General features: G+C 36.4%; 4 protein-coding genes across 4 annotated transcripts in view; 2 read left to right on the top strand and 2 right to left on the bottom strand.

Moving 5' to 3' along the window:
• The window catches only part of yme1l1b (YME1-like 1b), a 29,997-nt gene extending 27,314 nt beyond the window's left edge, over positions 1-2,683 (top strand). Inside the window, exons 17-18 of the mRNA XM_056471168.1 lie at positions 42-128; positions 765-2,683. Coding sequence (XP_056327143.1) covers positions 42-128; positions 765-908 — 231 coding nt within the window. The 3' untranslated portion in view covers positions 909-2,683. The remainder of the gene's footprint in view (positions 1-41; positions 129-764) is intronic.
• Positions 2,684-4,479: 1,796 nt separating this feature from the next.
• Positions 4,480-9,943, bottom strand: LOC130235218 (patched domain-containing protein 3). The gene is made up of 4 exons (XM_056465688.1): positions 9,227-9,943; positions 8,012-8,133; positions 7,754-7,899; positions 4,480-6,087 (listed from the first exon to the last, which is right to left on the bottom strand). The coding sequence occupies exons 1-4, from the start codon at positions 9,941-9,943 to the stop codon at positions 4,568-4,570; spliced, it is 2,505 nt and encodes an 834-aa protein (XP_056321663.1). The 3' UTR covers positions 4,480-4,567.
• Positions 9,944-14,947: 5,004 nt separating this feature from the next.
• On the top strand, positions 14,948-31,302 carry rab18b (RAB18B, member RAS oncogene family). Its single transcript, XM_056471158.1, has 7 exons — positions 14,948-15,080; positions 17,283-17,338; positions 21,024-21,085; positions 21,246-21,318; positions 21,667-21,785; positions 27,379-27,445; positions 29,895-31,302. The coding sequence occupies exons 1-7, from the start codon at positions 15,013-15,015 to the stop codon at positions 30,065-30,067; spliced, it is 618 nt and encodes a 205-aa protein (XP_056327133.1). The 5' UTR covers positions 14,948-15,012; the 3' UTR covers positions 30,068-31,302.
• A 9,618-nt stretch (positions 31,303-40,920) lies between these two features.
• On the bottom strand, positions 40,921-67,758 carry mkxb (mohawk homeobox b). The gene is made up of 7 exons (XM_056465677.1): positions 67,598-67,758; positions 66,642-66,896; positions 64,562-64,709; positions 59,083-59,236; positions 56,905-57,225; positions 42,195-42,228; positions 40,921-42,102 (listed from the first exon to the last, which is right to left on the bottom strand). Exons 2-7 carry the CDS (start codon positions 66,818-66,820, stop codon positions 41,919-41,921), a joined length of 1,020 nt encoding a protein of 339 aa, XP_056321652.1. The 5' UTR covers positions 66,821-66,896; positions 67,598-67,758; the 3' UTR covers positions 40,921-41,918.
• Between the last annotated feature and the right edge of the window lie 4,331 nt (positions 67,759-72,089).

Here is a 72,089-nt window from a genome sequence, read left to right as displayed (position 1 = left end):
ACATAACACAATGCCATTGCCATTGTTTGCTTTCGTAATAGTTGGGTGTGATGACATACAGCGACCTCACCAAGCAGAGCCCAGAAACTCAGGCAGCCATTGAACATGAAGTCCGGATACTTTTGAGGGTAAACTAGTATTTTTCTATTAAAATCAGAATGTACGATCTTTATTTTGCTAGACTGCTTTGTCGTTCTTAAGGTGAATAATGAATCTGTAAAGTTAATCCGCTAAAAACAGTTTGTTTTGGTAATATTCAATCAAAATCTGACCATTTGCTTTCACGATTGGAGTATCAGTCCTTCTGTTGACATCAACTCGAGTGCTTCTATAGCAGGGGTGTCCAAACTCGGTCCTGGAGGGCCGGTGTCCTGCAGATTTTAGCTCCAACTTGCCTCAACACACCTGCACGGATGTTTCTAGAAAGCCTAGTAAGTGCTTGATTAGCTAGCCCAGGTGTGTCTGATTGGGGTTGGAACTAAACTTTGCAGGACACCGGCCCTCCAGGACCGAGCTTGGACATGCCTGTTCTATAGCAACTGCATATTAATATCCTCTCTAACCGTTAGTTTGCTATGAGTGAATGATGTGCAAATAGAAAGCAACACCCCCTACTTGATATTCTGTTTCAGTTTGAAGCACATCAAAATACTGAAATAAAAGTCCCAGCAACTTCCTTTTCACACAGAATTTACCAAAAGCACTTTTTAAACTGACGACCAATTTATTATTCTAGTTTCTGACTTGCTTATTTGTTTACATAGGATTCCTACGAGCGTGCTAAAGCTCTCCTGAAGTCCCGTGCTAAAGAGCACAGAAACCTGGCGGAGGCTTTACTGCGCTACGAGACATTGGATGCCAAAGAGATTCAGCTGGTCTTGGAGGGAAAGGCTTTAAACAGCAGATGAAGACGCAGCCGAGCCCTAAAACACATGAATGTACATATGCAACCGAGAGCTTGGTAGGCCTACACTCCCCATTGGTAACGTTTATTTTCTGAGCCAGATCTCTGAAATGAGTTTTAGTCTTGATAAGGAAGGCATCACAAACTCCTTACGTAAGAATTTGACTCGTTTATTACATATTTCAATGTTATTTTTCTTCTGTACCATTGCGTTGACTATATAGGTGCTGCCTTATTTGTAGTGGTGCAGAAGCTGATGTTGAAAATAAATCCGTAAGCTGTCAAGTTCACTATAAAGTCGCCGCTTGAGCCAAACTATGTTTGACCTATGAGAAATGTAACGCATTTCTCACTAAGAGGGACTGTGGAATGTTTTCGAAGCACTTTGTTAGTGAAACGTTTAGGTTTATTTGTGTGTTACGTGATATAATATTATATTATCTGCTCCTGAACAATGTTGCTTTAGTTGGAGAAAGTAAACGCATCAAAAAATCTGGATTTAAAACAAAAGAAACGTTAACAGAAATACTGTACATATATAGATACTACTTCCCAGCAAGCGTTTTTTGTTTTTAATAGATGTCTACTCGATGTCTAAACATAGTCGTCTTGGCTAAAACAAGGCTAAATTTGGGCTGTCAGTGAAAATCTAATAGACGTGTAAGAATAGGCCAAAACTAGACTAGCCATCAAATGAATGAATGAATGACTTCACATATCAAGTCTGTCTAAATTGTCTACTTGACGACTTGTCTAGTTTTGGACTATTCTTAAGACATCTATTAGATTTTTAATGACAGCCCAAGTTTAGCGTTGTTTTAACCAAGCTGTCTACATTTAGATGTCTATTAGACGTCTATCAAACACAAAATTGTTTGTTGTGTTGGGTCAAGTTCCCAGTGATTGGTTTATTTCTGAAACTTCTTTAAAGGGGTAGTTCACTCAAAAATGGAAAATTCTGTTATTAATTATTCACCCTAGTGTCGTTCCAAACCACTGAGACCTTCGTTCATCTTCAGAACACAAGTTAAGATATTTTAGATGAAATCCTGGAGCTCTCATTCTCCATAGACAACAAGTATCCCAAGATGACATTTGAAGAAAAGTACCCAAAAGTCAAAACATTCCATGCGCCACCACTTCGTGTGTCTAGAACACTGTAAAAACAACTTGGTTCACCAATATTTTTGTTTCCTTTCTGAATTTTGAACATCTCTGGACCGTTATGGAGGGTGAGAGAGCTCCAGGATTTCATCTAAAATCCATCTTAATTTGTATTCTGAAAATGAAGGTCTCTGGGTGTTTTGAATGATATGAGAGTAATTAATAAAAATTTTCAGTTTTTGGACCATCACAGGACTATTTTAATTAGATCTGGATCGTCACATGTTCTGTACATCAGTTTGATTATATACACCAATCAAAAGACAAAAGGGAGCCGTAATTCATTCATTTCTCAGTGATTACGTTGGGTTCACTCAGCTTTATTCTACGTTATTTATTCATGTACAGTAGCTTTACATCTCTACGTTTACCTTGCCTCATTGTTATGTTTGCCTTTTACCCAAGCTCGTTTTAGTTGTGTATATACCGTATATATTTATAATCAATAAAATCGAAAACGAGGATGTTGTATATAAGTGTATAGATTGATTTTAGTCTTGAGCTCGGCCTGGGTTGTAATTGAAGATGACTTCTTTTTTTGTTTGTTTGATGCTGTTGCACATTTATTAATGAATGGGAGCTGAACTGAATAAAAGAAACATCCCTACGCAAAAACTTGTTGATTGGTGTTCTGTAGCGACCCCTGCATCACAATAATTTTGAGAATACCTTTAGTTCAAAAATCTGGGTTTAAAAAAAACGAAGCTTTACAAGATATACATGTAGATACTTCTTCCCAGCAAGCGTTTTTTGTTTTTAAAAGATGTCTTATAGACGTCTAAACATAATCATCTTGGCTAAAACAAGGCTAAATTTGGGCTGTCAGTGAAAATCTAAAAGATGTCTAAGAATAGCCTGCTATATTGATGCTGTCGCACGTTTATTAATGAATGGGAGCTGAACTTAATAAAAGAAACATCCCTTGGCAAAAACTTGTTATTTGGTGTTCTGTAGCGACCCCTGCATCACAATATTATTAGCATTTTATACAACCGAAGAATATTCTGTACAATATGAGTGGTGCAGAAGCTGGCAATCATGTTATAGGATATTTCTAAGTAGTGTTTGTCCCACACTATTCTTTCATGTTGTTTCAACTCAAATGGATTGTTACCATAACAAATGTACGTAAATTTAACATAAAACAATTAAGTTGTCCCCCAAAAAATCTAAAGATTTGTGTTTCAGCTCATTTTAAATAAGTAGTTTGAACAAGAAACAAAATGATTGTGTGTTCCTTGTATTTCTTATGTTGTCGGGACCAAATATAGCAGTACCTCACAAATACCACAATACCACACCAAAATAGCATATATATATTTTGACCTTGTGGGGACTTTTTTTTTTTTTGGTCCCCATGAGGGAAATGGCTCAAATCACAGAAAATGAAGTGTTTTGAAAATGCGGATTGTTTGCTGTGAGGGTTTGGTTAAAGGTTGGGGTAGAGGGAGAGAACATACAGTTCCCATTAAGATTGGTGTGTGTGTGCGTGAGAGAAAGAGAATATATGGCTGCTAAGGTGTGCTATGTGGTTGTTTTATGTCCAAAATGAAAAGAGATTGCAAATTTAGCCTAATGTAATGTGTGTAGTAATATAGAGCAATTATCTTGTATGGTCATGCACCCAAAGCACTTCACAATCATAAGGGGGGGTCTCCACACCACCACCAGTGTGCAGCATCCACTTGGATTTTGCGACCGCAGCCACAGAACAACGGCGCCAGTGCGCTCACCACACACCAGCTATCGGTGGAGTGGAGAGATGGTGATAGAGCCAATTCGATGGATGGGGATGATTGGGAGCCCATGATGGTTGAGGGAATTTGGCCAGGAAACCTGGGTTTCACCCATATTCTTTATGAGAATTTTTAATAACCGCAGAGAGTCAGGACCTCAGTTTTAAAAGCCCAAGTTTAGCCTTGTTTTAGCCAAGCTGTCTACGTTTAGATGTCTATTAGACGTGTATTAAACACAAAATTGTTTGCTGGGTTGGGTCAAGTTCCCAGTGATTGGTTTATTTCTGCAACTTCTTTGAAGTGGTAGTTCATCAAAAAATTAAAAATTCTGTTATTAATTATTCACGTTAGTGTTGTTCCAAACCAATGAGACCTTCATTCATCTTCAGAACACAACAAGGGTCCTGAGATTATTTACCCAAAGAAAAGTACCCAAAAATTGTCAAAACATTCCATGCAATGCCACTTTCTTGTGCCTATTTTTGGCCCCTTTTCTGAATTTTCTCTGGACTGTGCCTCTCTATGAAAGATGAGAGAGTGCCAGGATTTCATCTAAAATCCGTCTTAATTTATATTCTGAAAACGAACGAAGATCTCAGGGTGTTTTTAATGAAATAAGAGAGTAATTAATAACAAATTTCATTTTTGGACCATCACAGGACTATTTTAATCCAGTCTGGATCATCACATGTTCTACACATCAGTTTGATTATATACACCAATCATAGGACAAAAGGAAGCAAAAAAACCTTCATAGTCAAATTCAGTGCTTCAGTAGCTTGTGGCAAAATCCACAGAAAGTCAGAAACACTGGGATAAAAGCAATACCATGAAGCAGCCCGAAAGTAACGACTAGAAGCACAATGGTGAAGAGTGTCCTAAATATGTAGCTGCTGGAAGCTGAAAGCACCACCACCCCCACAACCGTAGACAGCGCCCCCTGTAGTATAGGGTAACCTAGGTGTGCCAGTGCCTCCACAACCCTCTCATTGACATCAGTCTTAGTACTGGATACAAACGTGTAGGAGATATGGGCAGAAAAATCCACCGAGAAGCCAATGCTAATGACCAGATTAATCATGGAGATGGAATCCAGGCTTATGTTTAGGAGAGCCATGAATCCGGTGACTCCCAAAATGACCGAAGCGATGGCAAAAGCCACCCAGAGAGCACAAAGAGGATGAGGAATCAGCATAAGAGCGATGAAGAGCATGACTGCGGTTGATACTGCGATCGTCTGAAGAGTGACCTGTCCAATTACTGTGTATTGATCATGGTAGATGAACGAAGGATGGTAGACCAGCAATGGGTATGGGCATATCTCTGCTGTCTCCCTTAAAGAGTTCAGTACAGTCTTCTCTGTTGCATTCTGTACAATCGTCTGGAGGAACAGGCGAGATGCTGTTATGTTATCATCGGTTATGTTAACATCCTGTTTGAGCATTGGGTTGGGCTCTAGAAACTCATGGAGATGTGTTTTAAATGTAGCTTCTGAGCTGATGTTTCTACCAACACCATACCTTTCGAAGGCATGAAGCCAAGATGTTGACGAGTTGACAAAATCGAGCTCCAGAAATCGTTCGATGCAAGTCTCGAGTTGATTGCGTTCGCTCTCCTCCCAATATGGAAACGTCCCATTGATGGCTAGCATCACATTGGGACCGTAATAACGAAAGTAAGCGTTTTCGGCATCGTAATACTGGATGATGTAGGAATCGTCAAGCGCTAGGTTCTTGAGATCAATGCCCTCCTTCAGTTGGAGGCAGCCGTAAATGCTAACACCAATGTATATGAAGTAGATCAACACTACGAATGCTTTACACCAGGATGTTGTCAGAAACGGGCCATAGCACTTCCTAAAGAACAACGTCATTGGATGTTCCTCTTCGGTTCCTGTGTTACGGTTGTATGACCCTCCAACACAACAGAGATTGTACGCTTTAGACCTTCCAGATGGCGCCTCCTCTGGTACCTTCATGCAAGTTAACCAGTGTTTGTTGGCACTTTCCCGTCTGCCATTCAGAGCCAAACAGGCGCCGAAGAAAGTGATGTTATAGAAGTAGCAGAACAGGACGGCTGTGCCCGCGTAGAGGCAGAAAGACTGAACGGAGCCGAATGGGTTGCTGAAGCTCAGGTAGAAGGCCAGGACATCGGTCAGGGTGGTGATTGTGATTGAAATGGCAGCTTCTCTGTAGGTGTCGGCCATGCGATTTGGCACCGAGTCTTGAATGTTGGTCCGCTGCCAGCTGGAGATCATGATGAACATGTCGTCGATACCAATTCCTAAAAATGAAGATCTGTTAGACGTGTGGAATATGACATGCTACATTTGCACTGTTAAAAATGCTGGGTTGTACGAACCCAATGTTGGATCAAATGGACAAATGTTGGTTTTTAAAAAAAGAGAGGAGTGATGGTTGTTGATTGGGCCCCCTAATAGTAACTTTTGGCTCCCTAAAACGGCGTGGGCCCCTAGAATCATCCTAACTTCCTAGTGGCGCCCATGGGTTGTGTTAACCAAATGTTGTCAAACATGGACAAATCCAACTGTTGGGTTAAACAATAAATATTTCATTTGAATTGAAAAAAACTAACCTAACAGTTGGGTTTGTCTGACAAAACAAATTTTAAGAGAAGGCTGGGTTGATTTAACCAAATGTTGGGTCAAATAAAGACAAATCTAACATTGGTCAGATATGACCAAATCCAGCTGTTGGGTTGAACGCAAAAATATTTAAATTTAATTGAAAAAAAAAAAACGAACATAACAGTTGGGTTTGTCGGACAAAAAAAAAAAGAGACTTGGTTGGCCTAACCAAACTTTGGGTTAAATATTGACAATTTTAACTTTTGGGTCAAACTAAAAAAAATGTTTTATTTAATTGAATAAACTAACCCAACAGTTGGGTTTGCCAGACTAAACAGATTCTAAAAAGGCTGGGTTGTATAAACCAAATGTTGGGTGAAATATGGACAAATCTAACATTGTGTCAAATGTGGACAAACTCAACCGTTTGGGTTACACAAAAAAATCTAAAGTCAATTGAAAAATAACAACAATTTGGTTTGTCTGTCAAAGCACATTCTTAAAGGCTGGGTTGTTTTAACTAAACATTGGGGCAAATATGGACAAATCCAACTTTTTGGTTAAACAAAAATTTATAAATTGAGTTGAAAAAACTAGCACAACAATTTGGTTTGCCAGACAAAACGCATTCTAAAAAACTGGGTTGTATTAACCATATGTTGGTTGAAATATGGACAAATCTAACATTGGGTCAAATATGGAAAAATCCAACTGTTGGGTTAAACAAAAAAGATTTAAATTTAATGGGAAAAAACGAACCCAACAGTTGGGTTTGTCTGACAAAAAAAATTCTAAAAGAAAATTCTGGGTTGTATTAACCAAACATTGGGTCAAATATGTAAAAATCCATCTGTTGGGTTAAACAAAAAATATTTCAATTGAATTGAAAAAAAACTAACACAACAGCTGGGTTTGTCTGACAAAACAAATAAAAAAGGCTGGGTTGTATTAACCTTGTGAGCTGAGATTTCTTTTCTTTCTGATTTATTTTAACAAATTTTGTCAGCAAGCTTCTAGTAATGTCTGCAATATATATAAAAATATGCTTTCAAAATGTTTAATCTAAATGTAATAATTAATCCATCCTTTGGTTTGTCCATATTTGACCCAGCATTGGGTTAATACAGCCCATCATTTTTAGAGTCTTTAAGTTAAAGATTACTAAATGACTGTTTTTTATGTTTAATTATCATTTTTATGACCCTAACAACCATTTAAAGAATTAGCAGTTTGGAGAATGGATGGATTGACTAGAATTTCGTCCTACAATGTTTGTTGCCTCTTGCCTTATGGCTTTTGTGCGTAATCAGTGCAAAAATGCAAATATGTCGTGCCAAACTGGTTAAAAAAACTGAATCTTACCAAGAATGAGGAATGGAGAAGATGCGGCTGTAATAACAAATGGCACGTTCAAGAGTAACAGCAACCCGAAGCTGGACAGCACTGCTTGTGCAGTGGAAAAAACTCCAAGAGAAGCAAGCCATGCCTTATTCCTCACATTGTCAAACCTATGGAGAGAAATTAACCAATGTGATACTTTTCAATCAATTTCCACAATCTTTGAAATGTGTTATTGTGTGTGTAAACAGATCTTTTTATTCATAGAAAAATGACACAAACCTCAGGCAAGACATTATTGAAAATGAGATGGCAAGAAAATATGTAATAGCGAAAAGTTGAGTGACAGATCGGGTGCTCTTCTCAAACTCCTGCTGTCTTGACATGGAGGTGAAATAAGATACCTGACAAAAACACATCATTAACTTTCATTGACTAGTATTTGTTCAAAAATTATTATTGAGTTTTACACACCAAAATATTTAGCAACATTTGTTGTCTTCAAATAATGAGATCTGATAATGTCACATTTGACAATTTGGTTTGTGTTGTTTGAAAAGTTACATATACACCCACTGGCCACTTTATTAGGTACAACTGCTTGTCAACGCAAATTTCTAATGAGCCAATCACATGGCAGCAACTCCATGCATTTAGGCATGTAGACATGGTCAAGACGATCTGCAGCAGTTCCAACCGAGCATCAGAATAGGGAAGAAATGTGATTTAAATGACTTTGAATGTGGCATGATTGTTGGTGCCAGACGGGCGTATTTCAGAAACTGCTGATCTACTGGGATTTTCACGCACAACCATCACTAGGGAAAAGGGGGTCCAGCCCAGTACTAGTAAGGTGGACCTAATAGAGTGGCCAGTGGATGTAGGTTAATTAAGGACAAAAATGTCAATGCAAAAAAAGAGAAATAGTCAAATAATTTTAATATACACTGTAAAAGGAATAATGATTAAAAAGGATAGCTGTGGTTGTCCGATTTTTAACATAAAAATACAGTAGAACCTCGAATCAAATTTTATTTTTACGGTAAACTACTGTATTTCATTAATTTATGTTGATACACTAATGTTTTAAAATACCTACATCTGCACATTGTTTCTTTGTTATACAGACAAAAACAACCAAAAATGCTAATCAGTTTTATCAACATTTGATGTGACATAAAACTAATAACTGCTGAGAGAAAAATAATAAGAACCATTATATTGACAAAAATGTCTATTTGCAGTTAGTAAATATATCAAAACTTAATTTTTATTTATAGTGCAATCAGCTTAATTTGGACAACTTTAAAGGCAGTTTTCTATGTATTTCAGTTTTTAAAAACCCTTTAATTACAGATTTTATCTCGGTCAAATAGTGTCCTGTCCCAAAAAACAATACATCAATGTAAATTTTATTTATTCACCTATACAGCCGATCAAGTCTCACTTTCTAAAAATGTACACTTGTGTCCAAATGTTTAGCTGTCATACACTTACTTCTGTATTTGATGTGGTTACATTAGAGAGCACGTCCACCAATTTCTGAAGCCAGGCATCTGTCATTGTGTTGTTTTCTTGTAGATAATAGAAAAGTCTCATTGCTTTGGCATTTTGGACAAATCCATCCTGATTCACTTCCACTTCACTGATGACATTTCCCAAGTGGACACAGTTGAATTCAGACCGGCAGTATTTTGGATACGTTATGTTGACGAAACTAAAATTACTGGCGTTGTAACCGAAAATATCGAGAATTACGTTAGAGTTACACGTTCCGTTAACATTTGCGCAAATATCCGAAAACGCAAACGTATTTGTGTCAAAAATTACGTTGAATCTTTTAATTTCTTCATCAACACGGATGATTTCGTCGAGTGCTGTAACACTGAGTATGTTTGACTGTGAGGAAAATATCAAAGACGCAAAAACCCCGTCGGTGTTGAGTCGGATAACTGAAAACTGAGAGTCGCTCTGAGGGAAAGTTTCCTGAAAGAAACGCTTCTCCATTTTCGCGCGCCCTTTTTTCGGAGTAAACTGCTCCACTATGTCGTCGGATTTCAGCTCGTTCAAAAAGTAAAATCCTCCTCCGAGACCTGAGGACATCACAAGAGGTAAAACGACAAACCACCACGGGTGAAGACCGACGAATTTACCGAGACTTTCAAAACAGCGCCTGATGGGCTTTTCAATGCAGTCTGTGGTGCAGGACCTCATGTTGTAAAGTTGACCGTTCACTTCAATATGCTCGTTATTCTGTTTCTCCAAGTAGTAGTAGTAGGTATTATGAGTTTATTTGCATATACCCTCTCCCTTTGGGGAGGAGCTTGCATAATAAATACCTAAATGGGTGAAAGATAAGATATTTTGTTATACGCTTCAGATTAATTTCGGTTACACTTTAGTTTAAGTAACAATTCACACCATTTACTACTGGATTATTACCTGCCCTTTATTAATTAATTTATTAACTGTTTATTAGCACTTGTAAAGTAGCCTTATTTCATTCATTCATTCATTCATTCATTCATTTTCCTTTGTCCCTTTATTCATAAGGGGTCGCCACAGCTGAATCAACCGCCAATTTATACACTCGCATTCACACACATACACTACAGCCAATTTCTTTCATCCAAGTCCCCTATAGCGCATGTGTTTGGACTGTGGGGGAAACTGGAGCACCCGGAGGAAACCCACATGAACACGAAGAGAACATGCAAACTCCACACAGAAATGCCAGCTGACCCAGCCGGGACTTGAACCAGCGACCTTCTTACTGTAAGGAAACACTGCAAAAAATAAAACTGTAAAATTTACGGTTAAAAAACGGCAGCTGTGGTTGTCAGTACTTTACCGTTAAAAATACGGTACAAACCGTAAAAGTAATTTCTCATTTTTACAGTAAACTACCGTATTTCATTAATTTATTGATGGAATATGTCTGTATTTTGATTTACCAACATCTTCACATCTTTTGTTACACAGTTAGACACGTTAGCTCAGCTATATGCAGGTGGTGATGAGTAAGTTACATAATGAACCAAAGCTCATCACAGCACAGTGTGATTCACACAGCTACTGAACACCAGTATGGTAACACGCATAACATTAAAGTCATTAAATAAACATTGTTTATTAACATTAGATGTAACATAAATCTCTAATGTACAGAACTTACGGGGAAACAATTAAAAAGATCCATAATAATGTCAACAAAAAGCAAATAAGGTGATGTGCCATGTGGGGGAGGTCAATTTACGGTTATTCACCGTATTAAAGAAACATATTAACCAGCTTACAGATTTTTACTGTAGCATTTTTAAAGGGTTTTTTTTACTGTTGAAATCACAGCCATTATTTACAGTGTAACCACTGAGCCACCATACCGCTTATAAATTCATATTACCAAAGGTAATTCTAATATCATTAATACCATAAGAGAAAATGGGGAATGTTTTGTGGGCGATTTTTGCTGCATTTGTCAAACCAAGCCTTACGTTTTTCCAAGAATGCTTCATTCTTATTCAATAACCTGTTGTGGTGTTTTCTCTAGTTGTGAAAAGTTGTGAACTTTAAGGTTCGCTCCATCTTTCTTCTCTCCCCTCCTTGTTGTGACTGTAAAACCCAAACTTTGTATTATAAAGCTGTAAACTGAGCTGATGCCATTTATTTTGAACTGACTTTTTCTCCAGCTTCTTGGTTGAGTTAAGGAGTAAGGGAAGTATTTGTAAGTTATTTTCTGCATTTCTTTTGGTTCTAATAGGTAAGTTATCTTCGGGGTAAAGTTAGTTAATTTTTGTTTATCATTTTGGCCTATTTTTGTTTGCGCACCTATTCTTTGTTTTCAGTAAATGCAAACTTTTTCTCACAATAAAAGAACCTTAAGGTCATTAAAATAATAACCTGCTAACTGTTAATTAATTAAATACATTTTTTAACTTATGTTCAACCTCAACCCTAGACATTTTGGGGTCTTAACAATACAAATAACAGCACAGACACAAAGGGTCTCTTCAGCCTTTGTCTTTTGTTATCTTGATAACTGTTTCCACTAGAGTTACCACCCAACCCCATAATCAAAAGACTGAGTTTCTACTAAAATTGAACAATTTTCTGAATCAGTGATCCTGTACGTCCTGTAGAAGTGGAGCTGTTGGCTCTCAGTGAAACAATGGGCCTCTGAAGGAGAAACAATGGAAAGCTCTTCAAAGAAACTAAATGAGTGAAATTGGAGGATCTTCAGAAAAAGCTTTTAAAATTTGAGCATCTTGAGATTCTTAAAACAGGAAAAGGTGTCTGTTATTATCTGGGTTGAGGATTAATGGGATGCATGTTGCTTATTAATAATGCTAAAACAACAACAACCTGCAGACAACCTAATTAGGATTAATAAAAAAACTGAACATAAATACAAACTATTTGACATAAATTCATTAATTTTCCTTCAGCTTAGTCTCTATTTCAGAGGTCGCCACAGCGGAATGAACCACCAACTATTCCAGCATATTTGTTATGTAGCGGATGCCCTTTCAGCCGTAACCCAGTACTGAGAAACATTTACACACACACACATACACACGCACTACAGACTACAGACAATTTAGTTTATATAATTCCCCTATAGCGGGGAAACCGGAGCACCCGGAGGAAACCCACGCGAACTCAGGGAGAACATGCAAACTCCACACAGAAATGCCAACTGACCCAGCCAGGACTCAAACCAGTGACCTTCTTTTCTTGCTGTGAGGCAACAGTGCTAACCAATTTCATTTTAGTTTGGCTTTGTAATGCATCTGTTGACTCACAATTCAAAAACAATATCTGATTTTTCATTAGTTTATTTGCGCTAATTTTGATTAATCATTACTTTTTCAGTTTGTTATTTCAGTGACCACTGTAGATTTTCTTTCTTTAATGGAAGGGTACGCTGACATGGTTGATTTTGTCCATATCTATATATATTTGGGTAAACTAAATTGGCACATGTGTATGAGTGTGAGTGTTAATGCGAGAGTGTATCAGTGTTTCCCAGTGATGGGTTGCAGCTAGAAGAGCATCCGCTACGTAAAACATATGATGGAATAGTTGGTGATTCATTCCGCTGTGGTGATCCCTGATAAATAAGGGACTAAGCTGAAGGAAAATGATTGAATGAATACCCCAAACCACAAAACAACAATAACTTTTCCTCATAAAAAGTTGCGTTATGGATGTGACAGATGTGAAATTGCCACTTGTGGGACTTTGGTAAATTAAATATAATAGTTTGAAAACACTGGCAGAGACATTTTTGAGCATTTTTAAAGTACTTTAAAATACTTTCTTTACACAAAAAATGTAGAAACGGTACTCTGTTTTGGTGAAAATGATTCAACTTGTTAAAAATCATATTTGCTATAAATCTGTTGTAAACCCAAAATGACATTTAGACGGTGTTGAGTTGACTGATATAAAATGTACTAACAAATATGTTCGTAATACTTTTTAGAAGCAAAATAAAATGACTCCTAGAGGCAAATGTTTCTGGAACTTTGTTACAGTTAATATTAATTGGAAAAGAGCCTGGTTAACTCCCTTCAAATACACTATTTATAAAATTATGGAAATTAATTTTTAAATACTACATACAATTTACCTAGTAAAATCGTTTTTATCAAACGAACATTGAAATGGAGGATATCTGTGGTTTCTGCAATGTGGATAAAGAGAGCCTTTATCATTTGCTTTTTGAATGCAACGTTGTAAACAAATTTTTGGATGGATCTAGCCAAATATATTTTTGAAAGGACAAAACTTAAGATATTATTTTTTATTATGAAAACCAATCCAACAAATGTCTTAAATATACTGTTAATCTCTTTATTTTATTGACAAACTTTTACATACACAAACAGAAATTTGCTAAATCAATTCAATTCAGCTTTATTTGTATAGCGCTTATACAATGTAGATTGTGTCAAAGCAGCTTCACATAAAAGGTCACAGTAAATAGGAACAGTGTAGTTCAGTTTGTAGTGTTTAAGTTCAGTTCAGTTGAGCTCAGTTCAGTGTGGTTTAATAATCACTACTGAGAGTCCAAATATTGAAGAGCAAATCCAACGATGCGCAGCTCTACAGATCCCGAACCATGCAAGCCAGAGGCGACAGCGGAGAGGGAAAAAAACTTCACTAATTGGCGAAAGTGAAGAAAAAAAACCTTGAGAGAAACCAGGCTCAGTTGGGCACGATCATTTTAATTTCTCCGCTGGCCAAACGTCTTGTGCAGAGCTGCAGTCTCAGTGGCGGAGGCTGGAAGCTGGCCTCAGCGAAGACTCATCTGTCTCTGGAGCGTCACAGGAATCAGTCTCATGTTCTCCACTCCTCCATGACCACCACAGTAGCTGCTCAGGATACGGCCTGGTCCAGGATTATGGAAACCTTGGGATCATCTCGTCGTTGGTCTTGGATCGAATCAGTGACTCTGCATAGTCTGAGGGCCTCGGGAAGAGTATCCCCAGGTGGAAATGGAGAATAAAGAAAATAATTAGCGTAGCTGCTGTTCATAGCGTATATAAACAAGATGTAGAACCTGTGTGGAAGCCCGCTAAGTGGTGCACTAAGTGTATGCTTTACTAAACAGATAGGTCTTTAATCTAGTTTTGAATTGGGAGAGTGTGTCTGAGCCTCGGACGTTATCAGGAAGGCTATTCCAGAGTTTAGGAAATAATCATCTAATAATAATAATAATTTAATAATCTAATAATTTAATCATCTGATTAATCATCTCTCGCATTTACAGTTTTTTGTATCGAGTTTGACTTCTTTATTTCTACTGTGAAATTGTTGAAAAGCAAATAATCAGAGATTATTATGACACTTTTTTGATTCCCCTGTCAATTCTTAAAATCATTGGATGTAGAAATGCTGTACACTATGGGTATAATTACACTTTGTGTAATTAAATAATTTGTTTTTATTTATTTATCTTTTTTTGTTTTGTTGTTTTTTACCATTGTTATTTTAGTTTTTTGTTTCATATTTTGTATTGTGTTGTATGATTGTTCCTGATGGTTATGCAAAAATAAATAAATAGATAAATAAATAAATAAATAAATAAATAGAATAAAAAATTCCACCTCATATCTTTTATATCAACCCTTTTTTGTTGCCTCCGTCAAATCATGATTTCAACACGACTTCTTACGCAACATCTAACTTGATACTCATGACGTCACGCTCCAATCGGAAGTTCCAGCGCAGCAGCAGCGGACGCGAGTTCAACCAGCTTTAGTGTAAACAGCCTGAACATGGACGACGACGTGTTGACAACTCTGAAGATTTTAATAATCGGAGAGAGTGGAGTCGGTAAATCAAGGTGAAGTCAGAGGTTTTTGATTCACTTGATCTTGTTTGTACACTAGCAGGAGCTGTTAAATAGCGTTAGCATCGTCTGGACGAGCAACAAGCTCTGCTAAAGTAACGTAATGCTGACTGTCGCTTGTGCCTAGACTCTCCCTATTCAAATTAGCTAGTAAACTTCACTTGTAATTGTTGTATTTAGGTAAATAACAGAAGGAATTTCGCACATTTTGTTTCTCGTGGTACTTTGAACCTCATGAGCTGTTTTTGACTGCTCTCAATAAGCTCTGCCGATTGTTAGCTTTTATATAATGGTGAGTTATGAATATAATTGTAGTTTAACTTCTCAAAATGACCTGGTAATGAATACTTTGTATACTGTTACTGTTGTCGCATCGTTTTAAATAATTAATATTGTCAGAGCAGCAGTGTTAGCTGGCAGCTGTTCCTGTAGCAGTCATGCTATGTGCTCGTTTTGTGGCAGTTACCTCTAGAAACACAGGCCTTAGATTGATCGAGGTAAAGTTGGTTTTATATTCACACTTTCTGACTTTTTCCTTAATAATATAACTCTTTATATTCATTTAATGTTTATATTATTTACTAATTCTACATAAAGTAATCATATAAGCAGCCAATGACTATCAAAGTACAAATTGTTCACAGTTAAATAAATAGTGCTAATGTTGATTTAAAGTCATACTTGCATGTGATTTCAGATCAAATAATCACAATACCATGGTAAACAATATGGGGTACATGTCACAAGTTGTCACTGAATGAATTTGTGAACATAAAACCAGCTTTACTGTACTCTTAGATTGAGGTTATAGAGGAGTCAGATGCTTAAAATATGAACAAAACACATTAAACATGCCAATGTGATGACACAGTGATTCTTAGCAAAACTAGCAGTGAAATTTAAAGGGATAGTAAACCCAAAAAGGAACATTTTGTCATTATTTATTCACTATTTACATGTTTCAAACCTATATGAATGTTAATAATAGTTTAAACAAACCTAAACACAGTATTCAGAGAAATGTTGGGAATCTGTCATCATTGACTTCCATATTATCTTTTCTTAGTATGGAAGTTAATGGTTACATATTATTGTTCATAGTCAATTAATAGTGCTAATGTTGTTTTGAGTCATCCTTACATGTGATTTCAGACCGAATATTCAAAGTACCATAGTAAACAATATAGGCAGGTTGTCACTGAACGAATTTGTGAACATAAAACCAGCTTTACTGTACCCTTAGCTTGAGGTTATAGAGGGGTCAGATGCTTAAAATATGAACAAAACACATTAAACATGCCTACTTACGATGACAAAGTGATTTCTAGCAAAATTAGCAGTGAAATTTAAAGAATCAATGACCCAAAAAGGAAAGTTCTGTCATTATTTAACTATTTACGTGTTTCAAACCTTTATGAGTTTTAATATTGCAGTTTAAACAAACTTAAACACAATATTTTGAGAAATGTTGGGAATCTGTCACCATTGACTTCCTTATTATCTTTTCTTAGTATGGAAGTTAATGGTTACAGGTTTTCAGCTTTTTTCAAAATATCTTCTTTTGTGTTCAACAGAATAAAGAAACTTATAAAGGTTTGGAACCACTTGAGAGTACATAGTGAGTAAATGATATATATATATATATATATATATATATATATATATATATATATATATATATATATATATATATATATATTTATTTATTTATTTATTTTGGTGAACTATTCCTTAAATGGTTTAATGTCTTTCCCCGTCCAGTGAGTAAATTGCCCTTTAATTATATTGCGGTAATGTTAGTTTTATATTCGCACATTCTGACTTCTTAATATTAGATTTTCAGAAAAGTATTCTTTGCATTTTCTAAATGGGTAAATCATATTAGCAGCCAATGACTATCAATATACAGCATTGTTCACAGTTAAATCAATAGTGCTAATGTTGTTTTGAGTCAACCTTACATGTGATTTCAGACCGAATATTCAAAGTACCATGGTAAACAATATAGGGAGCATGTCACAAGTTGTTACTGAACAAATGTGTGAATATAAAACCAACTTATCCTCAATTTACATTATTACAGTTGTCATGTGTACACAGTTAAATTGAACTGTATAAGAGCTGTGTGAAACAAGAAATGCTAAATGTTTTGTGCCAATGCTAACTTTTCTTTCATTTGTCCTGTTATGTCCACAGTTTGCTCCTGCGTTTCACAGATGACACCTTCGACCCAGAATTAGCAGCAACCATTGGTGAGTCACCCACGAGTGGTTGTGAATATATAACTGATAATAACCAGACATTGTTAACGGGTCTATATAAGCAGTTAATGCTCAAAACTAATAAGCTTATAGACCATTTCAATGTGGTGTAGTCGCTGGCTCATGAACATTGCTTGCCTATCAGACTATTTCATAACTGTAGAAAAAGGAAATGTAATCATAATTCAACATTAAAACAGCTATCATAACATTATTTATCATGATGTGCACCTTTCTGGATTTTCCGAAGCTATGGAAATGAAAACATGTAAAACAGGATATATGTTAGTACCATTGTTATTGTTTAAGTCCCTCAAAATGGTCTGTAAATAACTACTTATTTAAAATGAGCGGAATCAACACAGGTCTTGAGGGGTTTTGGGGGACAACTTAATTGTTTTATGTTCAATCCACCTAAAACTGTAAAAAAAAAAACGATTAAGTTAACTTAATCTATTTGTGTTGGGACAACATGAAGGAATTGTGTGGAACCTGGCATTTTACTGTGTAGTTTTACCTTAAGTCTGTTTATATTAATAAAGCTAATTCAGTAGAAATGACTAATGACTATTTTCCAAGAAATGGCAAAAGATGTTGACCGTATAACAGCGTTCACACTGAAGGTGGCGAGAGCATCAAAATTTGCTGTGGTAACAATGCGTCAAAATTTGGTACATTGATCTCGTATTTAAAGGAGCCGTGGCAGCAAATCAGTAACATTCCCGCATAAAAACATACTTTCTAGCTTGAAAAGTTGCCCACTTTTTATCCAAATTCATTTAACAATGAAAGATCAAGTTGCTGCGTGTGGTGTGGCTATGCTCCACTTATCCAACATGTGTGCATATGTCTGAAATATACTGAAGTTGTTATAGTTAGCATGGGATTCCCGTTTAAATGGGAATCCTGCTTTAACACATTAATGCACATCAGTAACTTTTTTTTAATGTATGTCGCTGTAAGAAAACATCGTAAATAATTGAAAATCTGGCGACCTCAATAATAAAAACCCTTAGGAACAAGTGTGGTCGGAACCAAAGTTCACAGTACTGTGTTCTCTGGAATACTTTAAAGCGGTGGACTTCAACATTCCGATTGGGTAAAGTCTAGATGGGATACACGGCTGGCCGGAAGATTAATTTGCAATGTGCATATTTCAATGTAGCAGCATTTTTTTATGACGCTGCATAAGAATAGTTAATATTTTTACAGTACTGTGACGGTTGGGTTTAGGGTACGGGTATATGTTAAAAATTGCAGTTTATTGGGTAATTTAATAGATAACCTAATAATACTCGTACAACTACTGTTTTTATGTTACTGTGACGGTTGGGTTTAGGGTTGGGGCAGGGGTAGACGTTAATAAAATACAATTAATGGGAAATTTATTAAATAGTGTAAATCATTTTCGTTAACTTCCAGCCACAACCATATCTAATCTAGCAACAACCTTCCGATTGCTTGCCGCTGAACCGCATCACAGCTCATTACTAGGGCCAGACAGAATCTGCGGACATTTTTTACTATTTCTGTGGAGAATTTAGTAAAAAATCTGCGGATTTATGTGGAATGTTTTTGGGAGTATCAAAACAAAAAACTAAATATATGAAATTTTATTTAATGTTTACAATGCAAATCCAATTAGATCCACTTGTTTGGTAAACAAAGCCAGTCTCTCATATAATAGATCTACTAAAAGACATATTACTTAAAAAAAATATTACTTTACTAACTGTATTGTAAATAAAACAAATGAACATTTTCATATTAGTCACTAATATTATTGAAATTAATTAAAAAACTGATTAAATATAAATGTACACACATTTACACAAGTAAATGCATAGACTCAATGATGGGCTAAAAATCTGCGGATTTCTGTGCGCGCAGATTCCACATGGGCCTACTCAATACCATTAAATTGACTTGATTTCAACTCTGCTTGACGCCCACACCAGCGAAGACACGCTGCGCCTCGCTGCACAGTAACAGCGTCACTTCATATTCTAGTTATAGCTTGTTTTTATTAATGTTTTTCTGATTTTTTTAATGTTTATTTTATTTTTTTAAAGTTGCGACTAGCAATGCACATTAATAAAACAGAAATGTACAATGTGGCAGAATTAGCCAAAAGTTTATTTAACATCTGCAGTCACAGTTCTATATCTAATATAGGATGTCCGCGGGATCTTAAAAAGTATTGAAAGCTAATAAATCAACAATGAGAAAATTAAGGGCCTTAAAAGTTATTAAAAAGTCTTAATCTTATTTTTACGAGGTCTTAAATTTTGTTCAAGTGTTGTCCAAACTGTTTGACTCCAGAAAAGCATAAATACATTTATTTTTCCTCCTAATATTAACAACGGCATGCTCGATCCATGTAAGTGGAAAATGTAAGTTTACGTACTCCAAGATGGAAAAAGACGACTTTAAACACTGGCTGAAGCCTGTTGAGTTCTGTTGCATGGTTGTTCTCCATTAATTTATCTAACTACAACTGTTTATTAACAACTGTTTCTTAAGCTAAAGCTCTGATTAGAACTTGAAGTAGTTATGAGGTCTTAAAATATTCTGAGAAGGTCTTTAAAAAGTCTTAAAAAGATATTGAAATTACCTTTGGGATTACTGCATATACCCTGTATTAAAAGAAATACGTGCTGCTATGCTATGTAGTAAGTATACTGTGCTAGATTGCTTCTATTGTTTTCATTTTCAGATCAGTAAAGGAAAATGTATGTGTATTTCTTGTGTAAAATGGAGCATACTTTAGAACATTGTTTCTCAACCACTTTCCTGGAGGACCACCAGCTCTGCACATTTTTTATGCTGCTTCCCATTTCGCACACTATCCGTCCTAAATAGTATTTGAAAATAGAATTAGTATGCCCCAAATCGTAGTATGTCGAAAGGAGTATGCCAAAGATACCCGGATGGTTTACTATTTCCGGTCAAAATTTTAAGTGTAGAACCGTCCATACTCTAATAGCCGATATTGCCCACAATACATTGCACGTTGGACGTGAATTCGATTGAACTACAAACACGGATAAAAAATGTGAATAAACTACAAACATGATGGATGCGCGAGACCAACCGTCAAGTAAGCTTCGGTAAAGAAGTTTGTATGACTGTTAATTAATATCTAGCCAACTGCAACATATTTAAACCGCATTTTCTGTGTTATATATCATCTACAACAACAATACTGAACTTCTATAAAGACGTGTTTGGACATTAACATCTAAATGCATAATTATCCAAAGACCTGAGGAGATTTCTCTGCATGAAAGACTCGTGAATGGCAGATTAACCTGCTGCTGCTGCTTCTCCAATAAGGTAGGAAATTAAATATGATAGAAATGTGGATGATTGACAGGGCTCATAACTAAGCAACACAACGATTTGATAACGAGGAAGTAGTATGTCCCAAAGCTTGCATACTCTTCTGTTACACACTCAAAAGTATATAGGGCATAGTATAAATATGTGAATTGGGACGCAGCTCATGCCTCCTTAACCAAACATGCCTGATTCAGATCATCAGCTCATTTGCAGAGACTTAAAGACCTGTTATGGGTGTGACAGACAAGGGAGACATCAAAAACATGCCGTGTTGGTGCAGGAACATGGTTGAGAAACACTGCTTTATAATTGACACTTTCATTGGTATTTTTAGGTGTGGACTTCAAAGTCAAAACTATTGCGATTGATGGCAACCGAGCAAAACTGGCTATATGGGTAAGTGCTGTATTTTGTGAGGTGCTTGAATTCATGAAATACTTGTGTTTTATTTTTCATGCGCTTTAACTGTTAACAGCTGTCTTGTTCCACTAGATGTCACTGTCACGCTTTGTTTTACTTGAAAGCTCCTGAAATCCTCATGAACTTTTTGTTTTAGGACACGGCGGGTCAGGAGAGGTTCAGAACTCTAACACCAAGCTACTACAGAGGAGCCCAGGGTGTCATTTTGGGTACGTTTTTAATTGTTATTGAATTTATTATTTATTACATGGGATCATTTTATCCAGTCAGTTTTGTAAAATGCACAACGATCGATTAATTGTATAACTGAGCCAGACAACTGATTTTAGGCGTAGCCGTTTTAGTTTTATGTCCTTCAGATCGATCTAACTTCTCGTCCTTCTCGCGTAATAAAATCTTTTTTTGCTTTAATCAATATGTTCCTTGTCTTTATTTGATTAGTAGGCCGTGTAATGAGCAGAATATTGGACAGTCAGGTGGTCTCAATCAGGAAGTTTTAACCCTCAAATCCAAACTAGTTGCTGAAATGCACTTACTGTTTGTTTTTCTTCTTGTAGTGTATGATGTTACGAAGCGGGACACGTTCACAAAGCTTGAGAACTGGCTCAATGAGCTGGAGACGTACTGTACACGCAACGACCTGGTTAAAATGCTGGTGGGGAACAAAATCGACAAGGTTTGTTTATTTCATATTTGGAGAATTTAAACTTTGTATGTGGTGTTCAGATGCTTTCTGGACGATCAGATCACAGAGATGGAGACATTCCTGGTGTGCTGTATCCAAAATCCCCCTTTATACCCTATTCCCTATTGTAATCCACTAATATTATATTCCATAGTTGAAAGCACCCTTATAATCATGGCTGGTTGGAGAACATTTTATGTTTTTGTCTTCAGCTTAAACTTACATTTCAAGGTTTTGTCCTGTCTAGCTAGTTAGCCTCAACAACATATCCAATAGACAAAATTTACAAATGTATTTAGCTTTATCAGGTTTTAAAACAGCTTTTACAGGGCATTGAAATTACAGCTAGTTGACCCGAAATCCAAATTAATTTGTTTAGGTGATTAATCTAATTAATTTTAGAAAAATAAATAAATAAATGTTTGTCTTGGTGGTTTAATCAACTTTCCACTCTGAAATGGCATTCACTATTGACCTTACCTGCTGACACCCCCATTTTGTCATTTCTCCCAGAAAACCACCCTCCCATTTCCCCCCGGTTCGCAACTATTTCTCAACTTTTTGGTACAGTCTAGTGGTGGTGAAATGAAGCTTTCAATTACTCAATTGTATCAGAAAAAGGTTTATTACTTGAAGCTTTCCAAATCAGAGCTCGAGGAGGACCCCTGCTGGTTAAAGTGTGGGAAAGCACTGCGTTGCAAAATTGTCAAATGTTCACAATCGACCAGCTCATTAATGTAGTAATGCAACAATAGTAATATAAACTAAAGTGTCAATATTAATTGTTTCTTCGATGCACCGCGATGCAGACACAAGCAATTCGTTATGGGTTCCGTAATAATCATAACCGGCTATTATGTACTGACATCATTTATCACATATGTGTTAAGTTGTGGTAGCTTACTATGGTGAGGGAGGAGACTGCAAGTAATTAAAACGCTCCAACTTCTTAAAGCAGATAACTGTGCACAATTCCACTGCTTGTGAGTTTGCTGGACTGTCTTTCACTGACCGGGAAGTTCATCCGAACCCAGCTAGGAGAAAATGAAAGCTGTAAACTCTTTCTCTCTCTCACACACTCTCTGTGCTATCTTTGATTGAGTCAGTGTCAGTCCAGTTTTCAGAGTTTAAGTTCAGTTCAGTGTGGTTTACTATTCACTACTGAGAGTCCAAACACTGAAGAGCAAATCCATCGATGCGCTGCTCTACAGATCCCGAACCATGCAAGGCAGTGATGACAGCGGAGAGGGAAAAACTTCACCAATTGGCGAAAATGAAGAATTAAAAAACGAGAGAAACCAGGCTCAATTGGGCACGACCATTTCTCCTATGGCCAAACGTCTTGTGCAGAGCTGCAGTCTAGGCGCTGAAGAAGCTGGACGTCAGCGAAGACTCGTCTGTCCCTGGAGTGTCACAGGAATCAGTCTCATGCTCCCCACTCCTCCATGACCACCACAGCAGCTGCTCAGGATACGCCCTGGTCCAGGATTATGGAAACCTTGGGATCGTCTCGTTGCTGGTCTTGGATCGAATCAGTGGCGCTGCATAGTCTCTGAGGGTCTCGGGCTGAGTATTCCCAGGTGGAAATAGAGAATAAAGAGAACAATTAGCGTAGCTGCTGTTCTTGTGTACTTAAACGAGATGTAAAAACTTGCGAAATCTGAAATCTGGTCCATGGTACAGTTCTTAACACAACAAGCAAACAACCCACCACCCACCAGTCTCCCAGACTTTCAAAGACAAATGTTGGCAGGTATGCTAATGATGCAAGTTTATGGTCCACTCCTCTACAATTTTTAGTTTGAGATACTGAGGAGGAGCACAGAATTAAATCTCTGCTCAATTCAGTTTTCTGCTTCAGTGAGAAATGCACCTTAAAGTCCACATGAACCGGAAGTTCCTGAGGCTTTTGTTTCAGTATGTTGATGCACTCCAAACTGAAATGGAATATTGAGTAGGGGGCGGGGCTTTCTTTTTGCGCATCATTCACTCATAGCAAGCTAACGGTAGGAGGGGCGTGCCAAATGCTCAGATTTTGATTGAAGATTACTAAAACATCTTTTTTTTCAGTGGATTTGCACAAATGAATTGTTCACCTAAAGAATAACAATGTGCGCATCGAAATAATAAACATTGCATATTTTGATTTCACGCTAACTTTTAGGTCCTGAACCTAAAATGTAATCTCTCAGCATACTTATTTTCAAGTTTTGCTATTTTATATTGATTGGCCAGTAGAAGTCACTGAGGGTATACTGTTGTCTTGATACCTTGACTTTCGTTATATAGGCAAAAACAAATGTATTGATGACAGGATTTTAGTGTTTGGTACACTTACTGTTCTTTTAAGTCAGGAGTGTCAAACTCAGTTCCTGGACCGCCTCAGCACTGCACAGTATGGCTTTAACGCCAATTACACACATACTTACTACAAACGAATTATGCACCTCAGGCTTATTTTTAAAAGTGCATTCATGTGTGATGGATAAAGTTTGGAAGTGAACTCTGCATGGACGGGGCTTTCCAGGAACTGAGTTTGACACTCTGGCTTTTGGTAGACCATGAAAAATGAAATTGCCACGCTAAAATCTCCAAGGTGCAAAACTTTCGAAGATAAGCTGTTTATGGGATGTTGGAGCGCGTTTTATGCTTAAAACATTGCGTGGCAATGTTAAGGCATTAGGTGAGATGTTATTCTTTAACACAAATGATGAATATTTGGTTGGTGGTTTTGGTTTTTGAGTGCCATTCGGGCTATGGGTTAGTGTGGAATTTTAAGGCAAATTTCCTTAAGTTGTCAAGCAATGGTTGAAGAAAGATACAGGTAAAGTCATAATTATTATCCCCCCTGTATATATTTTTTTTCAGTTTCTTTCTTTCAATATTTTGTTCAGCACGTGTATAAACTTAATAGTTTTAATAAATAATTTAACTAATAACTACTTTATAATAACTGATTTTTTTTTTATCTTTGCCATGATGACCGTGCATATTATTTTACTTTGTTTTTCAGCATACTGCCGTAACTGACAAAAGTTTTGTCAGCTATCCAGGTTTTAGGAACAACAAATAATAACTTGATCAACTTCTACACTTATTTTACCACAATAAAATATGATCATGCCTTAATTTTTAATTTTTTCGTTAGGACAGTAAGGACTGACTTTGCTTAGACAAAAGTGTTGTCACTTAACAGAAATAATGTCCAGTATAGAATATAAAGTCATGCTGCAGTGGAAAAATAATCTATATTGTGCATGACTCCCATGAGCTTGGAGGACTGCATCCAGACATCTCTGCAATGACTCAAATCACTGATTAATAAAGTCATCTGGAATGACAAAGAAAGCGTTCTTGCAGGACTCCCAGAGTTCATCAAGATTCTTTGGATTCATCAATGCCTCATCCTTCATCTTACCCCAGACATGCTCAATAATGTTCATGTCTGGTGACTGGGCTGGCCAATCCTGGAGCAACTTTACCTTTTTTGCTTTCAGGAACTTTGATGTGGAGGCTGAAGTATGAGGAGCGCTATCCTGCTGAAGAATTTGCCCTCTTCTGTGGTTTGTAATGTAATGGGCAGCACAAATGTCTTGATACCTCAGGCTGTTGATGTTGCCATCCACTCTGCAGATCTCTCACACGCCCCCATACTGAATGTAACCCCAAATCATGATTTTTACTTCACCGAACTTGACTGATTTCTGTGAGAAACTTGGGTCCATGGGGGTTCCAGTAGGTCTTCTGCAGTATTTGTGATAATTGGGATGCAGTTCAACAGTTGATTCATCTGAAAAATCTGCCACTTTTCTAAGCGTTCAAGTAGAAGTCAAGTTATTATTTGTTGCTCTTACAACTGAAATCGACGACAAGACTTAGTAAGACTAAGGCAGAGTAGTATTCAGCCTAAAGTGACATTTTAAAGGCTTATCTAGGGAAATTGGGTAATTAGGAAAGTCCTTGTATAACAGTGTTTTGTTCTGTAGACAATTAAAAAACATTTGCTTAAGGAGGCTAATCATATTGACCTTAAAAATTAAAAACTGCTTTTATTTTAGCCGAAAAAAAACAAACAAGACTTTCTCCAGAGGAAAGAATATAATGGGTAATACTGTGAAAAATTTTGCTCTGTTAAACATTGTTTGGGAAATATTTGAAAAAGAAAAACAAATTCACAAGAGGGCTAATATTTCTGTTGTGCTGTGTACAATACTGGGTGTTGCTATACATAAAGCTCTACTGGGGAACGGGCCTCCTTATTCTAAATATGTTTTGTTCAACAGAAGATGGAAACTCATAAAGGCTTGAAACAAGTAAAGAGAGAGTAAATGATTCATTTTTGAGTCAACTATCCTTTTAAATCAGATAAAACTTTTGATTTTAATCATACATGAGCAAAGGTAAAAATGGTAACTAATTAATGAAAGGCTTAATAAATATTCATCTTTTTATGTTGGATTTTGTGAACTCATTCATTCATTTTCTTTTCGACTTAGTTCCTTTATTAATCTGGGGGCCACAGTGGAATGAACCACCATCTTATCCAGCATATGTTTTACGCAGTAGATGCCCTTCCAGCTGTAACCCATCACTGGGAATCTCCCAAACACTCCCATTCACACTCATACACTACGGACAATTTAGCTTACCAAATTCACCTATAGCACGTCATTGGAATTGTGGGGGAAACCAGAGCACCCGCAGGAAACCCAAGCAAACACGGGGAGAACATGCAAACTCTACAAAGAATTGTAGACCCAGCCGAGGCTTGAACCAGCGAGCTTCTTGCTGTGAGGTGACAGCACTACCCACCGTGCCGCCCAATTTTGTGAACTAATGTAGTTAGTTAATGGGTTTGTCCACCCAAAAATGAATATGAATATGAAGGAATGGTTGGCATGGTGGCTCAGTGGTTAGTACAGTCGCCTCGCAGCAACAAAGTCACCGGTTCTAGTCCCGGCTGGGTCAGTTGGCATTTCAGTGTGGAGTTGGCATGTTCTCCCCGTGTTGGCGTGGGTTTCCTGCGGGAGCTCCGGTTTCTCCCACAGTCCAAACTCATGCGCTGAAGGGCAATTGAATTAACTAAATTGTCCGTAGTGTGTGTATGGGTGTTTCCCAGTACTAGGTTGCAGCTGGAAAGGCATCCGCTGCGTAAAACATAAGCTGGAATTGTTGGTGATTCATTCCGCTGTGGTGACCTCTGAAATTGAGGATAAGCTGAAGGATAATGAATGAATGTATGAAGGAAAAATCCAAATTTTTTTGTGTCCAAATCCAAACCTTATTGTGATGTGTTACAGCTTTTCTTATACAAATATATACAGTTCTTACTTTCCATTCATGATTACAGTACATAAAGTACAGAAGTACATGAAGATGTCTTTATGGAGAGAAAACAAAACTAATATTTGATGATTTTTTTAAGATTCATTGTGGTTTATTGAAAATATGAGTCAATAAATCAAGTCATGGAACGTTAAACTGTCGAAGTCACGAGTGCTGATATTGGGAGGCTTCTGTAACTTTTATTTGCTTCATCTTGGTGTGACTCAGCATTACAATTCTAAAGATCTTTCTGTTTCAGGACAACCGTGAAGTAGACCGGAACGAAGGCTTGAAGTTTGCACGGAAACACTCAATGCTCTTTATCGGTATGTTTTTTTGTTGTTGTTGTTTGAATGGTGTATTTGAATTTGAAGCCAATTTTCTCCTTTGGCACCTTCCTTCCCTTGTTTTCCATCACTAATTGTGGATAAGCATTATGGTCAGGATGTCCAGATCTTGTATTTTCGAAGCCAATCACAGTCATTTTAAATAAGCATTTTAAACTCATGATTCATCAGCGGATCGCTCGTATGTCCGCTTATAGACAAACCAGATGATCGGCATGACTTTAGAAAGCTCCAGTGTCCCTGCATCTGTGTTTACACTCAGTAAACAGCAGTGAGTTCAGTGAACTGATGACCTTCACGGCCAATCACAGTCATTTCTTTTGAACACATTGGCAAATCAGTGCTGTTTAAGAACGTGCTCAACTTTTAGTGGGAAATGAACGTTTTTAAAATTTCAGTATCGATTAGTACCAAATTCCAGTATCGTGAAAACTCTAGAAGTTACAGATTTCCAAATTCCTTTTATTTTATAAAACGTAAATTTGCGTTGAACAGATGCTTTGAAATAAAGAGCTAACGGAGTTTCTTAAAGGCAGAGCTCCCCCAAAAATGAAAATTCTGTCTTGTGGGCCGGGGTTTAGGTTTGCTATAATAATCGCATAACCTAATCGCATCATTTTATTGTTTTTTTATACAGTTGTTTGCAAAGTTGTTTGCAAAGATATAACTTTTTATATATATATATATATATATATATATATATATATATATATATATATATATATATATATATACATTTTTTTTTTTTTTTTTATTGTAATCAGATTATGGTGCAGTACAGCACGATATAATATATACTGTTAAATTAAATTGATGTTTTTAGTTGATCTTACTATCAGTAGCTACAGTATGTTTCCATCCAAAGGTCAAATAAAATTTATGCGCAAAACTAGAATATTGTGTTAAAAGACATGCGAATAAAGCAGCGATTCCATCAAATGAGTCAAAGAGAACAAAATCGTCACTTCCTGATAATCTGGCGCCAAATATCAAAAAGAAAAATGGAATTTGCTGCAGTATGGGAAGCTGCACGAGTCTTTCTTATATAATAATAAAATCACAAAGTTTTTAATGTGCACACTCCGTGATGCTCGCTCTTTGTTCATATGACTAAAGCCTGCTTCACACCGCAAGCGTGAGCAGAGCGTGTTTTTTTCAGAGTCCATGTTAAACTCTCGTACCACATGCAAAAGCAGCTCGAGGTGTGAGCGTCGCTGAAGCAGCAGTGCCAGGATAGTTTCGGTGCTGGGTCTATTTTTTCAGCGCTGCTCATGCTCAATTAAAGTGACAGTGCATTGATAATGACCAAAAACACATTGAATGACAGTAAAAAGTAGCAGTTTTACCCAAAAATTGCATCGATAATATCCACTGATTTATATATATAATCAATCAAATAAACTTAAGAGATTAAAAACGGCAACAAATTAAGTTAGGCCCGAACTACAAAACGAAACTTAAAACCATTTTAGTATCAGTTTTGCTTAAGTTGCACACTAGTTTGATCATGTATAAATATCAATATAACTATAGGCCTACATCATCCTGACAATAATCAAAATGACATGATCACACAGGGTGTCTTCTGACCGAGACATGAATGACACTCCTCAGAGCGTGAGCAGCAAACAGTTATTCAGGATCTATATAATTTGTAAAAAAAAAGACTTGCACGTTAAGGAAACAGCATCGGAGGAAGTTGCCGCAGGCCTTGCAAAAGTAAAAACCAAAAGTGTATTTATAGATAGATGGGTAACTAGATAGAATAGACAGAGATGGATTGATCTGTGCAGCAGCTTGTGATGAGCTGCGCACTGCAGACGCAGTCGATGTGAAAGGTAAACGCCTGCACGCTGCTTCTGCTCTCCATACACGCTGCGCACGCCCTGCTTTGAAGAATTGTTTTGTTTCAGCTCATTTTAATTGTGTATTTTGTCGGGACCACTTAATTATTTCATGTTCAGTCCACTTAAATTTGTAAAAACTAATAAGATAATTTAATTCTTGGTTGGAATCGATTTTGTGGAACCCAGTATTATTTACAGTGTACTGGAATTCATTTGATTAAAGTGCTTCCATCGTACTTTATGCTCAATTTTTCGGATAGAATAAAAAGTCTATCCTCCTCAGTTGTGTGCAAACGTTTTTAATGCGGGTTTTCAACATTGATGCACATCTTGGCATTTCCATCAAGCATTTTTTAATGCCTTAATCCAAAATGTGCATTTAAAACGGGTGAATAGAAACAGCTAGTGCCTGCTGATGTCCTGCTTTCTTCACAATCAGACGTTGTCATTATTTCACCTTTGCATTTTTAAACTCGTCCTGCATCATATATTAATTTCACTGATGAGTCGCCTTAATATTGATCTCTATCATTCCTGTCCTGTCTTGAACTCTTACGGTCCCATTATTATTATTATTATAGAGGCCAGCGCGAAGACGCGGGACGGCGTTCAGTGTGCCTTTGAGGAGCTGGTTGAGAAGATCCTGCAGACGCCGGGCCTCTGGGAAAGCAGCATCCAGAACCACGGTGTCCAGCTGTCTGATAATGAACCCCAGCGTCAAGGAGCCTGCGGCGGATACTGCTCACTGGTTTAACACTCACACCTCCATCCCAAGCCACAAACTGAGACGGAAAGCACCATTTTCCTTTCTAATGAATGCTAGCTTCCTCTGAGGGGGGAACGGTCTGCTCCATTAGAGCCAGTGAAAGGGACCTTTGCAGTTTTTTGCACACTCTCCATTCTCCAATAATGCGTCATGTTAGCTGTAAGCAGTTATTATATGCAATATGTGCTGTTGAAGGGTGCAGATAGATTCCCTCTCAATGGTAGCACCACCTTTGACCTGATGTCTGTTGGATTACAGGAGGGGAGGGGCCAAGGAACGGCAAGATCTGATTGGTGCGGTGAACTCTTAACACTCAAACCGTCCTTTGTACCTGTACTACATTTCTCATGCTTACGAAACATTCACTACCGCTCTCCTTTTAATCTCGCGCTTTTTATTTAAATATACATCCTCATGTTGTTATTATTTTTAATACGGCAATATTGCTTAGCATGACTATAATTTCGAGTTTGAAGTATTCTTTTATAAATAAACCCTCTTCTGTAGCCTTTCTAAATCATAATCTGAATGAGATGCTGTTTAAACTGGCATGTTTAAACGATGTAATGTATCATAACTTGGGATAGGTTTTAACTTCACTGTGTTTTAATCTTTGACTGACTTATTTTTTTAGTCCAATGCGAATGAAAACCAAAAAAGAGCTTCGGTATTCATCTTTGTTTTTAATCCCAAAGCCTTCCTGTGACATGGGCTGCCTTCCAGTTTATTTCTATACCTGTCACTCAATAACTTCCCTCCATCTTGTTCACTTGAATGTACTGTACATTATTAAGTTACGCAAGTGTCCACTACTGGTGGAACATTTGAATGGGTTTAAATGGAATCCCCATTGAGCTCTTAGGAACTACACTGTGGTGATGTCTCAATTGGAAAAATATGAAGCTGTATGTGAAGTATGTCCATGTAAACTTCCCTTGTTCACTTGACGAAGGGGAACATGCCTTAAAATGGCTGCAGGGATTCCCCTTAGAGAACAAGAGAAGGGAAGTTTGCGAGTGTGTGTCTAAAAGTAGACTGGAATGCAGCTTTCCCTGGAAGATTTGGTTATGCCTTAATATTTATTAGATTTGCATGTTTAACGTGATCTGCTGGCTTTCGCTATGAATCTGTACTAGAGAGAGTTAATGTAGCCAGTCAAAATGACCAGTGGAACAGGGTTAAGGTGGTCACTGAATTGAATTATAAACATCTCTTGGTCAAAAGGTTTGAGTATTAATATGTTTGTCTTTCATTCTTCTAATAGATGCCTTTTGTTCTGCTGCAGATAGATTTATTCAGTCATGGGAAGAATCAAATTGCTAAACTTACTGGAGCCGCAAAACCGAACCCCGACCTAAACCCTAATAAGCATCCCCTACAATTTAAGGGTATTACATTCACACACAGCAGATCTGTGTTCATAATTCTTCATACTTTGTTTTGTAGATGCTTGATTTCTTTCATTTTGAAACAAATTGCTTACGACTTCCTGGAGCCCCAAAACCAAACCCCGACCTAAACACTATTAAGCTTCTCTTACAATTTAAGGGTATTACATTCACACGCTGCAGATCTGTGTTCATAATTCTTCATAATTGCTTTTGCAGATGCTTGATTTATTTTATTTTGAAACAAATTGCTTACGACATCCTGAATCCCCAAAACTGAACCCCGACCTGAACCCTAATAAGCATCTCTTACAATTTAAGGTTATTACATTCACAAGCAGCAGATCTGTGTTCAGAATTCTTCATAATTGCTTTTGTAGTTGCTTGATTTCTTTAATATTGAAACAAATTGCTTGCGACTCCCTGGAGCCTCAAAACCAAACCCCGAACTGAACCCTAATAAGCTTCCTTTTACAATTTAAACGTATTACAATCACACGCAGCAGATCTGTGTTCATAATTGCTTTTGCAGATGCTTGATTTCTTTCATTTTGAAACAAATAGCTTATGACTTCCTGAAGCCACAAAACCAAACCCCGACCTGAACCCTAATAAGCATGCTTTACAATTTAAGGGTATTACATTCACGTGCAGCAGATCTTGCTTACAAATTCCTGGAACCGCAAAACCGAACCCCGACCTAAACCCTAATAAGCTTCTCTTACAATTTAAGGGTATTACATTCACAAGCAGCAGATCTGTGTTCATAATTCTTCATAATTCGTTTTGTAGATGCTTGATTTCTTTAAATTTCAAAACAAATTGCTTACGACTTCCTGGATCTGCAAAACCGAACCCCGACCTGAACCCTAATAGCATCTCTTACGATGTAGGGGTATTGCATACACATGCAGCAGATCTGTGTTCAGAGTTTTTTTATATTTTGTTTTGTAGATGCTTGATTTCTTTAATATTGAAACAAATAGCTTATGACTTCCTGAAGTCACAAAACCGAACCCTGACCTGAACCCTAATAAGCATCTCTTACAATTAAAGGGTATTACATTCACAAGCAGCAGATCTGTATTCAGAGTTTTTCATATTTTGTTTTGTAGATGCTTGATTTCTTTAATATTGAAACAAATTGCTTGACTTCCTGGAGCCTCAAAACCAAATCCCGACCTAAACCCTAATAAGCTTCCTTTTACAATTTAAGGGTATTACATTCACACGCTGCAGATCTGTGTTCATAATTCATAATTGCTTTTGCAGATGCTTGATTTCTTTAATTTTGAAACAAATAGCTTACGACTTCCTGGAGCCTCAAAACCAAACCCTGACCTGAACCCTAATAAGCATGCTTTACAATTTAAGGGTATTACATTCACATGCAGCAGATCTTGCTTACAACTTACTGGAACCGCAAAACCGAACCCCGACCTAAACCCTAATAAGCTTCTCTTACAATTTAAGGGTATTACATTCACACACAGCAGATCTGTGTTCATAATTCTTCATACTTGCTTTTGCAGATGCTTGATTTCTTTTATTTTGAAACAAATTGCTTACGACTTCCTGGAGCCTCAAAACCAAACCCCGATCTGACCCTAATAAGCTTCTCTTACAATTTAAGGGTATTACATTCATAAGCAGCAGTTCTGTGTTCATAATTCTTTATAATTCGTTTTGTAGATGCTTGATTTCTTTAAATTTCAAAACAAATTGCTTACGACATCCTGAAGCCGCAAAACCAAACCCCGACCTGAACCCTAATAAGCTTCTCTTACAATTTAAGAGTATTACATTCACACGCAGCAGATCTGTTCATAATTCTTCTTACTTCGTTTTGTAGATGTTTGATTTCTTTCATTTGGGTTTTTCAACATGTTTTAGTCTGTATCTGTTGTGGAAAATTCGGGGTAATTATGTTTTGCATTTTCTTTTCATTAAAATATCTAACTTGACGTGTTTATATCTTGTTCTGCCACAGCTTATGGTATCTTTTGTTGAATGTTTGAATTCTCATTATTAGTAGTAAATCAGCTCCAGATGTGTGTATATGGTATGTGGCAATCACACACAGACGGTAAATTGATTCCTACAACTGCGTATTAGTTTAGCAGGATATTTTATGAAACCTATCTATACTGTGCACTACATATACAACCTCTGAATCTACAATTACTGTGCCAATCACAAGTGTCTAGATGTGTACATTGATTTGTGGCACATTAAGTCACTCATCCAAAGTAATTGATGCTCGCTTTTTGTTTCTTTCATTGAAAAGTCACGAGATAATAACTAAATTTAGCCATCATTAAAGCATCGAAAATTAAGGCTGGGGATCCCAAGGAATATATACACTCACTGGCCACTTTATTAGGTACACCTTACTGGTACCACGTTGGACCCCCTTTTGCCTTCAGAACTGCCTAATCCTTTGTGGCATAGATTCAACAAGGTGCTGGAAATACTCCTCAATAATTCCTACAATTATATTTAAAGTGTGCAAAAAGCATATTTGTGTTTTAATGGGTAAAATGGTGTTAAATTCTGTTAATCTTCCATTAATCTTTTTTAACTTATAAAAAATGTATTAAAAAGTACTATTCAAAAAGTGAACTATATAAATGACGTCATACGAATATATTAAATATGATATTACATCTGTTTAGTTTCTTTTCTGTTTTGTTCAGCCTTGTGAACTGTTAAAGTTAATGCAGGTACTTGTTTTTTGGTGGATGAATTTGCCCTATATACAATCTTTTCTTTATATTTTGTTTGACATTGAAGACGGCAAACTTTATAGCCTACTTTTTGACTAAAACTGTTTGCCTTTCGTGTAAAATGCTCTTTAACTTAAAATAGGCTACATGTATCTGCCGTTTTTAAATGTTAATGTACTCACAGTTTAATTGCTTAGTGATGTAAATCTAGCCTCTAGAATCTGTTCCTCGATCGGATTCTATATACAACGCGCTGCGATGACGTCAGAGATGCAGCTTTAATGAATGTGCGGGCAGGCAGGCGTCTGCTGAGGTGAGTGCTGTTGGGCGATTTTTCTGTCGATTGCAGTTACTGTTTCTCAGTTTATGGCACTTTTTTTTTCTGACTTTATCGTGTCAAGATTTTTTTGACATTGTTTTTGACTAAATATTGACTCTGACTCAGTTTTAGGATCGAGGTAATGACCCTTTATTGAAATTGACTTTGGATACCCCTCGTATTGGTTACTCGACAAAAACACCACAACAGGAGTTTTATCATTGTGTATAAGTACGTGATACATGTACACATAAGATTAGGCAATTAAAAATGCTTACAAACCTAATGGAATTGCGATAAGATATAATAACCTCATCAGTATAATTGTTTTTGATTCTATGATGGGATCATTCATATAAAACTGAGAATTCTGTCATCGTCTACGCATTATTCACTCATCACAAGCTTGCTTGAGTTTCTTTTTATTTTTTTATCAAACCCAGAAGATATTTAGAAAAATATTGAAACCTGAAACCATTGACTTCCCTATTTGTTTTTTTCCTACTATGGAAGTGAATGGTTACATGTTTCTAACATATTTTGATATATCTTCTTTTGTGTTCAGCAGATGATATAAGTCTTTGTTTTACTTATTCCTTTGCTACGTAGAACCTATAAAGATAGTTAAGACCCATGTTGATGGTCAACGCAAAGTCTCCAGAAGACAGTGAGGGTCACCAGAAAACAATGGGGTTGGTGAGGTCACCAGAACATACTGATGGTTGGTCAGGGTCACCTGAAGACAATGAAGGTTGGTGAGGGTCACCAAAAGACAATGGGTGTGGTGAGGGTCACCAGAGGACATGGAGGGTTGGTGAGGGTCACCAGTAGGCAATGAGAGTTGATGAGGGTCACCAAAAGACACAGAGGGTTGGTGAGAGTCACCAAAAGATATTGGGGTTGGTGAGGGTCACCAAAAGACATTAGGATTGGTGAGAGTCACCAAAAGATATTGGGGTTGGTGAGGGTCACCAAAGACATTAGGATTGGTGAGTCACCAAAAGATACTGGGGTTGGTGAGGGTCGCCAAAGACAATGGGGTTGGTAAAGGTCACCAGAAGACAATGAGGGTTGATGAGGGTCACCAAAAGATATTGGGTTTAGTGACTGTCACCTGAAAACAACTGGATTGGTGAGGGTCACCAGAAACAATGAGGGTTGGTGAGAGTAACCAAAAGATATTGGGTCTAGTGACGGTCACCAAAGACAATGGGGTTGGTGAGGGTCACCAAAAGACACTGGGGGTTGGTGAGGGTCACCAAATGACATTGGGGTTGGTGAGAGTCACCAAAGAAAATGTGGTTGGTGATGGTCACCAAAAGACACAGAGGGTTGGTGAGGGCCACCTGAAGACAACGGGGTTGGTGAGGGTCACCAAATGACATTGGGGTTGGTGAGGGTCACCAAAAGAAAATGTGGTTGGTGAGGGTCACCAAAAGACACAGAGGGTTGGTTAGGGCCACCTGAAGACAACAGTGTTGGTGAGGGTCACCAAATGACATTGGGTTGGTGAGGGTCACCAAAGACACTGGGGGTAGGTAAGGGTCACCAGAAGACAATAAGGGTTGGTGAGAGTCACCTGAAGACAACGGGTTTGGTGTGAGGGTCACCAAATGACATTGGGGTGGGTGAGGATTTCTGAATGACACTAGTGCAGTGAGCGTCTCCGATCACTGGAAGATCCTGGACATGAGGTACAAAGGCATATTTGATTATGAAGACAAAGACAAGGCAGATGCTGCTTCTGAATCTGACTGAATTAAAACCTGTCATCTTCAGTCATTTAGTGTCTGTCTTTAATTTGTAGTCATGCAGGTAATTGTTTAAAATGTTTTCTGCATCTAATGTTAACATCTTTAAATGAATGTACAAAACAAACATGGGTATAACAAATCTGTAAACAACTTTACTGACATTATTTGTGTGCTATATTGAGCTTCACACTCTAGGAACATCAGAGACTTATTTTACATCTAGTAAAGTGTGGCATAATAGGTCTCATTTAAAATATCTTGTAGATGTACAGTACGTGTGATTTTTTTTTTTTGATTTCATAAATCTGATTAATTCTGTCTGAAGTGTTCGTTCCAGGAATATAAAGACGCGAGCAATCAGATTTCACTCTTTAATGTGGCATGAATTCAACTTTTATATAAACACCGCCTTGATGCCTCGAACAGAAACTGCATCAAAATCAACAGATTTCCTCCAGCGTTACACTTTTTCCTGCTAGCTCTCCGTTTCAGTTCGAGGTGTTTTACTATTTGTGTTGGGCTCTTAGTGTTGATTCAGTGGCTGCAGTTGACCACTGAATGATTCTCGATGAGGGCAAGGCTAAAGAATGGTGAATATTATACGTGTTGGTCTTCCCTTAAGTTTGGGTGGGGAGAAAGAAAAGCTGAAAGCCAAACACGGAGCATGCGGTCAGGTCTGTAATGAGATATGCTTAATTTCTTACAGCTGACTGAACCGTTTAAATGTGTGTGGCAACACTCAAACATAACGGACTGTTCAAACTTAGCTTAGCTTATCTAGTACAGCTACATAACTGAAATGCAAATGCTTGGCCAATATGGGAGCAGCTGAGCTCATGTGCAGATGTCAGAGGTAACGGTTTCGGCATGGGTAAAGCTATTTCTTTATCAGATTCCAGTTCTAGTTGCCTTTACTAATATGCGGCTTAGACTCTCTTTATTTATTTATTCCCCACTGAATTAGATGGGAAATTACGGAGGTTCATTTGTCCTTCAAAGTCTAAACTTAAATACAAATGAAAAGGCTTCAGCTCGCTGTCATGATTAACTAAAACTATTCAAATAGTTTTAAAACAATACCAAATACAATATTAATCTCTAAGTGTAAAATTACTTCAAATAAACATTAATATAAACATGACCAATGCACACGATAAAGTACTGGAACTTAAAATGGAAATTGATTAATATAAAAAAGACAATAATAAAATAATATGAATTGCATTGCTTATCTCATTCTGTAACGGTCTGCAACTTTGGACATGGTAAACAACCAGAACCTCCGGTTAACTATTATGAAATGCGAACCACACTCCAGTGCTTTGAGTCTTACCTCTCAGGTAGATTGTCCATGGTGTCTTCTAGGGGTGAAGTGTTCAAATCCCAATGTCTAACTTCTGAGGTGCCTCAGGGTTTGGTCAATGGACCACTTTTATTCTCTATCTACACAATTTCACAGGGATTTATCATTCAGAAACATGGCTTTTCATCCCTTCACACTTGTACCTTCTACACAGCATTTTAAGGAATCGTTCTCCCAAAAATGTAGGTGCCAATCTCAAGCGTTGAAGCCTTAAAAATGGCAAGTGTGGCTTCCAAATCTGCATTGCTCATTTCATTCTGCAAATGTCTGCAATTTTGAACATAGTAAACAACTAGAACCTTCCATCAACTATCATGAAATGCGAACCACACTCCAGTGCTTTGAGTCTTACCTCTCAGGTAGATTCTCCATGGTGTCTACTTGGGGTAAAGTGTCCAAATCTAACCTAAGATACTGGAGGTGCCTCAGGATTTGGTCCGTGGACCCTTTCTATTCTCTATCTACACAATTTTACTAGGATTTATCATTTAGAAACATGACTTTTCACCCCTTCACACTTATACTTATTCCACAGCATGTTAAGGAATGGTTCACCTAAAAATGTAGGTGCTAATTTCAGGTGTTGAAGCCCTAAGAATGGAAAGTGTGGCTATCAAATCTGCATTGCTCATCTCATTCTGTAACGGTCTGCAACTTTGGACATGGTAAACAACCAGAACCTCCGGTCAACTATGATGAAATGCGAACCACACTCCAGTGCTTTGAGTCTTACCTCTCAGGTAGATTCTCCTTGGTGTCTACTTGGGGTGAAGTGTCCAAATCCCTACGCTAAGATACTGGAGGTGCCTCAGGATTTGGTCTGTGGACCCTTTCTATTCTCTATCTACACAATTTTACTAGGATTTATCATTTAGAAACATGACTTTTCACCCCTTCACACTTATACCTATTCCACAGCATTTTAAGGAATGGTTCAGCTAAAAATGTAGGTGCTAATTTTAGGCGTTGAAGCCCTGAGAAAGGAAAGTGTGGCTATCAAATCTGCATTGCTCATTTCATTCTGCAAATGTCTGCAATTTTGAACGTAGTAAACAACTAGAACCTTCCATCAACTATCATGAAATGTGAACCACACTCCAGTGCTTTGAGTCTTACCTCTCAGGTAGATTCTCCATGGTGTCTTCTAGGGGTGAAGTGTCCAAATCCCAACGCCTAGATCAGTGGTTCCCAGTGACTGGTGACCCCCAATATTCTCTGAGGTGGTTATAAATATATAAACCTTGCACACAACAGCGCACATATATCAATAGGCCCGAATCTATTCATCATTTCATTTTGTAGAACACCACTCGGAGACCATCCTCCATGTTCAGATGTGGCCTGTATTTATGTGAGTGCCGTAAAGGCGTCAGAAAGTTTAACCTGATGCCATAAAAAAAACCCTGAAAGACTGGTGGCATGTGGTTTTTAATGTTTATTATTAACATGTTAACAATGTTACTAACTACTATTTTGTTCTTTGGTAGGTTATGGATAAAATACAGTCATTCTACGAGTCTTATAAAAATGAATTTGATTTTTGGAGGAAAGTTCAAGTAAAAGTTTAGACGCCAATCTCGGTCGTTGAAGCTTTGAGAATGGCAAGTGTGCCTACCAAATATGCATTGCTCATCTCATTCTCATTGGTAGTAACTAGAACCTCCAGTCATCTATCATGAAATGCAAACCACACTGCAATGGTTTGAGTCTTGCAGTACGTCTTAGGCAGACCCTCCAAGGTGTCTTTTGTGGTGGAGTGTCCAAATCTCAATGTCTAGCTACTGAGGTGCCTCAGGGCTCGGTCTGTGGACCACTTCTGTTCTTTATCTACACATCTTCACCAGGATTTATCATTCAGAAACATGTTTTTTCATGTCTTCACACTTACACCTATTCCAGAGCATTTTATAGAAAGTTCAACTTAAAGTGTAGGTGCCCTCTCAGGCACTAAAGCTTTGTGAATGGAAAGTGTGGCTACCAAATCTGCATTGCTCATCTTATTCTGTAATAGTCTTCAACTTTGGCGATGGTAAACAACCATAACCAGAGTAAAAAGAGTAAAAAGTTAGCTGTCTTTTATACTTTCACTGCCATCCCAAAATGTGGCTAAGTTTCAGCCAAGACAGACATGTTTAGAATGTCTGTTAAACAGAAAATTGATTGTTGGGTATAGGACTTGCATATTGTAACTCAACTATTTAGTTTGATTGCTTCTGTTGTTGTCATATGTAAGTCACTTTTGGATAAAACCCATCTGCTGAATGATAACATGTAAATGTTTCCAGAAAACTTTATTTGCTCTCAACTGACTGTTTGCATAATAATCTTCACAGGCAATGACCCAAATGAAAAGCCCTGTAAGAACATTGTTTTTTCTTTTTTCAAAAACTTCTTCACCCATAGATGGAATATTAAAAAAACAAAACAAAATATCACTTTACATGCCATACTTAAACACAAGAATCCACATATATATGCCATTGCCATAGGATGACAACAATCCTGTGTCAATTTGAAAATAAAATTAACTTAACTTAGAAAAAAAAGAGGAATACATAATATGAATATATTACATTTTAGCCACCGACAAAAACTGTATTTCAGAAACTGTGACTATAAATCAGAATGCGTTTAGTGATAGTAACTAGCTATGTTTCCATATTGCTATGTGCAGTTTTGGAATATCACGCCTGATCTCACGATGAAACTGAACTATTTTACATTTTGTCAATTTAGTGACTTGAGTTCATTTGTACGAAAATTAAATTTTTTTAAAAGGAGGCGTGGCATCAAACCCCACCCCTAAACACAACCCTCATTGGGGGATGAGCAAATCATACTAAATTGTGCGAATAAGATCGTACAAATTCATATGAATTTGCCGCTAAATCAAAAAGTTACGAATCGCTGCGAGATGGCGTTGGAATATCCCATTTAAAAAATGGCTAATGGGTCAGTGCAATAGCCTAGTGGTTAGTGTGCTGACATATGGTGCAGTAGCACTTCAGGGCCTCCCGAGTTCAAATCCCGGCTCATGGACATTACCCCCCCTCCCCCCCCCCCCTCTCTCTCTCTCCCACGTCGCTTCCTGTCTGAAAAACTGTCCTGTCCACTTAATAAAGGCAAAAAAAAAAGCCTAATGGAAACTTCTAGAAGTGCATACATCTTGAAAAGGCACATAAGTATGCGCACTAAATAGGATAGATTATTTATCCAATAAAAAAAGTATTATTAAAAAATAATTATAAAAAATCAACTACAATGGAAAAAATTGAATAAATTTCAGCATTTGCAGGCCAACAGTGGCTTCTCCCAGCTGCAAACTTAATTTTTCTTTTTAATATTTGCCGCCAGTTGATCAAAAAGTGACGATTTTGTTCCTTTCAAGAGTTCAGAATTAGCTGCTGATTGATTATAAAGCGTGTTTGGCACGCTGTCCCAGGAGAGAACCCTTAGCTCATAAGATCCTCGAGTTCTGGGCTCTCTCCAGTTTTGCAGGGCGAGAGGGGAGTTTGAGCTGAGGTAGCTCTCGAGAACTCCCCTGCTTGTTTTTGGCTAATGACGAACTAGGTATTGCTATGGAGAGATATACTGCTGACTAAGAGCTCATCTGTGGTGCCTATTTGTTTGGTCAATTCAATGATGTCGCATGTCGTTAGATGGTAGGAGGAAACCAGGGAACCCAGGGGAAATTGTGAGCATGGGGAGAACATGTAAACTCCCCAAAGAAACGTTGACTGGCCAGGTATGGACTTGAACAAGTGACATTCTTGCTGTGAAGCAACAGTGCTAACCACTGGGCCGCCGTGCCACCCTATCTAGGAAAAGGGAGGAGTAGATGTGGAAGGGGGATACTTCAAAACGAAGATAACTGAGGTATAAAACTGGTTATTTATGGTGAGTTAGGAATCATCTGATTGGTAAATCATGTGTTAGCTAATGCGGGACCAGCTGTGGTCAATCATAAGCATGAGCTCCTCTCGCAATTAGATTATTAACTTCACTTCGATTCTCAGGATGAAAAAAGTAGTTTATTCGCAAACGTTTTATGCGATATTCCAGTTCTGCGTCTTTGTATGGAAACATAGCTATACTGTCCATAAATCAAACATTGTCATTTTTCATCAGACAGTGGTTTAAAAAAATAAAAGAGGCACGCTGGTCAATCGACATGTATCCGAAAAGGCTGTCGTGGATAATTTTCAGCTAAATTATTGCATGAAGTAGGCTACGTACTCAAGTGTTCAGGTAGTCTTGGCGATTACGACCGCAGTCCAGCCTGTTAGCCGCTAATGTCGGGATTGCATGGGCACTTTGACAGTCTTAATCTCCGCTATATGCGAAGACTTCTGGATGATACAGCTGGTTGTACCCGCCGCAGAGCTCTCCTTTACTTGAGCCAGGTTGGTCAGGGCCATGGCGGCGTGGAGTTCTTTCCAGTAGGTCTCATTATTTCCTCCTTTACGTGCGCCGCTAATGCCAAACGAAGAGGAAACGGTTAATGAGGAGTTTTTTAGCAGCACTTAAAAAAAGCATATGATTCATTAGGCCCACGGCATTCTTACCTCTCGCTCTGGCGTGTGCCGCAGTCCAGCGTCACTGAAAAAATACAGTTTGGTGAAATGATTTATACGCACACTGGACTTTAAAACAGCCACCATTTATGCCGCTAATAAAATACCCCCGCATGTTGATGGAAATGACGTGTAAACGTGTTTTAGCATGTGCATGGTATGTTCATGGGTGAGTAAGAGGGTGTTTGTGGAGCTCAGGGAGATTTAAGTGGAGCTCCGCATACAGCCACATTCATGCGCTTTTCCAGCCAAAACAAATGCAATTATGCTTCCCCATGCATGCGCTGTGGAGATGGAAAAAGCATATCTGCTCTGTGTCAGAAACAGACTCATTTGCATTTTTGAAATTATTACACCTTTTCCCTTTCAGCGGGTGACTGTTTAAACGCTCGTGATAAAAGGAACTGTTCACTTTATGCAGAAGTGTGATTTTGTGGTTTAAAATATCTAATTATTTTTAGCTTGTAGTCATCTTTTCTAGTTTGTAACATGACAAAATATGCATGAATGTTGTTCCACCACTTATATTCATAAAGAAGTTCTTAAGAAATAACCCAGCAGGCACAAGATGTCAACATGTCAAAAACATTAAAAAACGAATTGATTTGATGTTAAAACCTTGACGTCTATTTGACATTCACACATTGATCCTCTTTTAACACAAAAATTACGTTGCGTTTTGTTTGGAAATGAAAATCGGGTTGACTCAAAAACCCAATGTCAGGCTGACGGCAATGTTCAACGTCCAAACTTGTCTCAACAAAATATAAACGTCTAATGATGTTACAGCTTGACGTTGTGTGGACATTACCAATATGACGTCAATCAGACGTTAGATTTTGGTTGCCATACCTGATGAATAAATGTCAGTATTTGACGTCAATGTGACGTTGGTTTAAGATGTTGGCTCGACGTTGGATTTTAGTCACTTTACAACACAATTTAATATCAACAAAATATCAACGTCATTTTACATCATTATTTGACGTCAAATTAACGTAGACGTTGACAACCTATTTCTAACCTAATATTAACACAACCTAAAATCAACCAAATATCAACGTCTAATGATGTTACAGCTTGTCATTCTGTGGACGTTACCACTTTGATGTCTATCAGACGTTAGATTTTGGTTGCCATACCTGACAAATAAGTGTCAGTATTTGACGTCAATATGTCGTTGGTTTAAGATGTCGACTTGACCTTGGATTTTGGTCACTTTCCAACACAACTTACAGTAAAACTAACCAAATATTAACGTCTAATGATGTTACAGCTTGATGTTGTGTGGACGTTGCCACTATGACGTCTATCAGATGTTGGATTTTGGTTGCCATACCTGATGAACGAATGTGAGTATTTGAAGTCAACATGACGTTGGTATAAGATGTTGGCTCGATGTTGTATTTTGGTCACTTTCCAACACAACCTAATATCAACGTAATCTGATGTCGTTATTGGACGTCAAAATAATGTTGTCCTTAGATGATGTCTAGACATTGAATTTTGGTCACCTGATCACCTGACGTCACAACCTAAATCTAACCTAATATTAGCATCTTATAACATTGTGTACCTGCTGGGAAGTTAAGAAGTTTCTAAAGATCTATTCTGAAAAGTTTGTAAGCATTTTCTTAAATAGCATTCTTAAAAAAATCTTAAAAGTTCACCAAAAAAGAGAAAATTAGCTCGTCATTTATCCTCTCTCATGTGGTTTTAAACTTTTATGAGTTTCTTTCTTCTGTTGAACGCAAAAGAAGATATTTTGAAGAATGCTAGTTACTGGCCCCCATTGACTTCTATTGTCCAAAAAATGAAAGACTCTGGAAGCCAATGGGTACCAGCGACCAGCTTTCCTCAAAATAACTTCTTTTATGTTTAACAGAAGAAGAAACTCAAACAGGTTTTGAACAAGTGAAGGGTGAGTCAATTATTCAACACAGGCTCATTGTGAAAACGTACCCCCGTATACATTTCTGGAGAGCGCAAATTAAGTAGCCAGAGGTATGTATGGCTGCATTTCATCTTTAAAACTAATGCTACAAGGCGGTATGACGCCTCCAGCGGCTTTTGTTTTTGCGCTACCAGCTGACCGCTTACCTCCGTGTGGACGGCTTTTCTGCTGTTACCAGTTTGCCCAGTAGCTCACCACGTACGTCGGTGGACTTGAGACGCAGAGAGGAGTTAACTGCGATGACGAGATTCAAAGAACGGTTCCAGAAAGCAGGTAAAACAAAAGACCAAAAATAAAATAAACAAGTAAATAACCGGTTTAGAACGTGGTAAGATCTGAAAACTTAAAACTCAGGCGGCTGCGAGGGCTTTTTTTTCTGGATTGTTTTTGAAAACACTATCGGTTGGGTTTAGGGAAGGGGTGATCGGGTCAATCGGTGCTTTTAAAAACACTAGCGGTTGGGTTTATAGAAGGGGTGGGTGGGGTTATCAGTCAGTCAGTCTGTTAGTCAGTCAGACAGCGAGATCTCGTGAATGGCACTTGCAAGAGAAATTTGTGATCTGAAAAAGCATACACAGCAGCCTCTGGTGGATTCGCAAAAACTGTAAAAAAAAAAACAACAAAAAAAAAACGAACCTCCTGGGACATCTTTTGCGATATCTAGAAATGTAAACAGGGGTACGTATCAATAATGAGCCTGGGTTGCAATTATTACATAATTAAAATTTTTGGGTGAACTATCTCTTCAAGAAGAGAACTGTGGTGAACACTGTAAAATAAATGTGACTTAGCTTAAAATAACTTGCTGCAGTTTTTTTTTGTTGACTCAACTTAAATCCAGTCAAGTGCAGTACTTGGGTTAAAAGTTCTGTCAACTCAAAAAAAATTTTGCCTTACAATTTTTAAGTCAAACTTTTATATATATATGTATAGTGTTACTATAGTGCCACACAATCAATTTGTGTTGGGACAACATGAAGGAATTAAGTTAACTTATTAGTTTTTACAAATTTAAGTGGATTGTACATAAAATAATGAATTTGTCCCCCCAAAAAACTCAAGAATAGTGTTGTTTCAGCTCATCTTCAATAAGTAGTTTCATTCATTCTTTTTCTGTCAGCTTGGTCCCTTTATTAATCTGGGGTCGCCACAGCGGGATGAACCGCCAACTTATCCAGCATTTTGTTTTACGTAGCGGATGCCCTTCTAGCCACAACTCATCTCTAGGAAACATCCACACACACTCATTCACACTCATACACTACGGACAATTTAGCCTACCTAATTCACCTGTACCACGTCTTTGGACTGTGGGGGAAACCGGAGCACCCGGAGGAAACCCACGCGAACGCAGGGAGTAAGTAGTTTCAACAAACTGCATTTTTGAGTGTTCATTTTACTGAAAGATAGAATTAGACTAGACTTCTATTCTCAGCTGTAAAACATAATTTACAGTTTTAATACAGGCTTCAAATCATTCACAAGATACAATTGGCAATTATAATAATAAAAAAAGAATGGCAGGAAACATCATGTTTGGTCAGACGAGGGAGGACAGCTCTAACAAACACAGACCCATCCGTTAAACATTGATGGACATTATATACTCATTTTCACAGTCATCTTTTGGAATCGGTTTAAATTGATATCACCCTTCCTTCAGTGTATCTAAATAAATCGGGTTGAAATAGCAAAGCTGCGTCTCTTTTCTGCTGAAAGCATCGAGATCGCTAAAGAAAAATCTCTCTTATGGGAGCCGTGAGAGGGAAAATTGGACGACGTGAGCACACAAAACGCTACTTTCGATATTCTTTGCCTAAAACATCTCCAACTCAGATTTCTCAAACAGTGTTTGTGCCAAGAACTACTATAAACCATTAATAAATCATTTTGGCTCTGGTTCCTGTGTGCTACTGAATGTCTCTCATCTTTTTTTTACCTTCTATTGTCCACAGATGCTTTAGATTGACTTAACCCGAGGAAAAAACAACACTAGTACCTCAGGTTTGAGACAGGAGGCCTCTATTAGCCGAAATCAAATTAGCTTTAAATGCAGATCATGTAAAGTAAAACAAATATGGAAAAGGATAGATGAAACTCTGCTGTGCTTTCTTAACAAACGAGTCGTTTAATTGAATTTCAACGAGAACAAATCGATCTCCTTACATTCTGAAATATTAAAAGGCATAGTTCACTCCAAAATATTTATTCACCCTCAGGTGGAACCAAACCTTTATGAGTTTTTCTTCTGTTTAACATGATAAGAAGATATTTTGAAGAAAGTTGAAACGACATTAAAAAAATGTGCAAAAAGTGCGAATCAATTTGATGTCAATTGACTGTTGGATGTAAAAAAGACATCAAAGTGATATCTAACATTGGTTTTAAAATGTATTCAAATTTTTATCGATTACAGGACATGTTTTTGATGTCAATTAGATGTCAATTAGCTGTTATTTTGACATCGAAGTAGTTCACATGCATTGTAGATGCTGGATTTTCTTATTTTATATAATTTTTTTGGTTAAAAGAGCATCAATGTGTGGATGTCAAATCAACGTCAAAGTTTTGACATCAAATCAAATGCATTTTTAATGTGTTTTTGGAAATGCAAATCGATTTGATGTCAATTGACTGATGTAAAAATAACAATAAATTGACATTTAATATTGGTGTCAAAAATCGATTACATGACATGTTTATTGACGCCAATATTAGCAGGCAATTTGATGTCATTTTTACATCGAGGCGGTTTACATGCATCGTAGATGTTGGATACGAAATCCAGTGTACATGTATTATTTGAAACTGAAGTTAAACTGAAGTTTTCAGATGAATGAAGATATTCTTAAGTAATTTTTGTGTTGTTATTTTTGTAGTTAAAAGAGCATCAGTGTCTTGATGTCAAATAGACATTTTTCAGCCTGATCTCACGAGAAAACGTAAGTATTTTACGTTTTGACAGTTTAGTGGCTAATTAGTACGAATTCGCACGAGTTCAGTCGTACGAAATTGTACGATTTTAAAAAGGAGGCGTGGCACCTAACCCCACCCCTAAACCCAACCGTCATTGGCGGATGAGCAAATCGTACTAAATTGTACGAATTAGATCGTACGAATCAGCCACTAAATCAATGTTACGAATTGCCGTGAGATTTTGTTGAAAGGTTTTTAAATCGATTTGAGGTGATTTGACTGATGTAAAAATAACATCAAATTGACATCTTTGTATCAAAAATAGTCAAAAAAATCTATAACAGGACTGTACTGTAAACAATTTTTGACACCAATATTAGATGTCAATTGGATGTCTTTTTTACATCAGTCATCAGTCGATTTGCATTTTTGCACATTTTTTATGCCATTTTGACATTTGCTATTTTTAATCAAAAGTGAAATTGTGATGAATAAAATTAGTCGATACTTGTTGAACATCCTGTTTCACTGAATCTGTATCCGATTTCCTAAGTAAAATAGGATGTTAACTGCTATTTATGTCAGATTTAGGTGCTTGTTTGATAATTTTTTTTGTATAAAACCAAGTTGAAGTTGAAGTTTTCAGATGAATAAAGCTTTTCTTATATAATATAAAGTTTGTATTTTTATTTCTGTTGTTGAAAGAGCATCAATGTGTGGATGTCAAATAGACGTCAAGGTTTTGGCATCAAATCGATTAGCATTTTCATGTGTCTTTGGAAATGCAAACAGATTTGATGTTAATTGACTGATGTAAAAAAGACCAAATTGACATCTAATATTGTTGTCAAAAAACATTACAAATTGATTACAGGGCATGTTTTTTATGTCAATTAGATGTCAATTTGATGTCATTTTGACATTAAGGTAGTTTACATGCATTGTAGATGCTGCATAAAAAATCCTTTGTAAATTTCTTATTTAAAGTTGAAGTTTTCAGATGAATAAAGCTTTTCTTATATTATATAAAGTTTGTATCTTTATTTTTGTTGATAAAAGAGCATCAATGTGTGGATGTCAAATAGACGTCAAGGCGAATATCATTTTCATGTGTTTTTGGAAATGCAAACCGATTTGATGTCAATTGACTGATGTAAAACAGACATCAAATTGACTTCTATCATTGTTGTCAAAAAACATGACAACTTGATTACAGGACGTTTTTTGATGTCAAATAGATGTTAATTTGATGTCATTTAGTTTTTAGTTTTGACATCAATTTAATTCACATTTTTGACATGTTTTTTCACATATGTTTTGGTGTCGTTTTGACACCACTGAGGACCATTGATTACCATAGTATTTATTTTTCCTATGGACTTATTTTCGGTTTTCTTCAAAACATCTTTTATTCTCCTTCATAATAGTTTTATACTAAAAAAATTCATCAAACTAGTAAATCCGCCATAAAGATTCAACAAGCCTATAAGAATCTAGCCTAACAAGAAAATTTTATCCATCATATTTTAGCTTTTTGATAAAAATACAAATGTCAAAATGACAAAAAAACATGCAAAAATGCTGTTCGATTTGATGTTAATTTACTGATGTAAAAAAGACATCAAATAGACATCTAACATTGTTGTCAAAAAACATCCCAACTTGATTACAGGACATGCTTTTTTGATGTCATTTTGACATTGAGGTAGTTTACATGCATTGTAGATGCTGGATACAAAATCCTGTGTAAATTTCTTATTTGAAGTTGAAGTTTTCAGATGAATGAAGATTTTCTTATATTATATACTTTTGTGTGTCTATTTGTGTGGTTAAAAAAGCATCAATGTGTGGATGTCAAATATGCGTCAAGGTTTGACATCAAATTGATTTGATTTTTATGCGTTTTTAGAAATTCTAATCGATTTGATGTTAAATGACTGATGTAAAAAATACATTACATTGACATCTAACATTGGTGTCAAAAACGTCACAACTTGATTACAGGACATGTTTTTGATGTCAATTAGATGTCAAATAGATGTTATTTAGTAAAGGTTTTGACATCAATTTGATTCACATTTTTTACATGTTTTTTGGATGTCGTTTTGACATCAAGGCGCTCACTGAGGTCCATTGATTTCCATAGTATTTGATTTCCATAGTATTTGTTTTTCCTATGGATGTCAATGGTTACTTGTTTTCGGTTTTCTTCAAAGCAACTTCTTTTGTATTGAACAGATAAAAGAAGTCATAAAGGTTTGAAACAAGTAAAGGACGAGTAAATAATGACTATTTCTTTAAGATATATGGTAAGCATGTGTCCCACAATGGTTTTATACTGAAAACAAACTAGCATCTAAATCCGACACAAATAGCTGTTAACATCCTATTTTATTTAGGCAATATAATATAGTTTCAGTGACACAGGATATTCAACAAGCCTATAAGTATCAAGGCCAAATTTATATTAACTTTTTGATTAAAATAGCAATGATCTGACAGCAAAAACAAGCTCTCTATTGCTCCTTTTCATACAAAAAAAAAAGAAACGTTTGAACATATTTTCACCCTGTCTTTTCTGTCAACACTGCACTCACATGCTGAAGCCTCTGTGGGCCTCATAAAAGCTTGTAAAAATTCCCTGGTCTCCCTTAAAAAGTGAATCGCAAGCTTTCGAGCACAATTCTCACAGCTATCAGTAGCTGAGCATATGATCCGCTCCGAACTACAGAAGGGAGTTATGATGTGAAAATATTGACCTTTATGCTTTTACGGTATTTATGTGGAAAACAAGTGGTTTTCCGTCGATGGGATTAGGCGCGAGGTGTTTCTAGAGGTCACCGGCATGCTCCACTGAAACAATGACTGATTGGCGCTGAGCGTAATGTGAAAAATCAATGAGGGAGAAATATTTACAGTTAATCAAGCGCAAAGTTTTTGATGGCGACGATGAGAAAAACAACACAATTCAAACAGTTGTCAGTTGTATATCTTAGTACACTGATGGGGATTATACTGGCTTTGATTAAACAAAGGGATAGTTCACCAAAAAACTGAACATTCTGTCATCATTTACTTCCTTTTACCTTGTTACAAACCAGAGTTTCTTTCTTCTGTTGAACACAAAGTGAAGTTTCATAAACTAATTTCGAGACAAGCATGTGATATGATTGAGCACGTCTGGCCACTCATCTGTAATCAGTAATAATCCAATCAGAGTGATCCTAGTCTACTATAAATGGATAATTTTCTTCCTACTGCTCTATCTTCGTTTGGAAGAATCCCCCCTTCCACCCCATCTCCTCCTTTTCCTCCCTTTTCTAAAGGTGGAGCTCTCGAGACCTACCTGATCTCGGATCTCCTGATATGCTTATCGACCGGGCGGGAGCCCTGAGCTCAAATATCTCCGAGCTCAGGGTTCTCTCCCGGGACAGCATGCCAAACCTGCTTTATACGCCAAGCATATCTAAGTGGGAACTCTTGAAATAAGATATTTTGAAAAATGTTGGAAACACATACTATGGTTTCTGTAAAATTACTATTAAATTGCTGTACAGAGATCAAGTCTGAAATGGCCCTTTTTAATAAATACCGGTACATTTGTTCTGGTATTTTTTACGAAATGTAACATTAAGGGTAAACAGAGCAGATTTTCGGGAATTACTGTTAATGTTACAACTTCTCTTTATGGAAAATTACCAGAATTCACACATGGTCTATTTACAGTAATTTACTGAAAATTTTCTGAAAACATTATTGTGGTCTGAGTTGCTGTAAAAAGATAATGGGCCCTATCATACACCTGCCGCAATCAGGTGCAAAACGTGTATGGAGCAATTTGTTGCTATAGTCATTTTGTGGCAATTTTTCATAAACATGTGTGTGGTCAGAATTACTGTAAAGAGATCATGTGTGAAATGGACCTTTTTTTGAAATACCAAATACGGAAAATTTCCAGAACAGATTTACCGCTATTTGTAATTCAATTACCAATTCACACATAATCCATTTAAAGTAATTACTGGTAATTTTCTGAAAACATTTCTGTGGTTTAACTACTGCATTTTTTATTCACAGATAAAGTCATTCTGGTGTTTTTACAGATAATCACTGGTATTATTGTGTGAATGGGACTATTGACTTTCATATTTATTTTTCCTACTATAGAATTTACTGAGCAATGTGTAAGCGTTTGGACCCGCATAGGCGCATAGACTTTAGACCAGCTTTTAATTAGTCTATGGTGTGGTCTGTTTCAGTTCATCAAAATAGCAACATGCTAACAATGCGCCTTAACACACCTCTTTTTCAGACCAGCACACCCATGAGTCCACAAAGTGGCGCTATTTACACAACGTTGCGAAAAACGGGAAAATTAGAGTTGCGCTGGTCTGAAAATAACAACAATTAGCACCATACCAACACAATCTCACGGCAATTCGTAACTTTTTGATTTAGTGGCTAATTCGTATGAATTCGTACGATCTAATTCGTACAATTTAGTACGATTTGCTCATCCGCCAATGACGGTTGGGTTTAGGGGTGGGGTTAGGTGCCACGCCTCCTTTTTAAAATCGTACAATTTCGTACGACTGAACTCGTACGAATTCGTACGAATTAGCCACTAAACTGTCAAAACGTAAAATACTTACGTTTTCTCGTGAGATCAGGCTGACCATACACATCTTGCGCCTTATTGTGCTGGGTGTATGGTAGGGCCCTTAAAATTAGCATTACATCCAGAGGACATGGTTTTTAATGTCAAATGTTTTTAGGAATATGTGGATGAAAAAAATGATTGGTATTTACTAAAATAGCCACTTGTAAAATGAGTCCTGAGGTATTTATTAATAATTTAATTAATTTATAAGAGCTGTTATTTTTTAGCTTGAGACAGTCACACCATGGGACAGTTTAAAAGATTTGCCTAAAAAAAGTGTATGAGGTATAATAACACAGCAGTTTGTATTGCTAGAGGTCCACTGAAGTCACAATCATCAATATAAAGCACAACACATGGACATGACCTCAATCATGTTTGGTGATGCAATATATCGCCCATACATAAAAACCAATACCAGCAACATTTCAGCTGATTGTGCAACATCTCCATCTCTATTGGAGGTGTCAGTGTCAGTATGATTAAAATACACTATAGTATTTACTATAAATTACTGTAATATATTTTCATGTAGGTGTCTGACGACTGAAAATAGATCTGCTAGCAGATATCGCAGCCTCTGTTACTCTTTACCCTAACATTTATTAATACAGGGGTCAATGCTAAAGATTTTTGTCTACTGGCTCGATTAGTCAGTCGTTCCTGCCCAAATTTTTACTAGCCCCACCAAAAAAAAAAGTGAATTACTATTTCCTAGCCAAGTTTTAAATAATGTGTCAAAATAATGTCTGTGAATATAGAACTTAAATATTTTAAAAATGTTAATAAATGTATAATGAGCAAAATTCTAAGGGTTATGTAAACAAAAAAAGCAGTATGGAAAACGTGCAGGTATTTTACTGCAAAACCGAAGATGGCAGACCTGCCAAATTGACAGCAAACTGCGAAACATCACTTCATTTTTTCGTCGTGTTGTACCCACGTAAATGTCTGCCTCCAAGACGTAAGAAACAGATGTTTTCTTTTAGCCTCATAATGTGATGTTGCCGTCTCTTTGCTACAGAAAAAATATTGTGCTCACAACATCCAATCAGATAAGAGTAACCAAAAAGCAATATAGTGTATGACGCCACAGAGATGGTGGCATTTAAAGGCTTGAAGAACAAACTATATCTCAATTCTAAGACTGTATTTGCAGGCAATTGACAAATAGTCGCAGGCAAATTAAACTTTAATGACAAGGCAGCGCTGGCCCAATCGAGCCAGTAGCGATCTTACTGTCCCGTGCGTTTCTCACACTGACCCCGGGCCATCGTGCAGTCCTTAATGTTGAGCCCAGGCTATTACTTATTTGTTAAGACTCTATATATTGATTCCAATGCCTAATTATTAAATTGTTAAAATGACAATAATTAAATTAAATAGTCTTAAGAATAAAATATTATAATTATTTGGAAGAGTGTATTTGCATTGTGATGCTACTATATTGTCATTCTGGCATACAATGACAGTAATATAATTTATTGCAATATATTTTGGTGTGATATATCGCACAACAAAGAATAGATATCATAACAGGCCTACAGCGAAGAAAAAAGTGTAACCATTTAATACCTGAAAATGCTAATAAAATTCATTTTTGTCATGTGTGATGTGTGAACCTCGCATTAACAAAATAAAACACGTGTCATTATCATAAATCTGTGCTTTGTAACAGGTCATAAGTGCAGCTGATATTGTACTTTTTATTGTTTTCTTATTTCCATCACAAACACCTGCATGTTTTTTATGCACTCATGCAATACTTCATCATAAACGAAAGAAGCAGAGCATTCCTTAATTTTCCCAAAACCAGACCGTTCCAAAAGGGCACCGAAGCAAAGTAAACAGAGAAGTAGAACATTTTGAAATGTGGAGGTGGAATTATGTTAATGATGAATTAGACTCGACTCCTTTGGCAAGGCTGAAGTATTTGCTTTCATGAGGCATCAGCAGGTGTTCCTATAAGCTCCGAGTCCAGGAACGTTCCACTCACCAATCAAACCCTACGAAACCACAGCTTTATATATTTACTTTAATTGTTGATTCTAAAGGTATTCACAAAAATCTTTTATAAAGTTTGTCTCTATTTTAGTTGTTTTTCTTTTTTAGATGATTTTCTGGTTTCTGTTTTTTTGGTTTGATAACATTTTTCAAAAATCTGTGTGAATTTCCATACAGTGAAAGTTATACATAACCCAGGCTCATTCTGAAAACATACCTCCTGGGACGTAATTCACGCTGTCTGGAAATGTATATAGGGGTATGTTTTTTTTTTTCAGTGTTTGTTTTCACGAATTCACCAGAGGCTGCTGTGTGCGCTTTTGCAGATCTCAAAATCTCAAATTTCTCTTGCGAGTGCCATTCGCGCCTGCTGTTCTTGCGTAATTCCACCAGAGGCCGCTGCCAACTGACTGACTGACTGACCGACTGACCGATACACAACCACCCCCTTCCCTAAACCCAACCAACAATGTTTTCAAAAGCAATCTAGAAAAAGAAAAGCCCTCATGGTCACCTGATTTTTACCACATTTCCAGATCTTACCACGTTCTCACCCAGTTATTTACTTGTTTATTTTATTTTTCACCCTTGGTTTTACCTGCTTTCTAGAACCGTTCTTCGCTGGAATCGAACCCTATCATAATGGTCAACTCTCTGCGTCTCATATCTGCTGACGTACATGGTGAGCTACTGGGAAAACTGGTAACAGTGGAAAAGCAGTCCACACAGAGTTAAATGGTCAGCTGGTAGCATGAAAACAGAAGCCGGTGACGGCATCATACCACCCTGTAGCGTTCGTTTTAAAGACGAAATGCAGCCATACATCGCTCTGGCTACAAAATTTGCACTATCCAGAAATGGATATGGGGCTACATTTTCATAATGAGCCTGTGTTGGTTATGTACGTCAAGCTCCATAAAAATTTCCCACATGGATCATGTAGCGTTCTCAAAGTCATCTAAAGTCATACGATGTTGTCTGAAAAACAGCTCTTATGCTGCATTATTTTCTTACTTCATTTTTTGTTTTGTTTCTAGTACAAATATCTAAAACCTCTTGAATCAAGAAGCACTTTCTAGACAAGCAAATAATATTGTCTTGTTTTCAGCAATAATATACCAAAATTAAGTGAGTTTTTCTTAAAAAAAAAAAAAAATCTGCCAATGAGGTAAGCAAAATGATCTTGAAAATTTAGCTTACCTCATTGGCAGATTATTTAGCTTTTTTTAAAACAGAAAAACTCATTTACTTTTGACATATTTGTTCTCATAACAAGACAACATGTTTTGCTTGTCTAGAAACTCTTCTTGATTTAAGAATTTTTAGATATTTGGACAACAAAAATACGAAAGTACGAAAGTAATCAAAGTACGAAAAAACACACTTTTTTTGCAGTGTAAAGGGATAGTTTACCCCAAAATGAACATTACCTTATCGTTTATTCTTCCTAATGTGGATTTTAAAACCTTTATGAATTTCCTTCGACTTTCATAGTAGGAAAAAAACTCAATTACTATTGAAGTCAATGGGTGCAATTAGTTACTTTACTTTAAAAAAGTGAGTAAACACATTAAAACCAACATAGTAAGTCTGTTGTATCTTGTAACAGTTATATTGACTTTACTTAACTTTTATAATTGTGCACAAAATTCATTTACTTAATCATTTTAAGGCAATAGGATTAGACACTTTTTAAAATAAAGTCCACTAATCCCTTCAAAAGCAGTGGGTTTCCTCTCTTTTTTACAACCCAGGCTCATGAAAACATACCCCTACATACATTTCTGGACAGCATGAAATACATCCCAGGAGTTACGTTTTTTGCAGTTTTTGTTTTCATGAATCCACCAGAGACCGCTGTGGACGCTTTCTCAGATCTCAGATTTCTCTTACGAGTGCCATTCGTGCCTGCTGTTCTTGCGTCAATCCACCAGAGGCTACTGTCGACTGATGGATCCCGTCACCCTCTCCCTTCCTTAGGCTAGTGGCTGGTGCACCAACATAGGGTGTGGTAGCACTTCAAGGCATCCCGAGTTCAAATCCCAGCTTGAGGACATTCCCCGACCCTGCCCCTCTCTCTCTCTCCCACTTTGCTTCCTGTCTGATTTGTGTCCCATCTAATAAAGGCAAAAAGCCCAGAAATAAATCTCAGAAAAAAAAAAAAGTACAGATTGACCCGATTACCCCTCGTCAGTAAACCCAGCCGACTGCGCTTTCAAAAACAATCCAGAAAAAGAAAAGCCCTCGCGGGTGCCTGATTTTTACCACGTTTTCAAATTTTACCACATTCTCACCCTGTTATTTACTTGCTTATGTTATTTTTTGCTTTTTGTTTTACCTGCTTTCTGGAACCATTCGTAGCTGGACTAGAACGCCATCGTTGTGGTCAACACCTCTCTGCATTTCAAGTTTGCCAACATTTGTGGCAAGCTACTTGGTAACAGTGGAAAAAGCCGTCCACATGGAGGTAAGCGGTTAGCTGGTAGCATGAAAATAAATAGGAGCCATTGGCGGCATCATACCGCCCCATAACGTTCGTTTTAAAGTCGAAATGCAGCCATACATAGCTCTGGCTATATAATTTGCGCGTTCCCGAAATAAACACAGGGCTATGTTTTCACAATAAGTCTTTCTTGCTTTTTTAAGTAAAGCAAACTAAAAGATTTTCTGTTAAAAATATCCATAAATGAGCAGCTGTCCATATTTTCTAATTCTTGTTTCTATTTTTTTTATTCACCCATTTATTTATACTTTTGAATCGTATTGTGAGTCCTACGTACGTACTTTGAAAAAGTGACTTTTATTAACATATTTAATAGTTTAGTGTGATATATTCTCTGGGTTGGTGTTGTATATTACTGTACAAAAACCTGGTAATAAGCAGCCAGTACATTTTATTTGATTATTTTACAGGCTTTTTTGTCTATATATAATATTTCTTATACATTATATTATTGCAAAGACTAAAATGTAAATAAAAGTCACTTGGTTAAACTGGAGAGTTTGAATTTTCAACATCAAAAGTTGACAGCGCAGAGATCAACATCCCATAATGCAATGCACAACTATAAATAAACGGAAAACTGTTAATACATTTTTTACAGTGTACTGACAGCCCTCTTAAACACTCTAATGTTGTAAATGTGACAGTTTATGGTGACTCTTACCTGTGCGGTAGGTGAAGTTTGCCTCAGCTTCTGAAGAGGGTGAGAGAAAATCATCCTCATACTCGTTGGAGCTAAACGATCCCGAATGGTTCCTCTTCCGAGAGTCCATAACTTTATCAGAGGCCATTACATGGCGAAGGGAATCGTTCAGATAGCGGTTCAGCAAGCTGTTCTTGTATTTCGGTGGAGACACGTAATCATCACAAACCGAGGGGTCTGTGCTTCGGGCCACTTTGACTCTGCTGTCTTGAATAACGCTCTTGTGTACGGCTCTGTTATAGTCGGATTCGCTGGCCTGCATCTGTAAATTGTTCTCCCCATCTGTGGAACAAACACATATTACATTTTAATATTACACATTACCAAAAAATAAGTATGAACACATACACTTAATTCACAAATGCACTTCATTAAATCAGACTTGTGATTTTATGATCCCAAGTGATGCTTTGTTCTTCGATATGACTAACATTTTTTCTTTCATTTTTGTTAGTGTAACACAATAGCTCCAAAAAGCACTAGGACCCAGTGAGAGGCGGCTTGGGATTGATATTGTAAAGAAAAGAGATTAATAGAGATACTGAATTACAAGAACACACCATTTTTCTTGCAAATAGGCTCTTTTACAGATAGATGAAGTGGGGGTGGGGTTGGGGGTAACTTGTGATATCTGCATTTTTAACTTCCCAAGAATTAAGCAGTTGAGATTTACCGTTTTTTTAATCCATTCAGCCACTTTCCGGGTCTGGTGGGAGCACTTTTAGCTTAGCTTAGCATAAATCATTGAATTGTGTTAGACCGTTAGCATCTCACTTAAAGATTTTAATTTTTAAAGAAGTTCGTAAAATAAAATATTTGAATTCATCCATTCATTCATTTTCCTTCCATTTATACAGCGGATGCCTATCCATCCGCAACCTAGTATTGGGAAACACCCACACACCAACACTACGGACAATTTAGTTCATCCAATTCACCTATAGAGCATGTCTTTAGACTGTGGGGAAAACTGGAGCACTCCGAGGAATCTCACGCCAACACGAGGAGAACATGCAAACTCCACACAGAAATGCCAACTGGCCCAGCCGGGACTCAAACCAGCGACCTTCTTGCGACCTTGCGCCTTCTTGTGAGGCGACCTCTAGGTGACTTATAAAATCAAGTATCAATTAAACCTTAGCATTTCATGTCATAACTTTGTTATTTGTATATTTTACTTTCACTTTCCTAGTCTAAGGTTTACAGCACCCCCGTGTGAATCAGTCGTGTTACCGGGTGGCCATTAGGACCCTGGGGAGGCTGTTAGTCAGCAAAGGCTGTAGAGCTACTCAAGTGGTTATTTATTAAACAATGTTTAACTTCATTTATTTTCCTTCAACTTAGTCTCTGATTTATCAGAGGTCGCCACAGCGGAATGAACCATCAACTATTCTGCCATATGTTTTACACAGCGGATGCCCTTCCAGCTGCAACCCAATACTGGGAAACACCCACACCCTCTCTCATTCACACATGCACTACGACCAATTTAGTTCATCCAATTCACCTATAGTGCAAGTCTTTGGACTGTGGGGGAAACCGGAGCACCCGGAGGAAACCCACACCAACACAGGGAGAACATGCAATCTCCACATAAGAAATGCCAACTGGCCCTGCCGGGACTTGAACCAGTGACTTTCTTGCTGTAAGGTGACAGTGCTAACTGCTTAGACACTGTGCCACGCAGTGTTTAAATTACTGATGGATATTTTACACAGATTCTGTACTCAGATTTGCAGTTTCGAGTCAGTAATCTAAAACAGTTCATTTAAATAGCAGGTTATGAATGCTGCAAGTGAGTTAGCCACGCCCACTCATGTGCATGTCGCAGTATACACGGAATAGAAAAAAATCTTTTACTGTTGGCAATTATTTATTGTGCACAAACAACATACGTCCGCTGAAGTACGTGGCGAGCTACTGGGCAAACTGGTAACAGCAGAAAAGCCATCCACATGGAGATAGCGGTCAGCTGGCTCCATAGCGTTCATTTAAAAGACGAAATACAATTAGCGCTCTCCAGAAATGTATACGGGGGTACATTTTCACATTAAGCCTGTGTTGGATTTGTGAGGGGTGTACTCGTATATGCTGAACACTGTATATAACAGGTACATCTCTGTGTATATCTGTGCATACCGTCTGATGTTGTGTCATCACTGCTAATGCTCAGTCTCTCAGCGTTGCCTTGTACATATTTGTTGTACAGTTTTATACGTAAGGCCCAGCTCAAGTCCGGCTGTCGAACTGTGTTCTTGAGTCTACGCCTTGCATTTGCAAACCAATTTGACACCTGAAAAACACAAATGCAGTATTGTTTAATACAGCAAACCATATCTTATATATCATAGCATATCTCAAATTTAGGACCAATGCAAACTAATATATCTGAACTTGTGGAAATAAAAACGGCGTCATTTTTTGATGCTAAATAAAAATTTGACATGCAAATGAGTTCTCTTGTTAGATTCAGCTTTTGACATCTTGGTGGGCTATGAAAGCTCAAATCATTTCAATATTTTAATGTATATAATGCTTTATTCCCTGTATATTAGTATTAACCAGTTTTTTATTTTTGCAACTGGTTCAAAAATGCTGCAGCTTGTTTCTTGATCCAAAAAAAAAAGAAAATATTTGACTTCATTAAAAGTGCAATCATATTGATTGTCAGTAAAAAATTTTATTGATTATAATAAAATTTTTTATTGTATAATATAATAAAAATTTTTTTTATTATTTTGCATTTTCAAGCTATGGACAGCAAAATAAAATTAAATTAAATTAAATTAAAATTAAGTTATAAATTCTGAAAGAGAGAAAATGTTTGACTGTCAGTAAAATATTTGATTGATTATAAGCTTGTAGCTTTTCCATTTTCAGGCCATGGACAGCTAGATAAAATAAAATAATAAATAAATAAAAATTAAATAATAAAAAAGAGAAATTATTTGACTTCATTAATAGTACAATCATATTGATTGTCAATTTTTAATGATTATAAGGTTGTAGCTTTTGCATTTTCAAGCCATGGACAGCAAAATAAAATAAAATAAAATAAAATAAAATAAAATAAAATAAAATAAAATAAAATAAAATAAAATATAAAAAAGAGAAAATATTTGACTTCATTAATAGTACATTCATATTGGTTGTCAGTAGATTTTTTTATTGATTTTAAAGCTGTAGCTTTTGCATTTTCAAGCCATGGACAGCTAAAAAAAATAAATAAAAATAAATAAATAAAATAAAATAAAATAAAATAAAATAAAAAAAAATAAAAAAAAAGAGAAATTATTTGACCATTATTAAAATAATATTGATTGTCAGTAAAATATTTTATGAAATATAATGCTGCAGGTTTTTAATTTTCAAGCCGTGGACAGATAAAAATCAAACTAAATAAAATAAAATATTTAAAAAATGTAATAAAATAATACAAAATATAATAAAAAGTTATTAGAACTAGAAAATATTTGTACAATTATATTGACTGTCAGTACATTTTTTTTAATTGATTATAAGGTTGTAGCTTTTGCATTTTCAAGCATAGTGTTGGACAGATAAATAAAATTATAAAAAAGAGAAAATATTTGATATAAAATATTTTAAAAAATTGTATTGATTATAAGGTTGTAGCTTTTGCATTTTCAATCCAGCAAAACATAAAATAAAACTAAATAAAAAATGAAAAAATCAACAAATTATAAAAAAGACGATATTTGACTTCAATAATAGTACAATCATATTGATTGTCAGCAAAAATCTTTTTTTAAGTTGTAGCTTTTGCATTTTCAAGCCACGGACAGCAAAATAAAATAAAATAAAATAAAATAAAATAAAATAAAATAAAATAAAATAAAATAAAATAAAATAAAATAAAATAAAATAAAAAAATAAATGTAAAAAAAAAACTGAAAATATTTGACCATTAATAGTGCAATCATATTGATTGTCAGTAAAACATTTTATTGATTATAAGGTTACAGGTTTTGCATTTTCAAGCCATGAACAGCTAAAAACAAAACAAAACAAAAGAAAACAAAAGTAAATAAATAAATAAATAAATTTTTAATCCTTTCAAACTACCTGGATTTCTACTTGAGTGGCTCCTCAATGATATCCGATTTTCCATCTATGTCTTGATATTAAACACAGACAGCACTTAATAAATAACACATGTACTAGTCTGCAGTGCCATAAATCTACTGGAGCAACAGTTTAAACGTTTAAGATCTTCAGTGAAAAACGTGACCCTTTTAGAGAACTAGAATCAGGTTTTTGACTGCAATTAGACAGACCTGCTCTGCATTATCAAAAACACACCACTGCCCAGCTCATCTCAAGAGGATTTTATTTATGTGCCAAAAAAAGAGTTTTCAGTAGACCTCAGAAAGAGACCCTCAGAAAGAGACCCTCAGAAAGAGAAGTTCATGAGACTGGAAGTGTTACATAAGAAATTTCCAGACTTGGCTCTTCATACATCTATAATGATGATAATAGTTTACAAATGGAACAAATTCAGAATGACGGTTCCTCCATTGAGCTACTACTACACTTGATCATGCATATGAGATTATCATTGGAGAAACTATAGGAGCGAGATGAAACTGCTAATGCAAGTGGAAAAAAAATGGACTGATAAGATGATGGCTGAATTTTCTGGATGGTTCATCACGGCCATATGTGTGTGTGTGTGTGTGTTTGCATGCAAACAATAAAACCTCCTCTGAGTTGTGATAAAAGCAATGCTGGGAATGAGGTTTTGTGTTGGGTTGTTTTGGTGCCGTTGGGGTTTGGACACTTTACAGTCAGAAAGACTAATGCATTTATTTCAAGCTGTACCCAGATCTTCAGCACATCTGCCTGATGTTTCCAAGTTGAAAGAGGATGTTTATGTGAGATGACACTATTAAGTAAGTATTTGGTATTTCAATCATATCAGTATTTCCTATAATATTCTTCCTCTATTCTTATTTGTTTTATTTTGGCTAGAATAAAAGCAGTTTAAAACCATTTTATGGTCAATATTATTAGCTCCCTTAAGCAATAGTTGTTTTCGATTGTCTACAGAACAAACCACTGTTATGTATTCAGTATTTCATATCAGCCAAGTCCTTAAAGGGATAGTTCCCCCAAAAATGAATATCGCCTCACTGTTTACTCACGATCACATTTCTTTTTGCTGTTGATCACAAAACAAGATATTTTGAAAAATGTTGGGATAAAAGCAGCCGTTGAGATACATAGTAGCAGCAAAAATAGAATGGAAGTCAACAGCAATCAAATAAGCATCCAGTCTTTTATTAAACGCACTTAATTCTAGTTTGTCTTTGGATTACAATCTTCTCTGGTCTATTGGTCCGAAGAACCATAAAGCCTCCCAGTTGTCTGTCATCAGTAGCAACAAAATGAATATGTTTGTAACCACTCACACACTTCCTACTAGTTTCTGAATGCTGTAATCTTCAGACATTTCATTCCCAACCTTAGTCAGCAACCGACGAGCTAATAATATTTATTAGCAGTTGTCATAAGAACGCACAAAATCTCATTCATATTCATGTTGTGTCATGTACCCAACAGACACACAACATCATAATACTTTAATATTAGTTTAGATTTAGGTCGCCAGCGTCTAAGGACAATGTTATTTTGATGTCCAATAAAGACGTGAAATGACGATGATATTTTGTTGATATTAGTTTGTGTTGGAAAGTGATCAAATTCCAACATCTGATAGACATCATAGTGGTAACGTCCACACAATGTCAAGCTATAACATGATTAGACGTTGATATTTGGTTGATTTTAAGTTGTATTGGAAAGTGACTAAAATCCAACGTTGAGCCAACATTTTAAACCAACCTCATATTGACGTCAAATACTGACATTTATTCATCAGGTATGGCAACCAAAATCTAACGTCTGATAGATGTCATATTGGTAACATCCACACAACATCAAGCTTTAACATCATTAGACGTTGATATTTGGTTGATTTTAGGTTATGTTGGAAAGTGACCAAAATCCAACGTAGAGCCAACATCTTAAACCAACAATACATTGACGCAAATACTGACATTTATTTGTCAGGTATGGCAACCAAAATCTAACGTCTAATAGACGTCATATTGGTAACGTCCACACAACATCAAGCTGTAGCATCATTAGATGTTGATATTTAGTTGTTTTCAGGTTGCGTTGGAAAGTAACCAAAATGCAACATCTGTCTGACGTTGGACATTGACACCGGCCTGACGTTGAGTTCTGACGTCAACCTGATTTTCATTTCCAAACAAAATGCAACATCCCATTGGGGTACAACTTCAATCTGACATCCTGTGCATGCTAGGACATGATTATAAAGTTTCATGACCGTCTTATGAACACCCCCTTCAAGTAAAGTGTTACCAATGTTTTCTTACAGGTGAATGAAGTATAGAGTTTGAGGTAATCTGACTCACCCATCTTGTCACTGTAACCTCAGCTCAGCCTGTGTTTTGGAGGAGATGTCGATTTGGACTATAATTATGCAAGAAGGGCAGGATCTTTACCTTTCAAAGATAGCATTGCAACCCCTAGCTTCTTTAAAAACCCTTACCCTACCTTTAAAATCCAGGTCATATTGACAAAATAAAATTGCTAAAGTGAAACACTTTATTTTCAGGGTCCAAAATAATGCATTAGTTAAGCATTAATTGATGTTTAATTAGTTCACAATTAAGCATTAGTTAAAAACAAAAGCACTAGTAATTAATAGTCAACTAAACATTTTAATCAAGCATTAGTTAAGCTCAGTTAAACTTGTGAATCATGATTAACTTGTTTACAATTATACACCAGTTAAGCATAAGTAAACACATTAAAATAAAGTGTTACCAATTATTTTAGAATAAGAGTTTGGGGTAACACTTTAGTTTAGGTCACCATTTACAGTATTAACAAACCATTAACTAACAGTCCTAGCTTAATAAACTACTAATCAGCTGTTTATTAATAGTTAGTAAGGTAGTAGTTGGGTTTAGGTTTTGGGTAGGATTAGGGATGCAGAATAAGATCATACTTTATAACTACTAATGAACAGTAATGACTTAATAATAGGCAGATAATAAACCAGTAGTTAAAGGCATGAACTGTGACCTAAAGTTAAGTGTTACGGAGTATAGTTGTTAGCCTTATTAGCAACGTTTAATTTTCCATATATGGCTTAGTACACAATGTAACTACAGAAGAGTCAAGATTTCAAAAGGACAATTATTGAAACTCTTTTTTTAAAGAGATGCTGTAGACAGCACACTCTTTACACTGTAAGTCACTTTGGACAAAAGCATCTGCTAAATGATTAAATGTAGATGCTAATGGTCTAATCCGATTCAATGATCTATGCTAAGCTAAGCTAATAGTTCTCCTGCCGACTCAGAGATTGGCTGAGTGGATTCAAAAATGGTAAAACTCAACACCTTAACTCTAGGGGGGTTGTAAAATAAACCTATTTCCAAAACTAGAGTGTTCCTTAAAAACAAAAAAATCCATTCATCCAAATCGAGATCCAACATGTATAAACCTGATCAATTTTCAGTGTCAATCAGACCACTTTGACTGGCTTGTTTGGACTCACCTGAACCAAGGTCATGTGGGACCCCAGAGCCAGCAGTATCTTCTCAGTCTTGGTGGGATAAGGATTGTCCCGGTGCTTGTAGAGCCACTGCTTCAGCGGTCGAGCCATATCCTGAAGAGCCTGACGCTTGTGTCGCACCTTCCCTCCACTGCTCAACCACAACAACACAAAGCGAGGATGTCATTTTTATATTCAAAGATGTCATATTATATTTTAAGCTGTGTTACAAATGATTCATTTCTTTAAAGAACAATATTACAATGAATAACCATCACAATATCACAGCATGATTTAAAGGGACAGTTCACCCCAAACTGAAAATTTTGTAATCATTTACATACCATAGTTTCAAACATTTTATGAGTGTTTTTTGTGTTGAACACAAAAGAAGATATTTAGAAAAATGTTGAAAAACTTATAACCATTGACTTTCAAAGTATCTGTTTTTCCGTCAATGGTTGCAGGTTTTCAATTTAAAAAAAATCTTGTGTTAAAGACCCATAAAGATTTATAACCACTTGAGGGTGAGTAAATAGCCAGTAAATTTTCATTTCCGCGTGAACTATCCCTTTAAGGAATATACCACGTAAATAATATACATCTCAACTTTACCACAACTCCACAAATCATTCATTGTTAAATAAATCTAATTTCTTCCTCAATTACTTTGCTGATATTATAATGATTGTCTACAATCCATAATGCAAAAATAACATTTAATGAGAGACACAGGCACATTTTTAAGGTTTTAGTTTTGACAAACCATCAACAAAGCATCAATACCACTCACCACACTATATTAACACAAATTATTGAGTCGTCAGTGCATAACCCAAACACTTTACATGAGAAATAATACTGTAAACAAAGACTAGCCTACTGCAGTTCAACTTCAAAGTTAATATATGACTTTCCGATTATAAGATGTTGATATCTAGCATCAAGGCAATCAGCAGATGTCACTGTGGACCAAGAATGCGCAGCATCCATCTTTAACTTATTATATATCAAAATACATAACCCAGCAGACTTACTTTAACTGTGTGAGTTTGAGAAGCACAAGACTGTTATCTTTCTGTGACAGCATGCTATTCTTGTTGAAATTCTTAAAGTAAATATTAAAATATGAGAACATGAAGTATTTAAAAAAATCTAGTGTCTTTATTGTAATGTTTTCTCTTTAAATTGGAGAAAATCTACATTTAAAGTACTATGTATTTACCGCCAGACGTCTAACATTATCATTCTGCTCTGTTGTCAGTAACCACATGAAAAAATATTATAGTAATTTATGTTAATGTATTTGTCCCCATGACTGTATTATCAGCAGGTGTTAAACACACAACATTTGACATCATAACCAAAAATAAATCAATAAAATACACATTTAACATTTGAGGTGGATCAAAAAGATCATTCAAATTGATCGACAAGGATAGGGGTTGTTAAAATAGTTTTAGGACAACTTTTATAACGTTTTTACTCACTTCAAATGTGGTAAACACTAAATAAAACCCACAGTAAAATACATTAATCTGCTGAGGTAACTGCTAGTAAAGCAACAACTATTGTAAACTAATGACCTAATTCTGTACTGGGTTTTCTAGTTCTATAAATATTACCATACACAACAGTTATAACTTAAGTACACTACAATATTCATAATATTTATCAGTATATATATATATATATATATACATATATATATATATATATATATATATATATATATATATATATATATATATATATATATATCAGTTTATATATTTATATTATATATATATTTATCAGTTTATCATAACTACTATTCAGTATAATACACTTTACTATAGTATCGAAAATACTACAGTAAAAATGGATATAGTACTCTTTCATGTGGGTAGACTATTAAACAAAACGCTTTATACTTGACAACTGACGCTTTTGTCATACATTGTTTACTAACGCATGGAGGCGGGAAAAACATAAAACGGTCGCGTCCATTTTAAATACCCCCGCCGCCACATTAAGTTATAGCGAATCAAATATAGGCCTATTCACATAATATAAATCATGTGTAATGGAGCTCATAACGTACCCGTTTCTCCTGTGTTTGAGAGCGTCGTTGCCATCCATCACTTTGTGGCTTGTGAGTAAATCTGAACGTTGTCCATCAATCAGCTCTAAATAACTCCTGCTGCCTCTCTCAACATTTTGTCCGCTTTCCTCAAAGCGCAGCTGGTCGAACTTACTGAAGACTGCCGTGTTCATCTCCATTCACTGCCATGTGCCAAATCCATGTACCTCCAATGTCTCTATAGGGAGTATTTTCCTTAAATTACTACGACGCAACCTGTGAAGGTAATTAAAGGCTGTTATTTGAAATATAATTTGTATTTATAACAAATACAACTAATATTTATTTGTTATTTCTCTCCAAGAATTCATATTAAGTTGTAGCCTAAATGCTAGGGTACATACTGTAATGAATATTATTTTAAGATCAACAATTAATTGTATTTATTATTTTATTATCTATTTACTGGATGTATTTAATACTTAATGGAATATGTTAAATACATAATACAGTCAGTAAAGAAATAAATACATTAAAAAGTAGGCTAATTTAAGATTTATCAAGCGAAGTTCAATTAGTAAGTGCTTAAAAACATTCAAAACTTGTGATTATTTTTAGATCAACAATGTATTTATTTATTTATTTACTGAATGCATTAGATAATATATAAAATACCTACGTTAAATACAAATTTATTCAGTGCATTCAGTAGCCTAAATAAAAAAAATATAGTTAATTAGAAACTGCTTAAAAACAAAACAAAAAGCCCCTTTAAAAGCACAATTAATTAATTTATTTAATCATTTATTGTTTATTATTTATTTGAAGGCATTAAATCATTTATAAAATATGCTAAATTCATAATATATTCAGTGCATTCAGTATATAAATAAATATATAAAAAATAAATAAATAATATTTTATCAACAGATGTTAATTTAGCAGCTGCCTAAAAACAAACAATAAAAGCCACTTACAAAGTTCCCCTGTGCGTCGCTATAGTGTAATTTCGGAGTCGTCCAGCATCCTGTCAGCTCATCTTCATCTGCAGCTCTGCACTCAGCATCTGCGCTTCTCCACTATATGGAGCAGCTCTGGAGTCTCCTGCGCCCCTGAACATGAATACAGCTGATCTCCGCTTTCTCCAGTGAGTCTCTCTCTCTCTCTCTCTGTGTGTGTGTGTGTGTGTGTGTGTGTACAGCTACTGTGCGTCTGGCTGGAAGCTCCTCTGGATCATCTCCAGTGCTGCTCTCATAAGCGCTGTAGACTGCTGTGTTTTTTTTCAGGATAACATTTTATAGGTGCGTTTACTAAGGCGCAGTTCAACATCAGAAGGATATCTAATTAATTAGGGCCGCCTGGTATAAAGAGAGCTTGTGAATGGTCTCTTCTTCACAGACATGCTAAACGTTATTAATAAACATTTTAAAATACCTAATCATGAAAATTGAATGGTAAATGCAGCTCGGTTGCTATAGCTATCGTTATCATTATTCCACTTAATTTGCCTTACTTTTTCTATTAAGGAAATATTAACAGGAGTTTTATGTTATTCATTTAAAAGTCAAACTAACAAACAAACAAACAAAATAGTTTTGGGCAAAAATTAATTGCGTAAATACACTCATGCATATATTTAAGATAATGTGTGTGTGTGTGTGTGTGTGTATATATATATATATATATATATATATATATATATATATATATATGAGCGTTGTGCCGATATCACAGGAGTAGTGTGATATGGCTGTATATCGGCAGTGGTGGGAGGTGTGCGTTGGCTCGAGACCAAAGGCTGAGTGCTTTAGTGTCCCACCAGTGACGATATACAGCCATATCGCACTGCTACTTGTGTGATATTGCGTTTATACAACAGTTCGATGGCATAATCGTGTATTTAAAATAGAAAATCAAACACTGAGAGTCTAAAAACCCTTTTGGACGAGGAGCTACTTTCATCCACCATTCAATCTGGAGCTGACGTCAGAACAGCAGAAATCATTGCTAATTCACCAACGTCAGAGTTTAGAGTTAGTCTTTAGAGCTAGTGTTTAAAGGATTCTCTAGCGTAATGTCTAAAATGACGACAAAACAGATGATTTTGCTCACATTTTAGGATTATAAGGTTGAACGGCATGAAATGCCATCAGTCTACAGATATTTCCCAGTATTTCTCTGTTGCAATTGGGAGATCACAATAATTAACCCTGAAAAAAACAAAGCAAAGCAAACACTACCAGATTACTATGGTGTAAATACAGCACTACAACATACAAAAGAAAGAGATTGACTTAGAATCTCACTTACCTGTTTTATAATGATTTGATCAGCTGTAGTTTGAAATTATGCTGAGTTTTACTCCTCTAAGGGCTTATTATGCAGTCAACCGTCTTTGCTCTGCTCAATATTACAGGCTGATGGATGCTGACACGCTGAATCTCCAAAATTATAAATATTTAAAATAGGCACTATCCTTTTAAATAAACTGCAATCTAAACAACTACATTCTCACCTAAAAAAAGACTCAATAGTACATTATGTTGTCCAACAGCTGCAATATTTGTCAAACTGTAGTGAGAATCTGCTGTCACTCTATGTGGGCGGAGTAATACCCAAGGGTGAAGAGGCTGTACGAGTGCTGATATTGTAGAATATTGCACGGCTATCAGCCAATCATATTCAAGACAGAACTGTATAATCACACACACATATATACATATATACATATATACATATATACATACATATATATATATATATATATATATATATATATATATATATATATATATATATATATATATATATATATATATACAGTTAAAGTCAGAATTATTAGCCCCCCTTTTTATTTTTCCCCCCAATTTCTGTTTAACGGAGAGAAGATTTTTTCAGCACATTTCTAATCATAATAGTTTTAATAACTCATTTCTAATAACTGATTTATTTAATCTTTGCCGTGATGACAGATATTTTACATGATAACATGATAAACATGATAAATAATATTTGACTAGATATTTTTCAAGACACTTTTACACAGCTTAAAGTGACATTTAAAGGCTTAACTAGGTTAATTAGGTTAACTAGGCAGGTTAGGGTAATTAGGCATGTTATTGTATAAAGATGGTTTGTTCTGTAGACTATCGATAACAAATATAGCTTAAAGGGGCTAATAATTTTATAAACTGCTTTTATTCTAGCCGAAATAAAACAAATAAGACTTTCTCCAGAAGAAAAAATATTATCAGACATACTGTGAAAATTTCCTTGCTCTGTTAATATGCATTATATAAATATAAATATGCATTATACACACATATATTGTCAAAGCAAACTTTTATTTTGAATGTGATCAATCAAGTTAATCATGTTCTAACTTAATTTTATAAGTTATGCAAGCAGTTTTAAGTCAGTTTAACACAATATAAGTTCAATGGACTCATAAGGGTAATTTTATTCAGCCTAAAAATTTAAGGCAACCAGGATTTTTTAACAGTGTAGTTTATAATATAATATATCAATTATACAGTATTATTTATATTAGTCTGTATCATTAAACTAGTTGTAATAATTCTTTCATGTTTACACACACACAAACACAGCAAGATTTACAAATAACACATTAGCCTTCAGCGACACCTCAAATTGAACTCAGACTAAAAAACATTTACATGACAAAAATATATGTTTTAAAGTACATATAATTATGGCTGCGGAGAAAGCGCTGCTCCCGCTTAGACCTGAGCACAGATGTTCACACGCAGGGGTGTTTTAGTTCAAGCTTCTGTAATCACCAAGAGCATCCCCATATGACACCTTAAAGCAGACAGCACATTCCTCTCCATATAACACAGCAACACACGCCATAAATTCCTTCCCCTCAGAGATGCACTCGCTACCACATTTGTTGATATTAGCTACACACAGCCCCTTTTTCAACCTAGCAAAACACACAGGAAAAAAAAGAAGGGAACACGTTAAGGTCGAACTGTTCGCTAAAGTTGCACCACACTGCAAATGTGAAAAACTTTCCACATAAAAGACGCAGGTTAATTCCCACTTGCTTTCCCGATCTTTTTCGCATGAAAGAAGAAGTATGCTTACACTCAGAGCTTATTTGTAAAGATGTTTCAGGCCTTATTTTTTACTTTGAAATGTGTTAGCTAAACTAGCTGAAATGCTAACACTATGTATTTTTCGGTCACACTTTACAATAAGGTTTCAATAGTTTATGTATTAACTAACATGAAGTAACAACGAACAGTACTTGTACAGCATTTATTAATCATAGTTCAACCTTTACTGATAAATTATTACTGTAAAGTGTATGCTTGTTAAAATTAGCCAATGCCCAGGGAGTTAGCATGAGCTAACAATGTACAACTTTATTTTCATTAATTAACATAGTTACACTTTAGTTTAAGCAACAATTCACACCATTTACGACTGGTTTATTATTGCCTATTATTAAGATAATAATTGTTTATTAGGTCTTGTAAAGTATGATCTTATTTTACATTTCTAATCCTTCTCAATACCTAACCATGCTAAAAAAAAAACACTTTACGGGCCGATCACACCTTTTTTGAATGGTTTACTAACAGGCACAAGCATTTTACCCTGCATGCTTTAACTGCCTGCTGCGCCTTACGTTTTTGCCCCTGTGCGCCATGCGCTCGCAGTTGAAAAAAGTCAACTCTGAGCGGGAAAAAGCGCATTACAACAGTCGCGTCTCTTTGATTCTCCAATCAAAGGAAGGCAGAGGCAGGGTTTTCGTTGAGGTGCCTGCAGTGTTTGTGTGGTCAGGACGACTACGGAGACTTTTGAAGATGGAGGAAAGACTATTGGTTGCTGTTTTGAGATATCCGGTGCTGTATGACTTCACAAATCTTGAATATCACAATGTTATCTGTAAATGCGCATTCGGTGTGATCGGCCCCTAAACCAGCCTAAGGGGCCGATCACACCGAACATGCTTTTTGCATTGAGAGGCTCCTTTTTTGAATGATTTACGGCGTCGCGGTTTTCCCCTTGCGCACTGTGCTCTCACAGTTGAAGAAAGTAAACTCTGATCGTTCATTCACATGGGGCTTCAGCGTCAATGATTGACCGAAGTTGGGGCTGACGTGATTGTCATAGCACCGTCAATCAATGAATTTAGTTTGAAATTGACTACTGTCTGAGCTGGGGTATTTGCATGATCTGATTGGCTGACGCTTTTGTTGGTGCTTGAAAAGTTGAGAAATCCCAAACCTCTGCAGTGATGAACACTGCTGAAGCAGCGCTGACGGACCCACAATTCAGTTCATCAACGCTTGATGTCACCCATTCAAAGTGAATGGAAAGCATTGACGCTGACGCCCTTGTGAATGGGGCATGAGCAGAAAAAGCACGTTACGTCAGTCAAGTCTGTTTCATTGTCCAATCAAATGAAAGCAGATGTGAGGTTTTCGTTGAGGTGAT

The sequence above is a fragment of the Danio aesculapii genome, chromosome 2 (genome assembly GCF_903798145.1).
Source record: "Danio aesculapii chromosome 2, fDanAes4.1, whole genome shotgun sequence".
NCBI lineage: Eukaryota > Metazoa > Chordata > Actinopteri > Cypriniformes > Danionidae > Danio > Danio aesculapii.
This window is presented reverse-complemented; position numbering and strand designations above follow the sequence as displayed.

Bases quoted from the DNA above. Each gene is read 5' to 3' on its own strand.
- LOC130235218 (XM_056465688.1), bottom strand. From the start codon at position 9,943: ATGAGGTCCTGCACCACAGACTGCATTGAAAAGCCCATCAGGCGCTGT. The intron at 8,134-9,226 runs GTAAGTGTATGA...TGTTTTTGTCAG, and splicing joins TAACCACATCAAATACAGAA to GTATCTTATTTCACCTCCAT. The intron at 7,900-8,011 runs GTTTGTGTCATT...TTCTCTCCATAG, and splicing joins TCAATAATGTCTTGCCTGAG to GTTTGACAATGTGAGGAATA.
- rab18b (XM_056471158.1), top strand. From the start codon at position 15,013: ATGGACGACGACGTGTTGACAACTCTGAAGATTTTAATAATCGGAGAG. The intron at 15,081-17,282 runs GTGAAGTCAGAG...TTATGTCCACAG, and splicing joins AGTGGAGTCGGTAAATCAAG to TTTGCTCCTGCGTTTCACAG. The intron at 21,319-21,666 runs GTACGTTTTTAA...TTCTTCTTGTAG, and splicing joins AGCCCAGGGTGTCATTTTGG to TGTATGATGTTACGAAGCGG.
- mkxb (XM_056465677.1), bottom strand. From the start codon at position 66,820: ATGGAGATGAACACGGCAGTCTTCAGTAAGTTCGACCAGCTGCGCTTT. The intron at 64,710-66,641 runs GTACGTTATGAG...GTGGTTGAGCAG, and splicing joins CTCAAACACAGGAGAAACGG to TGGAGGGAAGGTGCGACACA. The intron at 57,226-59,082 runs GTATGCACAGAT...TTTGTTCCACAG, and splicing joins TGATGACACAACATCAGACG to ATGGGGAGAACAATTTACAG.